The 67,814-nt window shown below is 34.8% G+C and overlaps 1 protein-coding gene and 2 pseudogenes across 1 annotated transcript; 2 read left to right on the top strand and 1 right to left on the bottom strand.

Moving 5' to 3' along the window:
- Window positions 1–11,127: 11,127 nt before the first annotated feature.
- Window positions 11,128–12,872, bottom strand: LOC120634640 (annotated as a pseudogene).
- Window positions 12,873–18,528: 5,656 nt separating this feature from the next.
- LOC120634639 lies at window positions 18,529–47,630 on the top strand (annotated as a pseudogene).
- Window positions 47,631–52,276: 4,646 nt separating this feature from the next.
- LOC120634638 (acyl-CoA Delta(11) desaturase-like) lies at window positions 52,277–57,136 on the top strand. The gene is made up of 4 exons (XM_039905370.1): window positions 52,277–52,475; window positions 53,386–53,560; window positions 54,592–54,753; window positions 56,680–57,136. Exons 1-4 carry the CDS (start codon window positions 52,277–52,279, stop codon window positions 57,134–57,136), a joined length of 993 nt encoding a protein of 330 aa, XP_039761304.1.
- The last annotated feature ends 10,678 nt before the right edge of the window (window positions 57,137–67,814 follow it).

Raw genomic sequence — 67,814 nt, 5'->3', positions numbered from 1 at the left:
TATAAATAATAACTATCGATATCGATATCGATATTGGTATCTATATCGATACTGACATCGATTTTGATATCGATACCAATATCGATATATATCAATATCGATATCGATATAAATAATAAATAATAACTATCGATATTAAAATTGATATCGATATCGATATCGATACCAATATCGATATAGATATCAATACTGACAACGATTTTGATATCGATACTAATATCAATATCGATATAAATATTAAAATTGATATCGATATGGACATAAATAATAACTATTATTATATATGGACATCGATATTGATATTGGTACCCATATTGATATCGGTACTAATATCAATATCGATGTCCATATCGATATCAATATAGATAGTTATGATTTATATCGATATCGATATCGATATCGAAATAGATACTAATATCGACATCGATATCAATATCGATATCGATATCGATTTCAATAATAACTATCGATACTGATATCAATTTCGATATTTAAATAGATATCGATATCGATATCGATATTGATATCGATAGTTATGATTTATATCGATATCGATATCGATATCGAAATAGATAATAACTATCGATATCGATACCATATTGATATAAATTATAACTATCGATATCGATATCGATATAGATACCAATATCAATATCGATATCGATAGTTATTTTTTATATCGAAATCGATATCGCTATGGGTACCAATATCAATATCGATATTTATCGATTTAGTTATGATTTATATCCATATCGGTATCAATATAGATATAGATACCAATATCGATATCGATATCAATATCGATATTTAAATCGATATCGATATCGATAACGATATATCAAAATCGATGTCAGTATCGATATCTATATCGATATCAATTTTAATATCGATAGTTATTATTTATATTTATATCGATATCGATATCGAATAGATACCAATATCGATATCGATATCAATATATATATAAATAATAACTATCGATATCAATATCGATATCGATATCAAAATCGATGTCAGTATCGATATCTATATCGATATGGTATTGATATCGATATCGATATCGATAGTTATTATTTATATCGATATCGATATCGACACCAATATCGATATAGATATCGATACTGACATCGATATTGGTATCTTTATCGATATCGATATAAATCATAACTATTGATATCGATAGCGATATCAATAATAACTATTTATATCAATATCGATATCGATATCGATATCGATATTGATATAGATACCAATATCGATATCGATTTCGATATGGGTACCAATATCAATATCGATGTCCATATATAATAATAGTTATTATTTATGTCCATATCGATATCAATTTTAATATTTATATCGATATTGATATTAGTATCGATATTAAAATCGTTGTCAGTATTGATATCTATATCGATATTGGTATCGATATCGATATCGATATCAATTTTAATATCGATAGTTATTATTTATTATTTATATCGATATCGATATTGATATATATCGATATTGGTATCGATATCAAAATCGATGTCAGTATCGATATAGATACCAATATCGATATCGATATCGATATTGATATTGGTACCTATATCGATATCGATATATATCGATATTGGTATCGATATCAAAATCGATGTCAGTATCGATATAGATACCAATATCGATATCGATATCGATAGTTATTATTTATATCGATATCGATATCGATATGGGTACCAATATCAATATCGCTGTCCATATCGATATCAATATTTATATCGATATCGATATTCGATCAATATTGGTATCTATATCGATACCGATACCAATATCGATATAGATATCGATACTGACATCGATTTTGATATCGATACCAATACCGATATCGATTTAATCATAACTATCGATATCGATATAAATCATAACTATCGATATCAATATCGATTTCAATAATAACTATCGATATCAATATCGATATCGATATCGATATTGATATCGATATCGATAGTTATGATTTAAATCGATATCGGTATTGGTATCGATATCAAAATCGATGTCAGTATCGATATCTTTATCGATATTGGTATCGATATCGATATAGATACCAATATTGATATCGATATCGATATCGAAATCGATATTTATGATTTAAATCGATATCGGTATTGGTATCGATATCGATATCGATATAAATAATAACTATCGATATCGATATCGGTACCATATCGATATAGATATCGATACTGACATCGATTTTGATATCGATACCAATACCGATATCGATATAAATGTTGATATCGATATCGATAGTTATGATTAATATCGATATCGATATCGATATCGAAATAGATACCAATATCGATATCGATATCAATATCGATAGTTATTATTGTAATCGATATCGATATCGATATTGATATCGATAGTTATTATTGAAATCGATATTGATATCGATAGTTATGATTTATATCGATATCGATAGTTATGATTAAATCGATATCGGTATTGGTATCGATATCAAAATCGATGTCAGTATCGATATCTATATCGATATTGGTATCGGTATCGATATAGATACCAATATTGATCGAATATCGATATCGATATAAATATTGATATCGATATGGACAGCGATATTGATATTGGTACCCATATCGATATCGATATCGATATAAATAATAACTATCGATATCGATATCGATATTGGTATCTATATCGATACTGACATCGATTTTGATATCGATACCAATATCGATATATATCGATATCGATATAGGTATTAATATCAATATCGATATCGATATAAATAATAACTATCGATATCGATATTGATATTGGTATCTATATCGATACTGACATCGATTTTGATATCGATACCAATATCGATATATATCAATATCGATATCGATATAAATAATAAATAATAACTATCGATATAAAAATTGATATCGATATCGATATCGATACCAATATCGATATAGATATCAATACTGACAACGATTTTGATATCGATACTAATATCAATATCGATATAAATATTAAAATTGATATCGATATGGACATAAATAATAACTATTATTATATATGGACATCGATATTGATATTGGTACCCATATCGAAATCGATATCGATATTGGTATCTATATCAATATCGATATCGATATCGATATTGATATAAATAGTTATTATTGATATCGCTATCGATATCAATAGTTATGATTTATATCGATATCGATAAAGATACCAATATCGATGTCAGTATCGATATCTATATCGATATTGGTATCGATATCGATATCGATATAAATAATAACTATCGATATCGATATCGATATCGATACCATATCGATATAGATATCGATACTGACATCGATTTTGATATCGATATCGATATTGATATCGATAGTTATTATTTATATATATATTGATATCGATATCGATATTGGTATCTATTCGATATCGATATCGATATAAATATAAATAATAACTATCGATATTAAAATTGATATCGATATAGATATCGATACTGACATCGATTTTGATATATCGTTATCGATATCGATATCGATTTAAATATCGATATTGATATCGATATCGATATTGGTATCTATATCTATATTGATACCGACATGGATATAAATCATAACTAAATCGATAAATATCGATATTGATATTGGTACCCATAGCGATATCGATTTCGATATAAAAAATAACTATCGATATCGATATTGATATTGGTATCTATATCGATATCGATATCGATAGTTATAATTTATATCAATATGGTATCGATATCGATAGTTATTATCTATTTCGATATCGATATCGATTTCGATATAAATCATAACTATCGATATCAATATCGATATCGATATCGATATCTATTTAAATATCGATATTGATATCAGTATCGATAGTTATTATTGAAATCGATATCGATATCGATATTGATATCGATATCGATATCGATATTGATATCGATGTCGATATTAGTATCTATTTTGATATCGATATCAATATCGATATCGATATCGATTTCAATAATAACTATCGATACTGATATCAATATCGATATTTAAATAGATATCGATATCGATATCGATATAAATAATAACTATCGATATCGATATCGATATTGGTATCTATATCGATATTGATATCAATATCGATAGTTATGATTTATATCGATATCGATATAGATACCAATATCAATATCGATATTGATATCGATATCGATAGTTATGATTTATATCGATATCGGTATTGGTATCGATATCGATATCGATATAAATAATAACTATCGATATCGATATCGATATTGGTATCGATATTGATATAGATACCAATATTGATATCGATATCGATACTGACATCGATTTTGATATCGATACCAATACCGATATCGATTTAAATCATAACTATCGATATCGATATCAATATCGATATTGATGTTGGTATCTATATCGATATCGATATAAATCATAACTATCGATATTGATATCAATATCGATATAGATACCAATATCGATATCGATATCGATAGTTATTATTTATATCGATATCGATATCGATACCAATACCGATATCGATATAAATCATAACTATCGATATCGATATCAATATCGATATTGATATTGGTATCTATATCGATATCGATATAAATCATAACTATCGATATTGATATCAATATCGATATAGATACCAATATCGATATCGATATCGATAGTTATTATTTATATCGATATCGATATCGATATGGGTACTAATATCAATATCGATGTCCATATCGATATCATTATTTATATCGATATCGATATTGATATCGATATCGATAGTTATGATTTAAATCGATATCGGTATTGGTATCGATATCAAAATCGATGTCAGTATCGATATCTTTATCGATATTGTTATCGATATCGATATAGATACCAATATTGATATCGATATCGATATCGATATCGATAGTTATTATTTATGTCCATATCGATATCGATATCGAAATAGATACGAATATCAATATCGATATCAATATCGATAGTTATTATTGAAATCGATATCGATATCGATATTGATATCGATAGTTATGATTTATATCGATATCGATATAGATACCAATATCAATGTCGATATTGATATTGATATCGATAGTTATGATTTATATCGATATCGATATCGATATCAAAATCGATGTCAGTATCGATATCTTTATCGATATTGGTATCGATATCGATATAGATACCAATATTGATATCGATATCGATATCGATATCGATAGTTATTATTTATGTCCATATCGATATCGATATCGAAATAGATACGAATATCAATATCGATATCAATTTCGATAGTTATTATTGAAATCGATATCGATATCGATATAGATACCAATATCAATGTCGATATTGATATTGATATTGATAGTTAAGATTTATATCGATATCGATATCGATATAAATATAAATAATAACTATCGATATTAAAATTTATATCGATATAGATATCGATACTGACATCGATTTTGATATCGATGTCGATATCAATTTTAATATCGTTATTTAATCGATATCGGTATTGGTATCGATATCAAACTCGATGTCAGTATCGATATCTTTATCAATATTGGTATCGATATCGATATAGATACCAATATTGATATCGATATCGAAATAGATACCAATATCGATATCGATATCAATATCGATAGTTATTATTGAAATCGATATCGATATCGCTATTGATATTGATAGTTATGATTTATATCGATATCGATATAGATACCAATATCGATATCGATATCGATAGTTATTATTTATATCGATGTCGATATCGATATGGGTACCAATATCAATATCGCTGTCCATAGCGATATCAATATTTATATCGATATCGATATATATCGATAGTTATATATCGATATCAATATTGGTATTTATATCGATATAGATATCGATACTGACATCGATTTTGATATCGATACCAATACCGATATCGATTTAATCATAACAATCGATATCGATATAAATCATAACTATCTATTTCGATATCGATATCGATATCGAAATAGATAGTTATGATATCGATACTGACATCGAGTTTGATATCGATACCAATACCGATATCGATTAAATAACGATATTAAAATTGATATCGACATCGATATCAAAATCGATGTCAGTATCGATATCTATATCGATATAAATTTTAATATCGATAGTTATTATTTATATTTATATCGATATCGATATCGATATAAATCTTAACTATCAATATCAATATCGATATCGATATTTAAATCGATATCGATATAAATAATAACTATCGATATCAATATCGATACAGGTACCAATATCGATATCGATATCAATATCGATATAAATAATTACTATCGATATCGATTATCTTATTAATAGTTTGAATAGTGACTATTTAGATGTAAATAAAAATGTTGTTCTCTTAATAGGAGACAGTTTGAATGTCAAAAAGCATCAAATTATAAGATGCATTGATAAATTACTAGCTTTACATAGTAAAACTCAATGTAAATTCGTTATGTGTGCCTTTCCTTACTGTGGCACATTTAGTTCAAAGCAGAATGAACATATTTATATAGATACCAATATCGATATCGATAGTTATTATTTATATCGATATCGATATCGATATGGGTACTAATATCAATATCGATGTCCATATCGATATCAATATTTATATCGATATCGATATTGATATCGATATCGATAGTTATGATTTAAATCGATATCGGTATTGGTATCGATATCAAAATCGATGTCAGTATCGATATCTTTATCGATATTGATATCGATATCGATATAGATACCAATATTGATATCGATATCGATATCGATATCGATAGTTATTATTTATGTCCATATCGATATCGATATCGAAATAGATACGAATATCAATATCGATATCAATATCGATAGTTATTATTGAAATCGATATCGATATCGATATTGATATCGATAGTTATGATTAATATCGATATCGATATAGATACCAATATCAATGTCGATATTGATATTGATATCGATAGTTATGATTTATATTGATATCGATATCGATATCGAAATAGATAGTTATGATTTATATCGATATCGATAGTTATGATTAAATCGATATCGGTATTGGTATCGATATCAAAATCGATGTCAGTATCGATATCTATATCGATATAAATACCAATATTGATATCGATATATAACTATCGATATATATCGATATCGATATAAATATTGATATCGCTATGGACAGCGATATTGATATTGGTACCCATATCGATATCGACATCGATATAAATAATAACTATCGATATCGATATCGATATTGGTATCTATATCGATATCGATATAAATCATAACTATCAATATCAATAGCGATATCGATATCGATTTCAATAATAACTATCGATATTGATATCGATATCGATATTGGTATCTATTTCGATATCGATATCAATATTGGTATCTATATCGATATCGATACCAATATCGATAAAGATATCGATACTGACATCGAGTTTGATATCGATACCAATACCGATATCGATTTAAATAACGATATTAAAATTGATATCGACATCGATATCAAAATCGATGTCAGTATCGATATCTTTATCGATATAAATTTTAATATCGTTAGTTATTATTTATAATTATATCGATATCGATATCGATATAAATCTTAACTATCAATATCAATATCGATATCGATATTTAAATCGATATCGATATAAATAATAACTATCGATATCAATATCGATACAGGTACCAATATCGATATCGATATCAATATCGATATAAATAATTACTATCGATATCGATTATATTATTAATAGTTTGAATAGTGACTATTTAGATGTAAATAAAAATGTTGTTCTCTTAATAGGAGACAGTTTGAATGTCAAAAAGCATCAAATTATAAGATGCATTGATAAATTACTAGCTTTACATAGTAAAACTCAATGTAAATTCGTTATGTGTGCCTTTCCTTACTGTGGCACATTTAGTTCAAAGCAGAATGAACATATTTATATAGATACCAATATCGATATCGATAATCGATATCGATTTTAATATTGATATTGATATCGATTTAAATATCGTTATCGATATTGGTATCGATATCGATATTGATATTGATAGTTATGATTTATATCGATATCGATATTGGTATCGATATCTAAATCGATGTCAGTATCGATATTAATTTTAATATCGATAGTTATTATTTATTTCGATATCGATATCGATTTTAATATTGATATAGATATCGATATCGATATTGGTATCTATTTCGATATCGATATCGATATAAATATAAATAATAACTATCGATATCAATATCGATATCGATACAGATACCAATATCGATATCGATATCAATATCGATATTTAAATCGATTTATATCGATTATCGATATCGATATTGGTATCTATATCGATATCGATATCGATATAAATAATAACTATCGATATTAAAATTGATATCGATACCAATATCACCATTCATCATTATATTTTTATCAATTTTCTTTACATTTGGTAAGATAAATTCGACACACTTTGTTTTTTTTGCATTTAAAAGTAAGTTGTTAACTGTAAACCAGTGCGACACTTGCGACATAACACGGTTTACTTCGTCAGAGTTATCTTTACTCCTATCAGTCTTAAAAATTAGAGATGTATCATCTGCAAACAATACAATGTCGCATGTTCCACTGACATGGTACGGTAGATCATTTATATACACTAAAAATAGAAAAGGACCCAAAATCGAGCCTTGTGGGACAGCCATTGAGGTATTTGAACCCTGAGACTGCATCATTTATGCAAACTCTTTGGGTTCTATTGCTGAGATAAGAGGCAACCAAATTTAGTGCAACGTTTTGGATACCATAGTGGCTTAGCTTAAGAAGCAAGGTTTTATGATCAACACAATCCAAAGCTTTAGATAGATCATAAAAAACACCCATGGCGTTCTGTTAACATTCCCAGGCATCATAAACTATGTTTCATTAGGTTCGGGAAAGTACCTAAATCAACACATTCATTGAAAATTATGGCTAAAAGAGGAGCAATGACGTCAATAATTTGAGATATTACCTGTACCGACATTCCCCATATATCACCTGTTTTCTTTAATTTTAACAACTTGAAGTTTTTACTGATATCCGATGCATCTATATGTTTGAAATGAAATAAAACTTTGCACTCATTAATGTTGCCTCTTAATAAATTCTGAGCTGCAGTAGGTGAGGAATTTAGTGAATCTGTTAACAAATTAGGAACATTCTGAAAAAAGTTTTCAAAAGTACTAGCAACTTCTGTATCAGTAGTTACCATATTATTATTAATAATTAATTCAAAATTTCCGTCTCGAGTTTTAGTTTTCCCAGATTCATTATTAACAATATTCCAGGTTGTTTGTATTTTGTTTTCAGATTTTACTATCCGATCTTTAATGTATAGCGACTTAGCTTGTCTACAAACATTTTTAAATGTTTTGGAGTAACTTTTTACATATTCAAGGAAAGTTGGAGTCTGATTGTATTGTTTTTCATCATATAGCTCATACAACTTATCCCTGGTTTTGTAAATGCCTATAGTCGCCCAATCACTAAACCTCATTTTTTCATTAGAATCTATGTATTTAAAATTAAATACTTTATTAAATGCACTTTCTTTTTCATTGAAAAGCGTACGATAAAGATTGTTGTGATGACAGTTTTCAAAAAAGAGAGCAGGAATTTTGGCTGATATTTCACCTTCAAATCGCGTCAGTTTACTCTGAGTTATCGGCCTGTACTTAACAATATGTTTATTTCTATTTGTACCAACAACAGTGTACGCTTCTGTACATGTACTGTTGCTGGGTTGGTTGGAAAATGAAAACTCCAGAGATTTCTTCTTGTTTCTTTTATTCTTCCTTTTTCTTGTTACCGCAACCGCTTGCTGATTGGAACTGACTCGGCGTACAAACGGGTGCGGTATTTATATCAAATTTGCCACAATAAAACAGGCCCTCTGATTGGTTCTATTTCTCGGCCAATCAGAGGGCGTTATTTTGTTCCAGTTACATAAGGGCAATTATTGTTAAAATATGCTTATTTCTAAAATGCTATTATTACCTATTAAATGTTACCTATTAAATTCTATTACTAAACTTAAAACTATTTACATGTTATCTTAAAATTAGGCACACGAAATATTAACTCTAAACGAAATCAGCTGACCGTCCCGCACATCCTTCCTTCAATTTTTCCTTCCGATTCCTACCAAGATTATGTTAGCACAGACTCTCCTTCTTCCTATTCTGGATTACGCTGACGCAAGCTTTGTTAACCTAACTGACGATCAGTTAAATAAACTTGAGTGACTTCAAAACATTAGCATTCGGTTCATATTTGGGTTACGTAAATATGACCATGTATCACAATTTCGCTCTCGTCTCAAGTGGTTACCTATTCGACTTCGCCGGAATTTGCACATTCTTTCTATTCTCTACTGTGTGTTGTTTTTTCCTTCTTCTCCACCTTATTTAAAGGAAAAATTTGAATTCGTTGGTCGCCCTGGTGAAGTTCTCCGTACTGCAAGGAAATTGATCTTAAGGGTGCCTTCACATAATTCATCTTTCTTCCACCGATCTTTCACTGTTCAGGCTGTTAAGCTTTGGAATGCCTTGCCTCTTGAAATCCGAGAGGCACAGTCTATAACCATTTTTAAAAAACTTGTCAAAGATCATTTTCTGTCTGCATCTGCGGATCTTTAACTTGCCTATTCTCTTCTGTTTTATTTGTGGTTTGACAATATTGTATATATTTATTTATTATTGATATTAATTATATAGGTATATATTAATTATTATCACTATCTATATATTTTATTGTAAGTTTGTTATATGTACATATTATATTTGTATATATAGGTTTATGCATGTTTATTTGCAACACAGTACAGTTAAATGCACCACCTACCTCTCTTCTTGAGCTGTTTTTAACGCCTTTGGTTGCCTGGAAGAGATCGCTATGTAGCGATAAGGCCGCCAAATTGTATACCTTTTGTTAAATTTTTACTGTTAATTTGTTATGTTTATGTGGTGTACAATAAAAGTGTATTCATTCATTCATTCATTCATCCTCCCGCCGTGCGGCTATGTCGCATCATTTGTCGGTGCGGGCGTGTTGTCTGTAGACAGAGGCAGGACTACCAGCTTCCTCACCGGCCGTCGCAATACTCTTCCTTTGGTCTGGATATCCACGACGCGCACCACGTTGTCTGGGCCCGGGTACGTGGCGATGACTCTTCCTCGTATCCACACGTTGCGCGGCAAGTTAGCGTCGACTATCTGCACGAGATCGCCGACCTGGATCGCTGGTCCTCGTCCATGCGGCTCCCGCCGGTGCTGGAGTTCCGGTAGGTACTCCTTCACCCAGCGTGTCCAGAACACGTCGGCCAATCTCTGCGCGGCTCGCCAACTCGATCTGGAGGCAGCATCCCGATCGTTGAACGTTCCTGGTAGCGGCACGCGTCCCGGGCCACCCAATAGGAAGTGATTGGGCGTTAGTGCCTCAGGATCCTCTGGGCTGACAGAGACGTGCGTCAGTGGTCTGCTGTTCACCGTATATTCCACCTCAGTCAGTAGGGTCGAGAGGACTTCTTCTGTTGGATGTCGTTCATGCAGTGTAGCAGTGAGCGCTGACTTCACAGAGCGGACCATGCGTTCCCACGCTCCGCCCATAAATGGAGCTCCGGGTGGTATGTACCGCCAGGAGGTCGTTTTCTTCGCTGCTTCTGCTGCTGTGGCGCTGTCCATTGCCTGCCGAAGTTCTCTGTCTGCCGCCTTCAGGTTCGTTCCATTGTCTGACCAGATTTCTGTTGGAGAGCCCCTGCGTGCCATCATTCTCCTTAGCGCCATTACTGCTGAGTCAGCGCTGAGTGAACTGGCAATCTCCAGGTGTATAGCCCTCACGGTGAGACACGTAAAGATGGCCACTTATCTTTTTTGTCGGGTTCGGTCGACGGTCACTGATAGAGGCCCGAAGTAGTCTAGGCCGGTGAAGCTGAAGGGTCGCAGATGGTGCGCTAGGCGACATTCCGGCAGGTCTCCAGTTCTGGGGTACGGCGGCTTCTGTGTCTTCATTCGGCAGAACAGGCATCTTTTTATTACCATCCGCGTTACTGGGCGCACACGTAGCACCCAATACTGCTGCCTGCATTCGTTGACCGTAGCTTCGACTCCGGCGTGATGTAGCTGATGATGTACGGCCTTTATCCAGAGCCTGACTATTGGATGATCACCGTCTAATACTATAGGGCTCTTGAAGTCTTCCGTTACTCGAATGCGGCTTCTTAATCTGATTGCATCACCGGCGTATTCGACGCTCAATTGGTTCAGGCGACTCTCCTTGTTGAGTGCCTTGCTGTTTTTCAAGTCTTCTATTTCTTCTGTGAAGGAGTCTTCTTGAGATGAAGCTCCTCTGATCTTTTGAGATGTTCGGCAGTGACTGGGAAAAAGTTTCTACTAGACGCTGTTTTCTTCGCTATTTGCTGTTGTTTCATGGCGGGCTTGTTGATGCTCTTCCAGCTCGGATCCCTTTCTTTGTTCTGCCGTGTCCTTTTGTAATTGACACTTTCCTTTTTGGCTCTGCAGAGTTGGATGAACTGTAGAACGCGAGCTGTGGTGTAACGGAGTCTGTCCCAGTTTGAAAAGCGAGATACATCAGGTAAGGCGTCTGTGAGCTTCCGTTTCCTGTTATCGGTGACGTGGTTAACTTTCTCTTCGCCTGAAGGTTCTCCTTTACTTGTCGTGGTTACTTCGACGGGCCAATGTTCTTCTGTTTGGTAAAGGAAATCAGGTCCCTTGTACCATCGAATTTAAATCGATTTATATCGATACCAATATCGATATCGATATCGATATCGATTTAAATATCGATATTGATATCGATATCGATATTGGTATCTATATCGATATCGATATCGATATCGATATTGGTATCTATATCGATATTGATATTGATAGTTTTGATTTATATCGATATCGATATCGATAGTTATTATTTATATCGATATCGATATCGATTTTAATATTGATATTGATATCGATATCGATATTGGTATCTATTTCGATATCAATATCAATATCATCGATATATAAATCGATATTTAAATCGATATCGATATCGATATCGATATAAATAATAACTATCAATATTAAAATTGATATCGATACCAATATCGATTTTGATATCGATACTGACATCGATTTTGATATCGATACCAATTTCGATATCGATATAAATCATAACTATCAATATCAATATCGATATCGATACCAATATCGATATCGATTTAAATATCGATATTGATATCGATATCGATATTGGTATCTATATCAATATCGATATCGATATCGATATAAATAATAACTATCGATATCGATTATCTTATTAATAGTTTGAATAGTGACTATTTAGATGTAAATAAAAATGTTGTTCTCTTAATAGGAGACAGTTTGAATGTCAAAAAGCATCAAATTATAAGATGCATTGATAAATTACTAGCTTTACATAGTAAAACTCAATGTAAATTCGTTATGTGTGCCTTTCCTTACTGTGGCACATTTAGTTCAAAGCAGAATGAACATATTTATAATTTAAATTTATTAATTTATAACCTGACATGCCGTCATAGTGACGCAGTTTTTTATTTTGACATCAATATATCCATGTCATCCCTATTGTCTAGAGATAGTTTAATTTTATCTAAGAAAAGTAAGCATCACTTGGCATCTTTACTAGCTTACAACTTAAATGATACTGTTACAAGTATTGTAACTAAGTCTATTGACACCTCTACATATTGTACTTCAAGTACCACCAATATTTCTAATATTGACCCTAGTACTTGTTCTAGTACTATAATTAATTCAAATAGTTATTTAAACTAGACAGTGAGACAACGGGGAAGCTCTGTAATATGAACATTGTACATCAAAACATACAGAGCTTCACCGGCAAAGAATTAGAAATAGAACTGTTTGTTGAAAAATTCAATATACACATATTGTGTATAACTGAGCATTGGTTCACTGGAGCACAAATAGCAGTTAACATCAATAACTTCAAAATGTCAAGTGAGTTCTTTAGAAAGACTGCTATTCATGGTGGATCCTTAATTTTTGTACGCAATAATATAACATGTAAGGAGCGAAAAGATATAGTTAGTCTTTCTGTGGAGCACATAATTGACAAGACACAAGACACAAGACAGTTGTCTTGTGTGGAGCTGGAGCGTTTTATAATAGTGTGTGTGTACCATCCCCCCTCAGGTGATTTCAACCAATTCGAGGATGTAATGGAAGATGTCCTTAAGCGATTGTGTATGTCTACTAAAAATGTAATAGTATGCGGGGATTTCAATGTTGATATCTTATTACATAATACTACTACGACTAGGTTGTTAAACTTATTTAAATGCTTTAATTTGAATAATGCTTTCGATGAACCTACTACGATCACAGCAACTTCAGCATCTTGTTTAGATAATATTTTTTTTAACTGTGATATCTTAGGTAAAACGATATTACACAATTTAAGGTCAGATCATTGTGGCCAACAAATTACTGTTGTTGGTACAAATAGAAATAAACATATTGTTAAGTACAGGCCGATAACTCAGAGTAAACTGACGCGATTTGAAGGTGAAATATCAGCCAAAATTCCTGCTCTCTTTTTTGAAAACTGTCATCACAACAATCTTTATCGTACGCTTTTCAATGAAAAAGAAAGTGCATTTAATAAAGTATTTAATTTTAAATACATAGATTCTAATGAAAAAATGAGGTTTAGTGATTGGGCGACTATAGGCATTTACAAAACCAGGGATAAGTTGTATGAGCTATATGATGAAAAACAATACAATCAGACTCCAACTTTCCTTGAATATGTAAAAAGTTACTCCAAAACATTTAAAAATGTTTGTAGACAAGCTAAGTCGCTATACATTAAAGATCGGATAGTAAAATCTGAAAACAAAATACAAACAACCTGGAATATTGTTAATAATGAATCTGGGAAAACTAAAACTCGAGACGGAAATTTTGAATTAATTATTAATAATAATATGGTAACTACTGATACAGAAGTTGCTAGTACTTTTGAAAACTTTTTTCAGAATGTTCCTAATTTGTTAACAGATTCACTAAATTCCTCACCTACTGCAGCTCAGAATTTATTAAGAGGCAACATTAATGAGTGCAAAGTTTTATTTCATTTCAAACATATAGATGCATCGGATATCAGTAAAAACTTCAAGTTGTTAAAATTAAAGAAAACAGGTGATATATGGGGAATGTCGGTACAGGTAATATCTCAAATTATTGACGTCATTGCTCCTCTTTTAGCCATAATTTTCAATGAATGTGTTGATTTAGGTACTTTCCCGAACCTAATGAAACATAGTAAACTCATTCCTCTATTTAAATCTGGTAATAAAAATTATATAAACAATTACAGACCTATCTCAATCTTACCAGCTCTTAGTAAGATATTTGAAAAAATTATATTAAATCAACTCTTATATCATTTTAATGTAAATAACTTACTACACCCTGAGCAGTATGGCTTCACTAAAGGTCGTAGCACAACGCACAACGCAACGGACGCAGGCGCTAAACTTATAAAACATGTTTATGATGCCTGGGAATGTTAACAGAACGCCATGGGTGTTTTTTATGATCTATCTAAAGCTTTGGATTGTGTTGATCATAAAACCTTGCTTCTTAAGCTAAGCCACTATGGTATCCAAAACGTTGCACTAAATTTGGTTGCCTCTTATCTCAGCAATAGAACCCAAAGAGTTTGCATAAATGATGCAGTCTCAGGGTTCAAATACCTCAATGGCTGTCCCACAAGGCTCGATTTTGGGTCCTTTTCTATTTTTAGTGTATATAAATGATCTACCGTACCATGTCAGTGGAACATGCGACATTGTATTGTTTGCAGATGATACATCTCTAATTTTTAAGACTGATAGGAGTAAAGATAACTCTGACGAAGTAAACCGTGTTATGTCGCAAGTGTCGCACTGGTTTACAGTTAACAACTTACTTTTAAATGCAAAAAAAACAAAGTGTGTCGAATTTATCTTACCAAATGTAAAGAAAATTGATAAAAATATAATGATGAATGGTGATATTGGTATCAATATCAATTTTAATATCGATAATCGATATTGGTATCTATATAAATATGTTCATTCAGCTTTGAACTAAATGTGCCACAGTAAGGAAAGGCACACATAACGAATTTACATTGAGTTTTACTATGTAAAGCTAGTAATTTATCAATGCATCTTATAATTTGATGCTTTTTGACATTCAAACTGTCTCCTATTAAGAGAACAACATTTTTATTTACATCTAAATAGTTACTATTCAAACTATTAATAAGATAATCGATATCGATAGTTATTATTTATATCGATATTGATATCGATATCGATATTGGTATCTGTATCGATATCGATATTGATATCGATAGTTATTATTTATATCGATATCGATATCGATTTTAATATTGATATTGACATCGATATCGATATTGGTATCTATTTCGATATCGATATCGATATAAATATAAATAATAACTATCGATATTAAAATAGATATCGATACTGACATCGATTTTGATATCGATACCAATATCGATATCGATATAAATCATAACTATCAATATCAATATCGATATCGATACCAATATCGTTATCGATATAAATCATAACAATCTATATCAATATCGATATCGAAATCGATATAAATAATAACTATCGATATCGATATCGATATAGATACCAATATCGATATCGATAGTTATTATTTATATCGATATCGATATCGATATGGGTACCAATATCAATATCGATGTCCATATCGATATCAATATTTATATCGATATCGATATTGATATCGATAGTTATTATATATATCGATATCGATATAGATACCAATATCGATAGTTATGATTTATGTCGATATCGATATTGATATCGATAGTTATGATTTATATCGATATTGATATCAAATTTAATATCGATAGTTATTATTTATATCGATATCGATATCGATATAGATATCAATATCGATATCGATAATCGATATAAATCGATTTAAATATCGATATTGATATCGATAGTTATTATTTATATCGATATCGATATAGATATCAATATCGATATCGATAATTGATATCGATTTAAATATCGATATTGATATCGATTATATATCGATATAAATAATAACTATCGATATCAATATCGATATCGATATACATATAAATAATAACTATCGATATTAAAATTGATATATATCGATACTGACATCGATTTTGATATCGATACCAATATCGATATCGATATAAATCATAACTATCGATATCGATACCAATATCGATATCGATATAAATCATAACTATCGATATCAATATCGATATCGATATCGATATCGATTTAAATATCGATATTGGTATCTATATCGATATCGATATTGGTATCTATATCGATATCGATATCGATTTAAATATCGATATTGATATCGATATCGATATTGAAACACTTATAGATATTATAGTTACGGATCTCCCTGTTAGAAGTGTTAATGTAACATCTATCCCGTCTTTGAGTAGTCACGCCCTTCTAGACAGTGTTTTGTGTATCAAGAAGAGAAAAATTCGCCCAAAAACTGTTGTGTACAGGCCTCTTAAGAGTGTGTGCATGGATACTTTTAATAAGGATCTCGATGCTATACCATGGGTTGATGTTTCGTCTTCGGACTGCGTCAATGACATGCTATCGGTTTTTAATAATTGTTTAAATGAATTGTTTGATAAACATGCACCAAAAAAAACAAGAGTTTTCAGAGAGAGATACAGTCCTTGGATTACATCTAACGTAAAACTTATGATGGAATTGCGAGATGATGCGCATATTCGGTGGCGGCATGATAAATCAGACGTTAATAAAACATCTTATAAACAATACAAGCATTTGGCTGTGGAGGCTATACATAATGAGAAACGTTCTTTTTTTTAAACAAAACGTTAACAGTAAGCTTAAATATCCAAAGGTCCTATGGCAAAATTTAAAAAGGACAGTCTTGCCTAATAATCCGAACCAATTGCCGGCACATTTCACTAATGCAGATGCTATTAATGCACATTTTCTGCTTTGCTGCTTCATGCATTTGGTGCTTCTTGACTTCTCTCGGGCATTTGACAGTATCAATACAGCACTTTTATTATCAAAGTTATCGCATTATGGCTTTACTGTTGATACTGTCAAGTGGTTTGAGAGTTATCTTAGCAAAAGAGCACAAATTGTGGAAATTGTACTCGAGGATGGTAAGGTGCATCGTTCGGCGCCTGTGCCAGGCAATAGAGGCGTGCCACAGGGCTCAGTCCTTGGTCCTCTTCTTTTTATATTGTATTCTGCTGATGTTGCTAAGCAGATCTTACACTGTAAATATCATATGTATGCAGATGATTTGCAACTCTACTACCATTTCAAGGCAGAAAACTTCGATGACGCTGTTCGCTTTGTTAATGCAGACCGAATAGGGGCTTGGGCAGACCGTAACTCTCTTGTACTTAATCCATCAAAGTCGAAGTATATACTATTCGGTTCTGCAAAGCAACTATATAAGCTTCGTTCTGGTGTTAGTATAGATATTGAGGGCTGCGCCATAGAGAGAGTCTGCAAAGCTCGAAATTTGGGATTGCTCATGGATGCAGATTTGAGGTTCGAGGAACACTTAGCAGAAGTAGTTCGCAATTGTTTCTACAGACTAAAGATCCTCTACAAGATCCGTCAGTATCTTACAGTAGAAGTGCGCTTACAGCTAGTAGAGGCTTTGGTTCTGTCTAAACTAAACTACGCGGATGTTGTGTTCGGTCCTCGATTGCTGTGCCGTACGAAGCGTCTCATCCAGAGAGTGCATAATGCATGTGCGAGGTTTTGTTTCGACATACCTCCTAGAACCCATGTAACTCCTTTCTTAAACAATCATCACTTGTTAAAAATGGGTTCTAGAAGGAAGTTGCATCTTGCAGGTCTTCTCTATAGCGTAATAAAGCAAGGTAAGCCTTTGTATTTAATAAATAAACTGAATTGGGTTAGTGACGATGAAAGGAAGCTTCGAAGCAGTCGAAACCAGCTTCGCATCCCACTTCATCGTACTGCTGCGTTTAGGGGCTCGTTCACGTACTCCGCCACGAAGTGTTGGAATAATATTCCTCCGCCAATCAAGAACTGACAGAGCTACTGAGCAAGACGAAGATTATGTCTAATGCTCATGTTCCGCTTCAACCAGTAATCGTTGAGAACACTGCACTCGAAATTGTTGACGAATACGTATACCTAGGACACACGATCCAGTTAGGTAGGTCCAATTTCGAGAAGGAGGTGAACCGCCGAATCCAACTCGGATGGGCAGCGTTCGGGAAACTCCGTGCCATCTTTTCGTCAGAAATCCCTCAGTGCCTGAAGACGAAAGTCTTCGAACAGTGCGTGTTGCCAGTGATGACCTATGGCTCTGAAACATGGTCGTTAACTATGGGCCTCATAAGAAGGCTTAGAGTCACTCAGCGGGCGATGGAGAGAGCTATGCTCGGAGTATCTCTACGCGATCGAATCAGAAATGTGGAGATTCGTAGAAGAACCAAAGTTACCGACATAGCTCAACGAGTCGCGAAGCTTAAGTGGCAATGGGCCGGGCACATAGTTCGGAGAAAGGATGGACGTTGGGGTCCCAAGGTGCTGGAATGGCAGCCCCGTACTGGTAAGCGCAGCGTTGGTCGACCCCCAACGAGGTGGACAGACGACATTAAGCGCGTCGCAGGTAGCCGTTGGATCCAAGCGGCTCAGAATCGTGGAACTTGGAACTCCCTACAAAAGACCTATGTCCAGCAGTGGACGTCTATCGGTTGATGTGATGATGATGATGATGATGATGATGATGATGAATCAAGAACTTTAAAAGTAAGATTGGATTTAAGAACCAAATTAAACAATATTTATTGGCCAAACAGGTTGAACTCCAAGAACATGTGGCGGAGTCATCTTTTCTCTAGAGACAGTCTGTATACTTTACTATACTTTACTTTACCACTTAATAATTTTATCACTATTATATTACACCGTGTATCTTAATAAGTTTATGATATATATACGGTTTTATTTTCAAGTTAATATAAATATATGTTACTTTAGTTTATTATTATTATTGTTGTGGATTTATTTAGTTAGTTTTTTTTTTTTTTAAACTAAGCTTAAAATGTGGCCAGTATATGGCTACGTATTTCCGTGGTGTTACCCGGTACAAGGTGCCAACTGAAAATCAGCGCTGTATGCTCCCACTGGCGCATGCAGCACAATGCTGAGCTGGCACCTTTTTTCTAGGTTGTGCCACACATAACATATGTGGTGTTATGAATATTGTAATGTGTGGCGCAATGTAAAAAATAAATGTTTCTTTCTTTCTTTCTTTCTTCCATATTAGTATCTATATCGATATCGATATAAATAATAACTATCGATATCAATATCGATATCGATATAAATAATAACTATCGATATTAAAATTGATATCGATATCGATATCGATACCAATATCGATATAGATATCGATACTGACATCGATTTTGATATCGATGTCGATATCAATTTTAATATCGATATTGATATCAATAGTTATTATTTATTTCGATATCGGTATTAAAATTGATATCGATATGGACATAAATAATAACTATCGATATTGATATTGATATCGATCGTTATTTTTTTTTATCGATATTGATATTGATATAGATATCAATTTTAATATCGATATCGACATCGATATTATGATCGATATCAATATCGATATCGATATTGATATCGATAGTTATTATTTATTTCGATATCGATATTAAAATCGATGTCCATATCGATAGTTATTATTTATATCGATATATATCTTATATCGTTATATTTGGTACCAATATTACACATACACTTTTTAGGTGCTTTTCATGTTGACGTATTATTGTTACAGGCGCTTGATGTATATTATAATATATACATATTATATTATATGTATATATAATATGTATATATATATTGATATATATATTATATATTATATATACATATTATGTATATATAATATATAATATATATATCAATATCAATATCGATATCGATATCAATATTGATATCGTTAGTTATTATTTATAGCGATATCAATACTAAAATTGATATCGATACGGACATAGATTTTAATATCAATATCGATATCGATAAAGGTACCAATATCGATATCGATATCAATATCGACATCGATATTATGATCTATATAGATATCGATACTGACATCGATTTTGATATCGATATCGATATCAATTTTAATATCGATATAAATAAAAACTGTCGATATCGATATATATATATATATAAATAATAACTATCAATACCTATCGATATGAATTTTAATATCGATATCGATATAAATAATAACTATCGATATCGATATATATATAAATAATAACTATCGATATCGATATATATATAAAAATAATACCTATCGATATCGATATCGATATCGATATCGATACCAACATCGATATAGATATCGATACTGACATCGATTTTGATATCGATATCGATAGTTATGATTTATATCGATATCGATATTGGTATCGATATCAAAATCGATGTCAGTATCGATATCTATATCGATATTGGTATCGATATCGATATAGATACCAATATTGATATTGATATCGATATCGATCGTTATTTTTTTTTATCGATATTGATATTGATATAGATATAAATTTTAATATCGATATCGACATCGATATTATGATCGATATCAATATCCATATCGATATTGATATCGATATCAATATCCATATCGATATTGATATCGATAGTTATTATTTATTTCGATATCGATATTTAAATCGATGTCCATATCGATAGTTATTATTTATATATATCTTATATCGTTATATTTGGTACCGATATTACACATACACTTTTTAGGTGCTTTTCATGTTGACGTATTATTGTTACAGGCGCTTGATGCTTAACACCTACGCCATAGATTGATGGACGCAGGGCGTGTTGGTAGGACGTGTTCCCGGCATGCCCTGCGCAGTGTAGCTTTGTTTAAAGACTACATTTCGCAGGGCATGCATGCCTTCCACTTACTTTAGACAACGGCTTGGTCTGTCAATTATTACTTAAAAAAAAAGGTTAAAGAAACTTGAAACCGTACGATAATTTATCGCACACTTGGCGAATATACTCCGGGCTTAATGTCACGCAAGATTACATTGCTGCATGATTTATACTATTTGTCAACCGTCCGGCTGTGCGTCCAGATTTTGTGTGTTTGTATTGCGAACACCGATTTTATAATAATCCCTTTTAAAGGTGACTTAGTGCATGACTGGTGATGGATTTGTAGCTTTATAATTCTTATTTTGCAAAGACAATTGCTTTGTAACCAATTTGACGGCCGTTTGGCGCAGTTTGCAGCGACCCTGCTTTCTGAGCCCAAGGCCGTGGGTTCGATTCCCACTACTGGAAAATGTTTGTATGACCAGCATGAATGTTTTTAGTGTCTGGGTGTTTATATGCATATTCTAAATATTTATGTATATTATTCATAAAAATATTCATCAGTCATCCTAGTACCCATAACACAAGCTACGCTTACTTTGGGGCTAGATGGCGATGTGTGTATTGTCGTAGTATATTTATTTATTGGTTTCTTCTTACAAATAAGAAATAACAATAAGAGTTAAACTTACTTAAGTACGTAAATAAATATATTACGACAATAGTAGTAACTTGTGTTATGGGTACTAGAATAACTGATGTATATATGTTTTTATGATTATAAACATAAATACTTATAATTTATAGATAAACATATTTATATTATTTTTTTGTTTTTTTTGTATATTCATTTCAGTAGATTATATTAGTTATTTAATGTATTTTCATATCTTATTTGTATTTACATGTGATATATAATCTAGTTATATATTACATTTATATACTTGTGTAATGTTTACGCAAGTATATAAATATATAATAATGTTGCCTGGAAGAAATCGCTATGTGGCGATAAGGCCACCAAAAACTCTCTTGCTCTATGTGTATATCTCTGTAACTGCTTTTTCTTTGGTGTACAATAAAAGTGTATTCATTCATTCATTCATAAACACCCAGTCACTGAAAAACATTCGTGTATAATTTAATAATCAGTATCATTTTAACACAAACATTTTGCAGATCTGGGAATCGACTCCACTACCATTACGTCCTGTGTTAAAAATACTAAAGTAGTACTAAGTAAGTAACTACAGAAACCTGAGCGTAATAACTAATAACTGCTGTTACTAAATGAAACATTTTAATAGCACACCAGTAAATACACGGATAAATCGAGTAACTTATGAAGCCTTTGATCTTAGCCGACGTTATTACTCAGGGGGCAGCGTTATTTAACTGTTAATCTACAAAGGTGTCTATAAATAAACCTTTAATAGGTATTTGACCTTATGATTAGATGTTTTTTTCTGATTATTATTAGCCCATGTATAGGTACCTGTTACTATTTGTTATGTAACATCTTTTACTCTGTTTTTTTTAACCAATCTAAGAATTGAAAGAATTGAAAAAAAATACATAGGGGTTCGATAAAAGGTGGAAACCTAGTCAGATCTGGGAAGCTTAGTTTTCTTTCCAAGTTATCTGGCCTTCCAATCTCGTCTGGTGGTATGAGATTCATTCTAAGATGGTAGTCGGCTAGACTGTTAGGGATATGGCAGTCATATGAAGACCTCCCTGGCGTATCGGTGGGCGCTGTGGTTTTAAGTGGGAGGTTCCGGGTTCAATCCCCGACAGGAGCAGTTTGGGTTATTTATAATTTCTTAATTTTCTCTGGTCTTCGGTCGTGGCTAGTTACTATCGACAAAGAAATGCCTCTAAGCGACACAAGGTTTCGGTACGATGTCGCGTTGAAACCGATTAGGGGTACGAGATTAATAAAAGAGCCACTACCCTATATAGTCATATTTAGTCTGGAATATTGGACGGAATGGACGATGTCGTTTTCCTAATCTAATTCCTATAATTTTTCTTCGATTTCAATCATTGAAAAATCCATTACTTCATACGCACATACACACACACACAAACACGTCAAACTTATAACGCCCGTCGTTTTTGCGTCGGGGGTCAAAAATAGTAAAATACAATAAGATAAAATAGATTTAACGTAATATAAAATAGAATCTTTTTTTATTACATATTTTAGAAATAGATTCTACGAAACTATTTAAGTTTAACGTAAAAATATTGACAAATACTTTACTTAACAGTGAGGCCCGAATTTTTGATATTTTTTTCTAAACATAACTTGGAGGCAAAGTTATATGCAGCCGGTTGCTCCAAATAGTTGCCATAATTCGCAACCGAACCGAAAAATCTAAAACGCAATAAATTAGATCATGACCGGTTACTAATTTTGCTAATAATTGCAATTTGGATAAGGAGGCCCTGGGAAAAGGTTACAGTGGGTGCAGTTAATGCTATCTATTAAAGTACCAAATGTTCATTCACTTAAATAAGAGAAGAGTGTAGGAAAATAAACCATATGCTTACGCAATAAGGCTTAAAGATGTTAATTCTGATAGTTGCAATTAACTTGGTAAAATGTTAGCTGTCAGTACAATCAAGCGCATAAGTTTAGGAGATAAGCTATAGCTCAGCAATCGTATATAATTACACGCTAACCATGATTACGAAATAACAAATTAGGATAAACTTTTCTTTGTTCCCCAAGGTGTGTAAAATACCACCGGTAGATCGATAAAAGATTTTGACGTGACAACGTCTTATAAATTGGTTTGCCGGGTGACACTTCAAGAAACTGCGTTACGCTCCGCTCACGTTATGCGCTCACAATGAGAGCGAGTGAGAGGCACGCGTCCCTTCCACTCGGGCATGGTTAGCCCGCCTAAGAGCGAGAGAGACAGACATAAAAAGTGAAAGGCACGCGTCCCTTTGTAGTAAACGCTGTTTCATTGTACGCAAATGTATTGCAAGTTATTGTATGTATATTTGTATATAAATACGTATGTATGTGTAAAGGTAAAAATAAAATTTTGTTAATATGAAATTCAGTGCGAGATTCTTTGTATAAATTAATGTTTTAAATATAATTCTTTGTATAAATAAATGTTTTAAACTGTTACTATTATTTCATCCTTCTTCCTACTATACGAATGAATATTCACATTAAAATTATTTTACCACTCAAAGTCGTTGTCACGTAAAACTTTCGCCCGTATACCGACTTTACAGGCAACCAATTTTTGAAGTGAAATCTTCTTTAGGCGCGTTGACCACTTTTTGGGTGGACAAAAATCATTGAACTCGCGTCATGGTCACCAAACCCTTTCCATGAACAATATGTATATCTACATTTTGAGTGAAAAAAATGCCTGAAACTGTCGTCATCGTATATGTGAAAACTAAATATATGAATACTGTGTATTATATATATATATATATATACATATATTTAGTTTTCACTTTTATCGGCAGTCCCCAAATACTGTCCGAATGTTTTATTTATTAATTCCTTATTTATTATTTTTCTGGAGATGGATATTTATATCTCGAGATAATATTTTTATGTTGTATTTTTTTACAAAACAAAAAAATGATGGTTTTTATTCCACTACAAGTTAGCCCTTAAACCGCTCTAATGCAAATGTCACTTAGTCACCGCTAAGGTTTTAGGGAGTACTTACGGCAGTTATACTAAGGCCATACGCCCAATTGTCTTCTACGCGACATTGAACTGGAACGCTATATAGCTTAGCGGCACATGTTTGTCGGTAGGGTGGTAAAGAAGTCTCTGACTAGGCCGGATCAGAAAAAATCTGAAATTAAAAAAATCCGCTTAGCCTATGCTGGGATTCGAACCAGAGGCCTTCGATTTAGCGAAAACCACAGCGCTCAACGCTGCTCCAGAGGTCGTTAAGCTGTCGGTCGTCGGTTGCACTGTATTAAGGTTTGACGAAGGACTTTCCATGCAATCCTCAGGATAGTGTGGTTACCATAATAACATTAACGAGTGTATTGGTTAAGCAATCTCTCACTCATTGCTATAATTCACACCTATCTTCACACCTATCTGCACGGAAGCGTATTTTATAATTTAACTAGTTCCCTCGCGCGACTCCTCCCACGTTATTACGAACCAATTAAAGCTATATAGATAATCGGTACAATTGCTTTATAACCAATTTATATACGCTTATAAAAAATAATCGACGGATCTCTGTTTCTTAACGTTCTAAAAGTCATTTGAATACTTCATCGAAAAAAAGTTGCGTCGGTCTTAATTTTGTAGGTTTCTAAGTTTATGTTATTACCAGCTTTTGCCCGCGACTTCGTCCGCGTTTGTATTTGTTTTTAAAGCATATTTTAAGTTGTAGAAACACTATAAAAATTATAAAATTCAGTTGTTGGTTCCCAAGTTAAATAATGTAATTTTAATTTGATAAATTTAAAATGCATATAAAAATTTTCGGAACCGACAGGATTTGAACCTGCGTCTCTCTGGCGATCGCGGCCCTAGCGCTTTCTCCAATTAAGGTATCTATCTTAAGCATAGTATTGAGGTCAAAAGTAAGTATAATTACCTGAAAATCATTAACATACCGGTGCCTCCATTAATAAGGAATTCCCATTGAATTGACTCCTCATTACGCAGATGTCAACGTGACAGAATAATGGCGTACGGGCCGTGCATTCAATGCCAAATTGACCGATTAAGATGACTGACTTATAAAATAGTAATTACTGCAAACGGGATGCTGCATTTTTGAGGCTCCGTATCCAACGGATAAAACGCCTAACGACCCTATAAAACTCCGCTGTCCGTCCGCCGGTCGGTCCGTCTGTCACCAGGCTGTATGTCAGACAATATATTTCTGTTCAGTGGTGTGCACTTCATAGATGCACAAAAGCACTGCCTACCCTAAAATTGATTGTATAACTCGTATAGGAGGAGAATCTTTTTGAATTCATGTATTTCTACGAATGCATTAGCTTTCTTGAAAAATGACCTCACAATATGGCGTCATATTTCCCGTTAACGATTGTTATCAGACCACAGTAAATCTATTAGTAACCATTACGATGTTAGGTGCTTGTGCCATTGACCTAATTATTTTGTCCAACGATATCTTCAATGGCTTATAACAGTCTACTGCAGTGCTGCTGGCAGTGGCGTTCACAGGGTTTTTGACCAGAGTATGCACAAAGAAGGAGAATGGCATAACATTGAAAAATCCAGCCCCTTTATGAGTTATACAACAATTTTAGGGTATGCAGTGCTTTTGTGCATGTATGAAGTGCACGCCACTGAAACAGACTGCTAAAGGCTTCTCCCTGCGGAAGGGTTTGCTTATAATCACCGAGCTGCAGACGTGTTGGTGATCGCAGTACATGGTGGTTACAGTAGTACAGAGGACGATGTTGATGTTGTCCGTACTCCGTTATACGCGAAAAGTGAAAAATGTATATTTTGGTTTACTAAACTTCTAGTGGAATTATTATTAATAAAGGTTTTTATTGTTTATATAATTACTAGCGAACCCCAGCGCCATCTGTCGGGCTAATTTGTGAATCTAAACCATCCAGGTTGCCACCCAAAGGTATACCAAAAAAATAATTTAAATCGGTCCAGCCGTCGAGGAGTTTAGTGACATACACACGCACACAAGAAATATATATATATAAAGAAATATGTAACCTCGAAGCGCTGATCGCCCAGTGGGTAGGAGCTCGACTTCACTTGCGGGGAGCCGAGTTCGAATCCCAGCACGCACCTCTAACTTTTTTTAAGTTATGTGCGTTTTTAATAATTTAAATATCACTTGCTTCAGCGATGAAGTAAAATATAGTGAAGAAACCTGCATGCCTAAGGGTTCTACATAACGTACTCAAAGGTGTGAGACCATCAATCCGCAGTGGGCCAGCATGGTGGACTACTGCCTTAACCCCTCCTCATTGTGGGAGGTGACCCGTGCCCTGTAGTGGGCCGCAAATGGGTTGTGATGATGAAGATGATGTAACCGTACTATATCATAAAATATATAAATTGACCCCGCAGATAATCGAACCTGATTCCATTTGTTTGAGAGGCGGGCATTGACACTCCTACATGTGGTTGTTCAAGGAAATCATTGCATAAATCTTGAAAATACACTACATAGTGATCATGGAACGATATCAAAGGAAAACATACTTTGAATCCTAAATACAAAGTTGAAAATAGTTTGTTATCATACCTTTAATTTGTTGTTAAAGTAAAATGTACTCTATTTTAACCCAGTACGGTTAGTTTTAAGTTGTTACTAGGTTTACGGTAAGTAATCGGTTTGAAATCGACATAGGAGTGGCAGGCCGCAGTGTCAATCAGGTTATTGTATAGAATTGTAGAAAAGGTCCAGCCGTTTAATGTATCTATCTAATTTAGAAAACTGTAGAATATTTTGGACCTCTAAATATTTATATAATGTGTATATATATTTATGTTTGTATGTATATATGTATATATATATCTATTTGTATATATAAATGTTATGTTGGTTTATGTACGCTTCAAAAACTCAAAAAGTTCTGCACCGATCGAGTTGAAATTATAGCAGATATATAATACTTACGCATCAAGGATTGTTTTTATCTATTTTTCTTAACCATTCAATCACAGTGTGCCACAGCGAAGCGTGGCAAGTTACAGCTAGTATATATATATATATTATATATATATATACTAGCTGTAACTTGCCACTTATATATTATATATATATATATATATATATATATATTTAATATACCTACTCCTTATTAAGCCAAATTTGAACCCTTGATTGTAGACGTCACTTCATATTAAATAAACATTACGATTTTATAATTGTAAAAATTTCTACCTTATCAAAACCCAGATCAACTCTAGCCCTAAGTTCTAAAAGGCTAGTCAAACTTCACTTTTTCGGGTTACCTTCCATCCTTTAAGATAGAGAAGTTAAGAGTTTTGGAACATAGACGCACCACGCTGCTTTAATGTGTGCTAGCGGACTTTAGCGATTAGGATCGTGATAGGCTTTCGTGTTCACTGAAGAACGCCTAACGCCAAGTTTTGAACTCCGTACTTAATCGTACTAATAATTTATTCACCGAAGATCTAGTGTCTTATAATTGAGGTATCTGCCCGAGAATGGAATCCAAGAACTAGTAATCTGTATTCTAACATGCTGACTACTAAACCAACAAGCCATAGTAGATCCTACTTTATCTATTATCGATAACATTCATGCACTGTTTGACATTATTGTCGATTTTGAAAAGGCTAAAATGTCAGCGCTGCTTTGATCCGTAAAATAGGCGACCTACTTTTGTTAGAGTACCTATAATCTGTTATTTTAAGTAAATAATAGTTTGGAATAATTTGTGATTTCTAAATTAATTTTGGACCTTCCAATGCATAAGTTTTGAGAATATGTTAAAACACATTTATTACATTGAGGTTACTATACAATTGATGAATTTCTTAATGACAAGGTTGCTTGGAAGCATCCGGATACGCTTTTATCTCAAACAAGATAGAAAAATGAATGTTAATATATAAAATGTTAATTGTTTATGTTGGAAAACTTAATCTTGCCGGCTTCTTCTCGGTAGAATTCGCCTTCCGACCCGGCGCGGTGGTAGAGTCACTACACACAGACAAACTTGACGTTTCAAAAGTGCTTATATCAGGCCAACTTCAAATAAATGAATTTTGGATTTGAATTTTGAATTTGAATCTTAGCCCGATAAAGTTTCTTTTGTACATAAGATTTTACTAACGTTAACTGGTTTTAATTTACATAAAAGTAGTACTTACTTACTGGAAAACCTTTAACAGTCCACAGCAAGATCTAAGGCTAAGGTTTGCCTAAGTCTGGCTAAGTAGGAGGTAGTAGTAGCACGTGGGACGCTGCTGCCTGCCGTACTTCATTATATTACCTTAGTAGCCTAGCCCGGGAAGAGGAGGGATGGTGACAATACTTTAGAGGAGGGCTGTTAACTTCTTAGTTCTGTTCCTAGGAACAGAACTAAGAAGTAAACTAGTTTACTTCTTAAGGCCTAAACCCTCTTTTATTCTGGGAGGAGACCCGTGCCCTGTAATGGGACGATAATGGGTGGATGATGATGATGATAAAAATAAAATAATCCAAAAAAAAAATCGATTGCACTGCTCTTAACGATAACTGGTTGGAGTGGAAGCGAAACACAAGACAAACATTTCACTCATGCCTAATACCTATAGTTTTATTTGGCAACATTTAAAGCATTACGTAGTTATAACGAGAAGAAAATTCAAGCAATTCAGTTTTTGAACATTTCTTACAGTAAATCCGTAAAACTCTGAATCAGATTTTTTCACGTAATGGCGGTCAAATAGAGTATAGAATATTCAATAAAACCTTATGAAAAAAATGGCTCCAGCCGAAATTGAATACCAACAATTTTTCGGTCGGATTACCCGATTTTCCGTCTTATTTCCGCGGGAATAAATTGCAGAATTCGTTTAGGGTGCTCTGTTTTTGGTTCGACTGCTTCCTACGTCGAGCAACATATCTAGGAGAAGATGTTGTTCTTGGAAACATATTTCTTGAATCGCATAAAACATTCGAATATGGTTCGGCTGTCCGAATCCGTCGATTAACATTGCCATCGTACTCGTAACTGCAGAGGATCAGATAGTAATAGATTCTTATTATGGACTGCGGTGCATTTAAAGTTCTCTGATTGTATCAAAACTTAACAGTGGCAACTTAAAAACTACCACATTGAAGTAATAAAACGATAAATGCTGAAATGTTAATTAAGTTTAGCCATATTAACTTAATTATAACATTGTTAAAGTAAAATACTTAAAGTGTCTTATAAAAATAGTAAGATTAAGTAGGTACATTCACACAGGAGTTAAGATTTATTTCTATTTTATTTTATTTATTGAGTCTACCAGCGATTTCACATAAATAAAAATAATATTACTTATCATATTATATACATTACACAGAGTATGCAAAACCATTTAAAGGTAAACACCAAGGTAAACAACAAGTGAATCAATAAAAAAGAATAAAAAGAACAACAACAAAAGCCGAAACTGAAACAAACTATTTTTAACAGAAACAAATTATTTCCATAACTAAATTATTATTATAAAAGTAAGTTATGATTGAAGAGAGAGAGAGAGCAGAGATTCATTATTCAGCAAGCGACCACGGCTGGTCTGTCAAGACTGAAGCGACTAAGACGAACGGTAAAAGGTCTATTGGTCTTGTACTTTGACATAGGGAGTACTTGCATATAGCGCCTCCCAGGAGAGGTCTCATTGCTTTTGGCTCCATCCACAGTTTGTAGGTCAATGGCGGAAGTTGTGAAACAGAAGCACTCGTTTGATGAATGACGATGATGTTCTAGAAAAATCTTTTTCGGAGGGAAAAATTCGTTTCCAGCCTCGAGTGTAAGTTTTTGAGAGAACAACATTCGTCAATAGAGTAAGCGCTAACTGAAAAATATAACGAACCAGTTTTTGGACTAGTCTATTAATAGAGTAATTTGTTTGACGACTTCCCTGGTACCTCCCTGTCGAGCGTTTTGGACTTGTAAGTGCGAGCCGGCTGGTGCAATTTGTGAATTCATAATTTCTGAAATTCCTCATGACTGGTGAGGAGGGAGGCTTCGGCAGTGGATAGATACAATTCTGCAAAGCTGTGCCGCCAATTGATTTAGCATTTTGGTACGATGCCTCAAAGAACCCGATATGGTTATGGGTTTAATATAACTGCCATACCTCAAACAGCTTGCTCCATCATCAGCATTGCAGTCTAGTTCAAATTTGAGAAGAATAAAAGAAACCACACCAGGACAAATACTAAAATGAAACAGTACTATAACGTCATCATCATCGCCAGTGTCATCCTCAGTCTATAAACGACCCAATTCTGGGCAAAAAGTCCTTTGTTATCCACGGTCATTACTAACCCATTACCTACCGGCCCACAGGGCACGATGCTTCCTTTCACCGTTTTAGCAAGTGATTAAATTCTTAAAACGCAAATATCTTTGAAAGTTACGTGCCGGGTTTAGAACACGGAGTCCCGAAAGTAAAGCCGTAAAGCCCACTAGGCTAGTACCGCTTGATCCTAAAGTAGAAATCAGTATAAATAACTTTATACTTTAAAACAAAGTTTTCAGGGTACCTACGTCAAAATCAATCTAAGTTTAACCTTGCTTGAATCTCTGATCAAACTTAGTTTGAAAGGTCAATAATGGTAGATTATTCCAAGGTCGTTCGTCGTTAATATTCCAAGGTCAAGTATCGCTTTGCTTGATCGCTTCTAATACGCTCTCTATATCTGGAGACCTCCTATGTTTGGAAATCATCGGCTTTAGTATTTCCTGTTATTATGATGTTTGCTTATTATCATCACAAATTGATTGAAGATTTTTGTCACTCAAAACTTTATCTTTGCAAAGTTGTGTTTCTTTTTCAGACTTACACATCCTCCTCCGAACCATTCAATAGCCCCAAAAGCGGTGAAGTTGATGTTTTTTTTTTTATACATTTTTAATAATGCTGGAGCTGCTTTTTAGCTTTAGCTGCTGACATTGTTAAAAATTAAATAAAAATGTAAATCAATAAATGATATCTATCATTTATTGATTTAAAATATTCTTTATTTTTTGTTATTATGACCCCAATTAGTTTCTACACTACGTAAAATTAAAAAAGATATATACAAAATTAAAAAAATTATGTTGATATAATTTGGTTTCACATGCGTGAGGTACAGAACGTATAGATGGTGCTATCAATGTTCAGTATCAAATATACAGAACTTCGTTTACGATTGTTTGAAATTTAAATATTGTTAAAAATTTCCCCAAAAACGTGTTAGAGCTTAGACCCATCACGCTGCTCTAATGTGGGCTGGTGGGCTTTAGTGACCATTATGATTGGGGGATTGACACCGCCGATTTCCAAATTCTGGGCTGGTACTGAAAATTCTTTAACAGATAAAACACAATATCTAATAATTTTTGGTCTGCCCCGGGATACGAACCTAGGACTGTGTGATCCGTAGTTGTGATCCGATGTTAACCACTAGATCTACGAGGCAGAAACAAATACACTCATTCTCATTATATACATAGATGCTTCTAGCCAGGCGAGCGCCACCTAAGGCTGCATCATAAATTACCATGGCGTGATTTCATTCTAGGTCTAGGTAGGTATTAAAAAAGTACCACATAAATAGCCTTGGAAATTGCGGCGTGTAATAGACAGATGTCAATCAGGCACAAGTGAACCGCCGCCAGCGAAATAAATACCAGTTCTGCACCAGAGTGCACAATTGCCTCATATCTGGAATGCACATCAGTAGGTTGCATAGACACCTGATCTCTGTCCCTTTTACTTTACACGCAATAAGCGTATATGGAAAAGAGATAGACTTTTGTTTCGCAATGCATCGATTAAATCAAATGTCAACGCTTTGCGGACCGGAAAAGGTAGCACATACACGAGAGGGCTTAAAAAGGGTACATACGAAGTTTGAAATATATATTTTTTCAATGACTTTCTTTAGTAGAAAATTTGGATGGAAACGAAATCCATATTGTAAATTTAATTTAAAATAAATATACTACGACAAAGACAATACACACATCGCTATCTAGCCCCAAAGTAAGCGTAGCTTGTGTTATGGGTACTAAGATAGCTGTTGAATATTTTTTAAGAATAAAATACACATAAATACTTATATACAGACACTGAAAAACAATCATGTTAATCACACAAACATTTTCCAGTTTTGGGAATCGAACCCACGGTCAAGGACTTAGAAAGCAGGATCGCTGCCCGCTGCGCCACTCGGCCGTCAAATAGTTCAAATGGCTAGTAATTAAAAATACAAAAGTGTGTTGGTTTGTCCTTCGATTACTTAGTAACAGAGCAACGGATTGGTGTGATTTTTTTCATAGAGGCGGTTTATAAGTCAGTGGGTGTAATAAGTTACATTTAATTTTATTCTTCTTTCTCCGAGACTTTTGTCTTTTACTTGGGGTCGGTCTCCTTGTCCGCATTATCCATGTAGCAGTACTTCTTGAGGTATTTTTCACCCGTTGTCAAACCAGTGGAGGGTGCTAATCGTTACTACAGTTTGACATTGCCAAATCTAAGGCAAGCTTTACCATAATATGATTGCCTAAGCGTCTTTGAACGTACCACCGTTATGAAGTTTTCCTGTAACCTTATTAGTAATCAAGGTAACTTTATAACTAACTCTGATGTACTCATCTTGGCTTTGTCTGATTCTGATACTGACCAGCATTTCTGATTTATGCAGCTTGACATTTCGATCCATACAAACCAGCAGGTATAATGACTGTTAAATATGTGACCTTGGTCACTATAAGGGGCATTTTTTTGTAGCACAAGACGCCTGTGATTTGTCTCCAATTGATCCATCATATTGCTATCAAAGGTGTGTGAAGTCCACCAATCCGCACTGGCCCAGCGTGGTGGACTACGGCCTTAACCACCTCTCATTGTAGGAGGAGACTCGTGCGTTGTAGTGGGCCAGTAAATGGTTGAATGTGTTGAATGATTGCAAGGTACAAATTTTACGTATTTCATTATTTACCATAGTCAATATTTACGAGTATAATTGCAATATAATGTGAATGCAGTGGGCGTACTTAAAGCTCATGCTATTAAATTGTGCGATTTAAATGCACGCAGTTGTACATAAAACACAGAGATTAGATTGTAATGGCGATTGATTGTACTGTATTCGGCGTTTCCATTTTAATACAAAGTTCTGCGAGTTTATCATAGATGGAAATGAAATAATTAAGTTATTGTTCTGTTAAATTAAAGCGGACAGCTGATTTATGTTACTACGGTTTGGGATGTCGGCGTCTTTTGAAATGGCTTTGCCGTTTTATTGAAAATCGTAGAGGAATTTGTTGCTTTCCTTATCAGTAAGCGTCTCACTTAAAGGGATTTGGTTCCTACTTCGAATTGAAATGTTGTATCATGTAATCTATCGTTAATGCACTCTTTTGAAAAACGCATGGAACTTCTAGACCTGCAGTTTGTTTATAAGATTCTAAACGCTACAATTGACTGTCCTCAATTACTATCCAGTTTTAGATTTCGGGTAGGTACCTGTTAATTATCCCCGTAAATCTATAACTCCACTCCTCCGTTGTGTAGAACAGTTCCTGGTGCCAATTCCCCCTGTTCCAAAATTATGTAAGACTCTAAACCACATTAGCACTGAAGTTGATATTTACTCTGACTCTTTGTATAAGTTCAGAGATAAGATATTTTTATCATGGACCACTTAACCCTTATTTGTTGTTCCTTGATTTTTTTTTTTTAGTGTGTGAGATATTTTGTTATTGTATTCTCATTCGCGATACCTTTTTTTTTTCATTATATGGTGTTATTATATATTTTCATATGCTGTGTTTACTTTTAAGAAAACATTACACTTAAATAGAATAGTTAAAATTTTAAAAACGGTTGTATTAGTGTAAGTGTTTGTAAGTAAACCTAATAAATAAATAAATAAACCATTACATTCTTCAGAGAATTAGGAACGTACATAAACCGTGTACACGAATGATTTCGGAGCATCAAAAACCACTATACTTTATTAGTATTTCTCGAACAGGTTACTTCACTCCATTTAGCAGTTGACAGTAATTATTTTATCTCTCGAGTACTAAACGTTTACCATAAAATGGGTAAAATGGGAAAAGTTTGTGAGCTAGAAACATTCCGCGGGTGTGAAGTGAGAAGTGCGCTTTTCACTGTTTTTGGACACAATGCACCGCATGCAATAATGGCTGGATGAGGGTTCTGTGTGATCTTAATTCTGACACTTTCTTAGATATTGTATGTAATGCTTTATGATTAAATATAATGCCAGTATCCATAATACAATTAAAATATAGTCTTCTGCATCATCGTCATCATTGTCAACCCATTGCCGGCCCACTATATGGCACGAATCTCCTTCCACAATGAGAAGGGGTTAAGGCCGTAGTCCACCACGCTGGCCCAGTGCAGGTTGGTGGACTCAACACACCTTTGAGAACATTTTTGGGAACTCTCAGGCTTGCAGGTTTATCACGATGTTTTCCTTTACTGAAGCAAGTGATATTTTAGTAACTTAATAAACGCACATAACTAAGAAAAGTTAGAGGTGCATGCTGAGATTCGAACTCGGACCCCAAAAGTGAAGTCGAGCTCCTATCTACTGGGCTATCACCGCTTCAGTTAAAAATTACAGTAATATAAAGGAATTTCAATTCTTTAGAATTCTAGGTAACGTGTACGGAATAAAATGTATTTACTATTACATGACGGAGTACCTGCACTACACTCCTGACTCCTGCACTGACTCCTGGGTACAGGCCTCATCTCTCATGGGAAAGCATTGAGCATAGAGCCACCACGCTATTTCAATGCGAGTTGGTGAGCTTTAACGACATTGCTACAAGTTAGTGATGATCCGACGGCTTAACGCACTGTCCGAGGCACTGAGGTTTAAACCACCAATTTTCTTACTCCGAGCTGAAAATCCCGACGCGGGATTTGAACCCAGGGCTTCGTAATCTGTAGTTAAATATGCTAATCACTCGAGCAAAGAAGCAGTTCTTAAACGCATACATGCCTTACTAGTAATAAATATATAATGGGGTCACAAATGTCACCTCGCAATGCACCAAAGGTTATTTATGTTCGATGTAAGGCTCAAATATTCATAAACAAAATAGAAAATATATCGAATAAATTTAAGTGAAATCAGTGCAAAAGGAGCTACAAACAGACAAACAAGATAAACTTCGCATTTATAATAAGTAAGGGCGAAGCTTCCTCAAGAATTCCAAGACGCATCGAAGTTTACTGACAGCTGACAGAAGCATCTGTAAAAATAAAATATAATTATTAATTTAATGAATACAATATGAATTCGATGCTACCATTCAATTCAGCGATATATATGTATGATTCAATGTTAATAATGAATGCTGGATTAAATGTTGCTGAATTATTTAATAGTAGGAATGACTCACCAGTAAACTTGTATTGTGTGGCGATGGTGACACCCAAAGGATGAAAAAGTGATAAAAAACCGATATAAAAACGTAGTATATTTATAGATGTTCAATGTTTCATTATAAGCATTATTAATTCACTACCCGCCCACTACGGGGCACGGGTGGCCTCTTAGAAAAATAAGGGTTCATTCAGGGATTGGTGGACTTCACACATCTTTGAGATTACTAAGGAGAACTCTCAGGCATGCAGTTTTCCATGATGATTACCTTCAAAGTGAAAGCAAATGAAACAAAGAAAGAAAGATATTTACATTGAAAATAAGCTTTAATTGCGTAAATAATAAAAGAATCCGATATAAAGACTCAATTATATTAGAGTATTAAAGTTAGGAAGGTACTTTCCTATATATTATGCTATAGTTTTGACTTCGTTGAATATATATCTGTATAATTCTATACTATACTTAAAAATAAAAATAAAAAATAAAAAAAGCCATTTATTCTACTACCAATAAATAAAGAAATACATATTACATTCATTCACATAATTAAACTAGGTACATAACATAATTTAATTTATACGTATTTCAACAAATTACATATTTTATTTCATTACATTTATTTAATAGCTAGTCTTCAATTCTTATTTGTTTTGTTGTGTTGTGGTAGAAGTCGCCTCTCTGGCGTAGGCCTCCCCCAGCTCTCTCCATTCCCTTCTTTCCTTAGCGTTTCTCATCCACAAATATACTATACTTATATACTTTTAAACGAATATTACATAGAGGAAATATATTTTGTTCGTTTATATGCAATCGATTTTAATATTTTCTACTATTAGAAAGCTATTTAATATAAGCTATACTTTTGTTCAGTAATAATAAGATTTCAGTCTGAAATAATAGTCTTTGTAAAGTAACTCAGAGATAAACTCGCCAACTTTTCAACGCGAACGTAAATATAAAACAGGTACATAGGTATATTATGTACTACAAAAATAATGGTATTTGACAAAAAAGGCTCTCAAAAGGGCCGCGATACCTTATAATATACTATTGTCTCATAATTAAGTCGATTAAAAAAAAGATTTACAATCGCCATTTTAGGCATGAAATATTAATCTTTACAAAAAATAATCATTTTATTATCAAGACAATTATATAGTATGTTATTTGGAATATTTGGCCGTATATTTTAAGAAGAACGGGACGGGTCTCGATCTTAGGATGGACGTTGGGGTCCCAAGGTGCTGGAATGGCAGCGCCGAACTGGTAAGCGCAGCGTTGGTCGGCCCCCAACGAGGTGGACAGACGACATTAAGCGCGTCGCAGGTAGCCGATGGATCCAAGCGGCTCAGAACCGTGGAATTTGGAACTCAAAGAAGATGATGATGGGACGTGTCTCTGAGTAAGGTATCTGAGTATTTTAGTGTAAAGTTGTATACTTTTCTTTTTGGAGATGCTTTTATACTGAATTGCTTCTATGATGCCTTGCCCTTACTTAATGGACTGTGGATATAGAATATATGTACCTAGTAGTTTACAGCAGGGTGAATCGCAGCTTTCAACAATAGAAGCAAACAAATCAAGGGTAGACAAAGTCATATCAAAAATATCTTTATTTAAGTAAGAAGCATTTACTTTCGCTTCTGTACTGTGTGTTATTTCATTTAAATCTCCGTCATAGTTAAAAGAGAAGTTTACTTTTGTTTAAAGGCAATCCGGTCTAAGATCATGTCGTGCCCTGACACTGAGTATGCCTTTCCACAAAACAAAATTTTATAAACATTCCTTTACCGTACAAGCCATTGAATTGTGGAATGCGCTTCCTATGAACATATGGCAGTCAAAGTCACTGGCGATATTTAAAAAGCCGTTAAGTGTTATTATTTGTCCAACTGAAGTCGATGTTTAGTAGTATTTATTTACTTTTATCTAAGTATTTATTATATGGTATATAGTTTTTTTTTTTTTTTTTTTTATGTTTATTATATGCTAGATGTTTTTGTGTATATTAGTTTATGTATAAGTATTTAGTTATTCGTATGTATTTATTTTATATTTTGTACCAACTGCAGTTGTTTCTCCTCTTTTTTTTCCTAATTATAAGGTTGCCTGGCAGAGATCGCTACTTAGTGATAAGGCCGCCTTTTGTATTCTACTTCTATTTTTATGTTTCTTTTTTTTTCTTGTATAATTCTTAATGTGGTGTACAAATAAAGAGTTATAATAATAAGACGGCACTTTTGATGCGTACATCACACGTAGTACATCGCATGTCGTAGTGGCAGTTAATGGATGCGTTTTTAAGCTTTTACGTCAAGACTTTTTAAAAACTGCCTAAAAAAAATCTTAAGACCCATTTTAAAGTGGCTGCTGCCAACCAACGGAACGCTGGTCTCACCTGTTTTTACTAGAAACTAAACAATGAACTTACTGTAACCTCTAACGTATTTTTGCATATTCAAATTCTTAGTTGTCGATTAAAAAATTTAAATATTTTTGAAACATTAATGGTCTATGTATCTACATAGAAACCCGTCAGGTCGGGTTATGTCACAGAGTTGTTAAGATGTCGTCTAGCGCGGTGTGCAAATGTGCAAAAAAGTGGATTTATATTTTACTAGCGACACGACCCGGCTTCGCTCGGGTCCAACACTTATGTGAGCCAGTTTGGAGTGATTAAAAATACAATTCCGTGGTCTTAAATTTAATCTATAGCGTAAGATTTAAACAGCGTTTGCAATGTAAGCGCCAGAACAATGGTTGTTACGATATCACACAATAAATCTTTGAATTTCTTTGGTTTTTTGCTATAATATATATATTTACTAAATACTAAATATAAGCCTTCTTGAATCACTCTATTTGTTACTGAAAACTGCTCTAAAACCCGTTGCGTAGTTTAAAACATCCAAGCGTTCAAACAGCAGGAGTGATTTGCTTTATACTATGTCAAGACTTTCGTGAATTGCTTTATATTCGGTTAGGTTAGGTTACTCAGACGGTTGTAAGATAGTTTCATATAAAAATCGAAGAAAATTATGTATTATTGACCTTCTTATACCATATCGACTCAACACTGACTAGACTTTGATTTTTATTCGACTACAAGTCAACCTATGCCTGCAATCTGTCCTCCATTGTTAGCATAAGCAGGAGATGAAGAAATACATCCCATTTTATCACACATTGTATCCCCTGACTAGGGATACAATTTACGTGTCCAGCTGCCAAAGCACGGCAACAAGGAATAGGATAAGTTTACCCCCTTTTATTATTTCCCCTATATTATTTCCACATTGCGCCAATGCTTGGTGCGTTGATAAAGCTGTGGGAGAACGCAAAGTTTTGTCCTTTCCTTCGCGGAGAAAAGTAACTCCTGCCCATGCCCGATCTGGTGATGATACAGTTTAAGATGCGAGCGGGTTAACGTGTTGGGGGTATGGCTATCTAATGTCTATGTCTATAATACCCATAACTCTTTTATACAACGTGTGACAGAACTACGAAATAAATTTAAAGCGTGCATAAGTATATTTCATAAGGAACCACCCCGTTAAAATATAAAATCAAAAGAAACATATTTATGTTTCCATACAAACGGATTGAAAACATTCTAAGTGTTTACTTATGACAACCATATTGAAGATAAAGACCGACACGCGCATAGAACCTACGAGATGCGTACCTAATAAAGTGGCAGGAGTCACATGATTTTAATTTTGCATGTGATGTGTCTGATTTTTTTCAGTAAAAACTATTAGATTTTCGGTTTCACAGATAAGTCTCAGAGACAGTACATAATGTACTCCTAAAGCCCGAGTAGTATTATTCCGGTTTTCATTTACACGTTGTATACAAACCTTGTACATATATGATATGATAAATATATGTTTAAAATTTTACGACGGTATAACAGATATTACATTTTAGGATATTTTTCAGCTTATACTCTGGATTAAAGTTAAGAATGTTTTCCCAAAGAACAGTAGGATCAGAGTTTACGTGATTCAAAATCCAATCGAATCGAATATATTATTCGCGCGTAAGTATGAAGGTGCCTTAGAGAAAACAACCCAAGAAAGCAAGAGTAAAACGAAGGAGATGCAAGTTTGATTATTATTTTTTTAATCAGAAATTGTCCACGTAAATTACGGGTTAGGTGTGTGTATTTGGCATCGCATTTAATTTATTTTTATAACTAGTTAATCAATAACGATTTGAATATGCAAAATACCTACGAAGTTAAGAAAGACAAAGGTTAATTTACCTACTTTCAGCAAGTCAGTGGAGCAAGGTCGAGTAAGTAAATCACAAAACTTTTTTAACCGATTTTGTTTTAAGGGTCTGGTCATTCCAGCTACCTTGAAAGAACGCGTCGCCCCGTACTGATTTTATGGGCGACTTTGGTGTCTCCGTAGATGTAACGGTTGCAATTGTTTATTGTTTATTGTTATTAGGTACACAAAACAGGTAATAACTAAAAGTAGATCTAAATATAAGTAATAACAAGTTTTGTTCTAAGCTACAACCCAAAGTATGTGTTTGGTTGCAATGTTATATTTATAGTGAACTAAATCCCTACTAATATTATAAATGTCAATGTAAGTTTGTTTGTTACACTTTCACGAAAACTACTTAACCGATCCTCATGAACCTTTGTATACATATTCTTTTAGTGTTAGAAGTAATATAGGTTACTTTTTATACCGACATTTAGCTTGTTTCCTTTGGGAGAGGGGATGATAGTGTTTGATGATTTTACACCATAACTCCGACAAATTATAACCGATTTAAATAATTGTTTTTGTACTTTATAGGTTATAATATGTGTTTAATTTTGCCCAAACTGTGGTTTGAGATAGATTACAGAACTTCTCAGCGGACAGCAGCAAACCTCTCATTTAAGGCTTAGCGATACTGAATACTTTATTTTTTTTAAAACTACAACTAAACTGAATGTCACATCAAAAAACTAAATCAAACGCAGACGAAGTCGCGGGCAACAGCTAGTACTATATATATATATATAATAATATTTATAATACTCCCTTCAATGGGTAGTTGAAATAAAGACGATCGCGATTCTGGGAAAATACAAGAAACAACATTTAAAGCCCTTACTTCAGGTCTTTAAAATCAAATAGTTTCTTCTTAAAATAAACTCTTAAATATCTTTTTTTAATGTCACTTAAACGTACACTGTAAAAACATGAATTCGAGAAAAGAGTTCTCTACATATATAGCCTAGTGGCTAAGGTTTCGACTTGCCTTGAAGGACTGAGTTCGAGCCCCGATACGCAACTCTCTCTCGTAGTAATACGCGTTTCTAATTCAAGAAATTAAATATCACACGTTATAACGGTGAAGGAAAACATCGTAAGGAAACCAGCATGCCTGAGAGTTCTGTATAATGTTCTCAAGGGCGAGTGAAGCCCACAAATTCGCAGTTGGCCAGCATGGTGGACTACGGCCAGTGGCGTAGGGTATGCATAAAGGAGGAAGATGGCATAAAATGGAAAAATCCTTCGCATTTATGTAGTTATACAAAAATTATGGGGTAGGCAGTGCTTTTGTGCATGGATGGAGTGCACGCCACTGACTACGGCCTATCCCCTTCTCTTTGTTAGGGAGACCCGTGCCCTGTTGTGGTAATGGGTTGACGATCAACCCATTACCACAACTGATGAATACAGTTGAAATTTGAGTAAATGGAGAGCTTTTTATGACAGGGCTCGTATTTATAGTTTTTTTCTGCCGCTAAGCAGCATTATTGCAATGCTGTGTTCCGGTCTTAAGGGTGTGGTTGCCAGAGTATTTACAGGCATATTAAGATGAACACCCACACCTCCAATAGCTGGACACAGGCGGCATAAGTCAAAGTCAGAGTCAAAAATATCTTTATTTAAGTAGGCCCATAGGTGGCACTTTTGATGCGTACATAAGAATTACACGGTATTGAGATACACATACTACATATTGCAGGACTTGCATGCCCTATGAAGTATTTTCTGTGTTTATAGACGATGGTTTTCCACTTACCATAAGGTGGGCCATCTGCTTTGTCTGTCAATTATTACTACAAAAAAAAAAAATATAAATAATAAATATACTACGACAATACACACATCGCCATCTAGCCCCAAAGTAAGCGTAGCTTGTGTTATGTGTGCTAAGATGACTGATGAATATTTGTTTTATAAATAACATACTTAAATGCTTTTAAAATACATATATATATATATATATATTTAAATTGACATCATTAATCTATACCTTAACAAATAAACTCTTGTGTGGTTTGAGATGAGGTGAGTGTCGTTAATTGTTTAACTCTTAAGTTGACCAAAAAAAGAGTTATAAAAAGCCTACCCTTAAATATTTATAACTCGTACTGGAGATTTTATTCATTTTACATTATCTGCATACCCTCTTTGCACGCCACTGCTATTAATGATGCATAAAAATTTGCTTTATTATTTTCAGAGAGAAAGACTCCTTACTCAACAGAAAAAGCCGATATCACTGAAGATACCTTTCCAAAACTTGTGGCTCCGCAAGCGGCTCCTAGAAAACATGAAATCATATACTTTAATTTACTGACATTTGGCTATGCGCATATAGCGACACTATATGGAGTTTATCTCGCATGCACCGCCGCTATGTGGAAGACACTGATCTTCCGTAAGTCAACAAATGGTAATGGTTACATGGTCACACATGGTTCAATGGTAATGAATGAATGAATGAATGAATACACTTTTATTTTACACCAAAGAAAAAGAAAGTAGTTACAGAGATATAAATACAGAGCAAGAGAGTACAATTTTGTGGCCTTATCGCTACATAGCGATTTCTTCCAGGCAACTAAAGGCGTAAAAGGAAAAAGCATAGAAAATTATGAGAACCAGTATATATTCTTTCTTTGTAAGTGGTTATATATGGTGGCGTAGGTCGGCCCCCAACGAGGTAGACAGATGACATCAGGCGAGTGGCTGGGAGACGCTGGAGGCAAGCGGCCCAGGTCCGTGTATTGTGGAACTCCCTACAAAAGACCTATGTCCAGCAGTGGACGTTGATTGGTTGACATGATAAAATGATGATGGTGATGAAGTGGTTATAGCCTAGTGGTAAGAGCTTCGGCCTTCATTTCGGGATGACCGAGATCGATCCTGTAATTTTTCGGAGTTATGTGCGTAATTGTGAGGGAAAACATTGCGAGGAAACCTGCAACTCTGAGAGTTGGACATAACGCTCTCAAACGCCTAAATCCTTCTCTTACTTAGGGAGACCCGGACCCTGTAGGTGGCTGGCTATGGAATGATGATGATGATGATGATGAAAAATTTGCCATGTGGTGACATCAGGTCAGAATACAGCTGTCACCACACCTCCCCTTCCCACGGGTGTCAACCGAGGCCACTTTCCTTCTGAGAGGAGACCTGAGCTCTGCTGTAGGCTTGTTACCAATACTGCCATACTAATATTAGAAATGTTAAATGCACCACCTACCTCTCTTCTTGAGCTGTTTTTAACGCCTTTGGTTGCCTGGAAGAGATCGCTATGTAGCGATAAGGCCGCCAAATTGTATACCTTTAGTTAAATTTTTACTGTTAATTTGTTATGTTTATGTGGTGTACAATAAAAGTGTATTCATTCATTCAAATGTTAAAATATGTTTGTTTGTTTGCACTTACTTCACGCTATAAATTTGGCACAGAGTGTTATTGGAAGGACGGAGACTAAAAAAACTTACTTTTATACCAAGAAAACACAACGTTTAAAAAAAAACCATAATTAACCCGATCGAAAGCGGTCAAAGGGTGTATAATAATTTAAAAAAAAAATTTGTCCTAGAAAATATAATTCTCATGCTGGCATTCATGGGCATAACCGCGGGCGCTCATAGGCTGTGGAGCCATAGAGCATACAAGGCCAAAATGCCCTTACAAATAATACTCATGGTGTGCAACTCACTGGCATTCCAAAACACGGTTATACACTGGGTGCGAGATCATCGGATGCATCATAGGTAATGTATGGGTGTACACTGAGGTGCTTAGTGAAACAAAATGAGGTTAAAAGAATATAAACTATTAAATATTGGATAGAGGCAAGCGTTACTTTGCGGAATTCCATGATATATTATGAAAATTAAGCCTAAATTGATATACTCCGCGTAAAGCAGGAGAATCTGTATTGTGTAATTTATAACTTCTTCAATCCTTATACTCCACACCAAACAGATCGTTTCGCTCCGAAGCCGCAGCATCTTCAGGAGATTGTTGATTTTACAATTACTATTGTTAAAATTAAATTAATTTAGTTTCTTAACACACGAAATTAGATTAATTTAGTTTCTTAACAATTATTCATTGTACAACAGTTAAAACAAATAACAAAATGTTGCCCGGTTATAAACAAAAAGAAGACAATTGTTTTTGTATTCAATTGTTTTTTTTATTCTAGACGTATATTAATGAGTGGCATGTTAATTTGTTCCTTATGATATCTATGATAGATATTAAATTACGTGATACGTGAAGTTGTCTGGCTGACAAGTGTCAAGTGTCAGTGACATAGGCGAACTAAACGAGTGTCAATAAAGGTATGGTGGATTTAGGACATTCCGTGTACGATAAATTTAATCTGTGCTATAATAAATATTAAATGATAATAAAATAGAATTCAAAACAATTAAATTTTTACAACACTACCGTAAATAGTTAAATATTTTGTTAGATTTTATATTCAAATACTGAAAATGCTAGATTACACGCTTCTTTGTGCATATTAATATGACATTGACCGAATTAGAAATAAAAAACCCCAAAAAAAACTGTCTCCTACACCCTTTAATTATAACCGGTTTCTATGCTTCTTTATTATATACCTGCATCACAGATACAGCGATACGGATGCTGATCCGCACAACCCAACACGGGGCTTCTTCTTCTCGCATATTGGATGGGTCTTGGTTAAAAAGCATCCCGAGGTGAAGCGTAGAGGAACCTTCATCGACATGACCGATATATATGCTAACAGTGTACTGAGGTTTCAGAAAAAGTGAGTAGGTATTCCTATAATTTAACCCTATAATGTTCTATTAATAGGAAAAAGTAACCGATAATATTATTCGAAATTATACAAAACCAAATTATATCAATGCAATGTGCAAAAATTTCAAGTCAAACCATAGTGTTTGCAAAACTCTATGGATTGACTTGAAATTTTTGCTACAACATTACTATGGAATAGACACTATGGAAGTTCAATAAAATTGTTTAAAAAGAAATATTGTCAATGCTTTTTCACTACCAAAAAATTAGAAAACATCAAAATCAACTTAGGAAGAATCAAAATCGCATTTTTAGTTGACTCGTATGCAGAAGGTTAACATATTTTATTCAGGCCTAGCGCTAAAGCCTTTATAAATGTGGCAAAACTTTATGTGTTCAGTATAGTTAAGCATTAAGTTAGGGTTTTGCTGCTGGCTGCTGTTCTGCTGTGTAAAAGAAATATGAGAATTGGTTCAATTTTGACGCAGTGATAATGTAAAATCGTAAACAACTTTCATCCAAGGCATTTCAAAAAAACGCTGTGGAATGCGAATTTTGCATTCAAATAGAGTAATGGATTATAAAGTATTATACGTAAAGCATGCTAAGTCGCATGAATCCACGTTGTCACATTTAGGAAAGTATTCAAAAAAAAAATTAGAGCAGGAATATTGTTGATGGCAATAATGCTGTCTTAAACAATATGTGGGAAATAATAATTGATGATTCCCATTTATTAAATAAAACGTATTGAGGCTAGTAACATCACTTCAATAAGGAAACTATTAAATAACTGTGAGCCAGTTTCCTCCCTAATATTGTTCAAATTCATAAGCATTTTATTTCAGGTACGCCATCCCTTTCATAGGAACTGTCTGCTTTGCGTTACCAACATTCATTCCTATTTACTTCTTTGGAGAAACCCTCAACACGGCATGGAACCTCACAATAATGCGTTACGTCATCACCCTCCACTTAACTTTTTTAATTAATAGCGTAGCGCATTTATGGGAAACAAACCTTATGACCAACAAATTATGCCGGTTCAAAGCCTTGTGGTGTCCTTCTTGGCATTTGGCGAAGGATTCCACAACTACCATCATGCTTTTCAATGGGACTATCGGACTGCAAAGTTGGGCAATAACTGGCTGAACGTCACCACTAAGTTCATAGACTTTTGCGAGAGTATCGGTTTGGCTTACGATCTAAAAACGGTACCGGCATACGTGGCACAGTCAAGAGCATTCAGAACCGGCGATGGGACCGACATGTGGGGCTTCAAAGTTGATAGTGCGAAAAAATAATTAAATTACTAAACTTTTTAAGGTCTTTTATTTCCCACCTGAATGTGTTTTTTTGTGTAGTAATATGTGATGGTGGCTCACCTTATTGTAAGTGAAAAACCATCGCCTGCACAGAGCAACACTTCGCAAGGCATACAAGTAACAAAAAAATTCAAAATTCATTTATTTCAAGTAGGCCAACTATAAGCACTTTTGAAACGTCAAGTCTGTCTGTTTGTAGTGACTCTACCACCGGTTCGGAAGGCAGATTCTACCGAGAAGAAGCCGGCAAGAAACTCGGCAGTTGCTCTTTTCCAACATCAACACGTCCTGCAACGTGCCGCCCGGTGTAGGTACATCAACTTGAGGAGTAGATATCAAGCCTCATGTCTCTGTAATTTCACCGGCAACAACCCTTCACACCAGAACACAGACAAGCAAAAATGCTGCTTAGCGGCAAGCTCTTTCAGATAAAGTTCTACTACTACTAAAATAAAATAATCCACACAAACAAATCAAACTGTGAATGGGAAAGTACGTTTGCTTTTTACTTGTGCAGCTCAACCGCTGCAATGGCAATTATGGCCATCCTCAGATAATACAATAAACAACTGCAATAACTCATAAGAAAAATAAACTATTTTTTACAGAACTTTTAAATTTCTTACATGATTTTATCGAAACTTTAATCGTTTACGCAACGCACGCAGCGAAAGCTCTCAAAGGAAAAAAAAACTCTGATTTTAAAACATCTTTCATTGGTGCTCCGTTTCTATTAGTCTAAGCGTGATGATATGCATCCAATGCATCGCATTGAAAAAAACAAACAAACAAACTCTTCAGCTTTATATATTCGACTTTGTCCGCGTATGAGTCAATCGAGATATACTTATAATAAAACTGTAATAATTCAAGTATGTCTGTCTGTCTGTCTGACAGACGGACGGACGGACGGACGGACGGACAGACGGACAGACGGACAGACGGACAGACGGAGAAACGGACAGACGGACAGACAGACAGACGGACAAAAATTAAATAAAAATCTGTTTTGGACTCAGTATCGATTATAAAGCATCCCCCGGTCAAAATTTTCAAAATATATTAAATGTACAAAAATCTTCCAGTTACAGTTTCATTATAAGTATATATAGATAAGATTCTGTCAAGAGGTCAATTACTATGATGGAGCAACAAAAAGTATAATTACGGTATTTTTTTGACGGGACGTTCATTCTAATGACGCGCAATTAAAGCTCCAATCGAATACAATATTTATCATTCGCGCAGGTAATGTATCTTAGAGAAAACAACCCGTAAGGGTAAAACATTATTTTAATTCTTAAACTAAAAACAATTACGGCCTGAATGAAATTTTATACATTGCCTATTTTATATTTTGCCTACACTGGACTACTTGTTTGTGTGGTTGTAAGCTTGTTTAAAAATGTTTATTGCGTGCGGTGTTTATCTGTAAGTAAATTTACATTTTGTCTTCATACAGCTGTTGGTAAAGAAAAAAAAAATCTTGAAAACAAATTACGTGACTTAATTGTATTTACTCGTGATTTAATTGTATTTAGATTTTTGGGTGTTTATATCTAAATTCTTGTTATTTTTTTTTCTACCAATTTATCGTTCTACCCTGCTTTAGTGGTATTAGTCCCCGAACCGATTCTTTTTCCTCAATCCAAAATCTATTACTACTATTTTAATACCTAAATTATTAAGTAATAAGGGAGTATTATGTAAGTTTATAATATCTTATATAGTATATATAAATTTATATCGGTATTTTTGTAGTTAATATGTTAATGTAGTATGTACGAGTATTTTCATGCAAGTTAATTTTATTTATTTTTTTGGTACATACTTTATGCAACATTCTCTTTCCACTTTTTTATCAGCTTCGTATGCTCAGGTTGCCTTTAAAAGATCACTTTTAGTGATAAGGCCGCCTTTGCACTCTAGCACTAAGTACTATTACTGTTTTCCTTGTATTTTTCCTAATGTGTTATGTTGCAATAAAGTTTTTCTATTCTACTCTATTCTATCTAACTTAACATAATGCGAAATAAACAATTTATTTATTTATTTAACTTAACATGACAACTATAATTAACTATAAGAGCTGGCGCTAGCTACGGCAGAATTTTCTGAAGACTCCACGGTTAAAGGACAAAATGTTACCCGTTCTACCACAGAACAGCGAGCGGCCGTGAGCAGTGGCATCCTTATGTGGTTGATATTCCATAAACACGCACGACTTTTTTATCCACGTTTCTGATACGTACCGCTAGGATGTGGAACGCACACCCGGCGACTGTGTTTCCTGCCACGCATAGCTTGGGAACCTTCAAGGCAAGAGTGAATAGGCTTTTTCTAGACACGCGTGCTCCAAAGTAGACCTTATCATAGCTTTCTAACAGGCATGATTGTCGTCAAGCGCTGACCTAACGTTACTAAAAACTCTTCCAGCACGGGCGCTCGGGCGCAAATAATATTCGTGTAGTATTAAAACTAAAAAAACGGTGAAAGCCTAGTGGGTAAGGCTTCTGCTGCCGTGCGGGAGTTCCGAGTTCGATCCCCGGCATGCACCTCTAACTTTCCGGAGTAATGTGCGTTTTAATATAAACAATAAAAAAATCACTTGATGTGACGGTGAAAGTAAACCTACCCATCGTGAGGAATCCTGCGTACCAGAGAGTTATTCATAACGTTATCAAAAGCGTGAGAAGTTTACCAATCCGCATTGGCCAGCGTGGTAGATACGGCGGTACGTCGGTAATGGGTTGACAATGGTAAATATTGTAACTGCGGTGGACAAGTAAATTAAATCCCTTTTCAGTGGATATAATCCGGGGATAATGTTTCCGTCTAATGTCTATGCACAGGGGTTATAGCGCCAGCGTCTTGGGCATCTTGCCTTTGACTGTCCATTTGGATGTTTTGAATATATTTTTTTAGTAGTTGTTTAATTGTTTAAAGTTACTGTAAAACTCATACACATTGCTCAACGAGTTGCGAAGCTAAAGAAGCAATGGGCGGGGCACATAGCCCAGAGAACCGATAGACATTGAGGTCCCAAAGAGTGAAATGGCTACCTCGTAAACGCATTTTGGTAGAACCCCGTGAGCAGTGAGCTGTGGACCCAATCGGCGCAAGACCGTGGTATTTGGAACTTCCGAAAAAAAACCTATCTCCAGCAGTGGACGTCAGTCGGTTGATATGATGACTCTGAAACGTATTTATAGAGTAGTCTTAATATAAATGTTTGAATCATTACTAATATTTTAAATGTTAAAGTGTGTTTATATTTATATTTTTTGTTTGTTTGTTTGTCCATCCTGCACGCCCTAGTCAAGAAACAAAACAATTTGATTTTTGGCATTGAATAAGTTAAATGGACGGAGAGTAACAAAAGTTACTTCTTATCTCAGGAAATAAAACAGTTGCCACGAAATTTGAACAAATACGCGGCCAAAGAACGCAGGCGACAGCTAGTAAATAAATAAAAGCTAGGTGACGTGGTTTGGGGTTGATTGTTAAATATGTATAATATATTGTCACGGTAATTAATGTCAATTTGAATATGCAAAACAACCATTAAAAAAACGAAGATTATTTATTCTTTGGTCAGTATTTTTGTGCTATACCAAATAGTCAGTGGAGCACGATCGAGTAAGTAAAACATAATAACTTCCTTAAGCGATTACGATATTAGACACTTTTTTCTGACTTGTCGTATAATTTGCGGCTGATATTTTTTAGACGGCCGATTGGCGCAGTTTGCAGCGACCGTGCTTTCTGAATCCAAGGCCGAAAATGTTTGTGTGATGAGCATTAATGTTTTTCAGTGTCTGAGTGTTTATATGTATACTATAAGTAGTTTATATTATTCATAAAAATATTCATCATTCATCCCATAACACAAGCTACGCTTACTTTGGGGCTAGATGGCGATGTGTGCGTTGTCGTAGTATATAAATTATCCACTTATTTAATTTAAACAATCATTTTGATACTTGTTAGTGGAAAGAATCATTTAAAAATTTAAAAATTAAACTGTCAAATGATACTTTCTTCTCAAAAGTGTCGGAATCGGAATTTAAAAATTTAAAAATGAAATTTTACATTCCGATTTTTGTTTATTGGTAACAGCTGAAGGACCAAAAAGTTTTCCCACCTGATAGTTATTTGCGTGATTGCAGGTTAACAAATTTGATCTTATAATAAAACATAACAAGTTCCGTGCAACAATCTGCCATTCTGCAAATTATAATAACACCTTAATTATAAAATTATTTGTCCATTTCATACAAAATGTAAAAATTAAGGTAAGGAATATTATTATAGGTAAATTAAGGTGTAATTAAATAACAATGTCAACTTAAAATTAAATAACATAAAGTAAACCAAAATATAAACTTAGAAACAAAATAAATTAACTTCATAACGTCATCGCAAGTGGCTGTTGATTTTATTACATTAAATTAAATAATACCATATTTGAAAAAAGAAACCGAAACTAGGCTAAATTATTCCAATACCGTGGTTGATAACCTTGACCGGTTTAACATGTTTATCGACTTCCAAACCTTACTACCTAACAAGCTCAGAAATGCATGTTTTTTGCTGAAAAAAAATATAATTATTTACAGATATAAATGGCGCCCTTGTCAAAAGAAGCAAACACTATCACATACACTGAAGATGCCTTACCGAAACTTGTGGCTCCGCAAGCAGCTCCTAGAAAATATGAAATAATATATTTTAACTTACTGACATTCGGCTATGCGCATATAGCGACACTATATGGAGTTTATCTCGCATGCACCGCCGCTATGTGGAAGACACTCATATTCCGTAAGTAAACAAATAATAAATAAACAAAATTAAAAATCTTTTTAATTACCATCATTAGGCCATATAATTACCTTACTACAATTATTAATGTGAAAGTGTGTTTGTTTGTCCATACATCAAGGCCTAACTAAGCAGGCAATGAACTGTATATATTTTTTTTATTGTTTTTATTCCACTACAAGATACCCCTTGACTGAAATCTCACAATCAATCTCTGGTAATAAGTGATGATTCCGTCTAAGATTGTAGCGGGCTAACCTGTCAGGGAGTATGGTAGTGCCCCTAATCGGTTTCTACGCATCGCTAAATCTAAACACGAAATCGCTTGGTGGCACGTTTTTGTGGGTAGGGTGGTAACTAGCTACGGCGAAAGCCTCCCACCAGACCAGACCAGAGAAAATTCAGAAATTATAAATTCCCAAATTGCCCCTGATAAATGGTGATACAATAAAATTAAAAACATATATAATATATCTTTATATATATATTTCTTGTGTGCGTGTGTATGTCACTGAACTCCTCCGAGACGGCTGGACCGATTTGAATGAATTTTTCGGTATGCGTTTGGGTGACACCCTGGATTGTTTAGATTCACAAATCAGCCCGACAGATGGCGCTGGGGTCAGCTAGTATATATATAAAAACATAAAAAAGAACATACATACTCTATATCATATTAGATAAATATTTTTTTTTGTCGTTTTTTAAATATGTTTACTGTCTGACTGTCTCATATCTCTCGGCAATTCATGCCACAGATTTACCACTTTTACAGTAAATGAGTTACCATACGCCATCGAACGACTGGCAGGAACGTGCAACCTGTTATCATCTTTAGGCTACCAATAGGCTATCACCGCTTCATGAATATTAGTATGGATTACATTTCCATAATACTTATTTGTTCTAGATCACATAATTCTCATTCTGGCATTCATGGGCATAACCGCGGGCGCTCATAGGCTGTGGAGCCATAGAGCATACAAGGCCAAAATGCCCTTACAAATAATACTCATGGTGTTCAACTCACTGGCATTCCAAAACACGGTTATACACTGGGTGCGAGATCATCGGTTGCATCATAGGTAATGTATACAATTTGCGTTGTAATTCCAAGACAACCAAACAGTCTAAAAGTATTTTGGGGTGAATAAAGTGACAAAAAGTTCATACATATGTTTAAAACAAAACTAAATTTATTCTTTACAAATAATGTAGTTACTTTGCCACCGGTTGGAAGGCAGATTTTACCGAGAAGAAACCATCAAAATACTCAGCAGTTGTTTTTTTTTCTACATCATTATAAAGCAAATGTTTTTCTATCTTGTGAGAGATGAAAGCAGATAGGCTGCGTCCAACCAACCTGACATAAATATAAAAATTAATTAGAACTTCATTTCAATCATTTTCTAATTAACTGGTTAAAAAAATTACAATTATAAAATAAATTAAATTATTTTAACCGGTTACAAACCAAAATTAACAGGGTTATAATAATCTATGGCGAACCTTGTTATTTTAGAAGCGTTGATAGCCCATTGGGTAGGACTGCGACTTCAAATCGGGGGGCCGGGTTCGAATCCCAGCACGCATCTCTAACTTTTCTTAGTTATGTGCGTTTTAAGCAATTTACATTACTTGCTTCAAAGGTGAAGAAAAACATCGGGAGGGAACCTGTATGCCTGAGAGTTCTCCATAATGTTCTCAAAGTTTGACGGCCGACTGGCGCAGTGGGCAGCGACCCTGCTTTCTGAGTCCAAGGCCGTGGGTTCGATTCCTACAACTGAAAAATGTTTGTGTGATGAACATGAATGTTTTTCAGTGCTGGGTGTTTTTCATAAAGTAAGTATTTATGTATATTGTTCATAAAAATATTCATCAGTCATCTTAGTACCCATAACACAAGCTACGCTTACTTTGGGGCTAGATGGCGATGTGTGTATTGTATTGTCATAGTATAGTAGTATAGTAAAGGTGTGTGGAGTCCACCAATCCGCACAGGGCCAGCGTGTTGGGCAACGGCCTTAACCCCTTCTCATTGTAAAGGAGCCCTGTAGTGGGTCGGTAATGGGTTGATATAATGATGACAATTTTTATTAAAATCCCTGCTCCACAGACACAGCGATACCGATGCTGATCCGCACAACGCAACTCGAGGCTTCTTCTACTCGCACATTGGATGGCTCTTGGTTAAAAAGCATCCAGAGGTGAAGCGTCGCGGGAACTTCGTCGACATGTCCGATATATATGCTAACAGTGTACTGAAGTTTCAGAAAAAGTGAGCATCTAAACTAATAGTACAAACAAGTCGAAACGAACATTGTATGAAGCGATAGAAAAACACTTTCATCAACATACTTGCATTTAAGAGTATCTTATTCTCGTAGTACCAAAACAGCACAATGTACTTTGCCAGTGTCAAGTAGACAAGATACGTAGTAGTAGAGGAAGTTAGTAGACAAGTCTTAAGGGATATTTTCAGATATTTAAGAGTATATATAAAAAACTGATAAGACGCAATGTTGCCTGTTTATCGGTTTTTTACCGGATATATTTCGGTGAGTGTGCTCAGGAACTTCACTTCCCCGTTTTACCACAGAACAGCGAGACACCGTGAGCGGTGCCATCCTTATGTGGTTGATATTCCATCAACACGCACGAAACGTTTTTTATCCACGTTTCTGATACGTGCCGCTAAGATGTGGAACGCCCTCCCGGCAACTGTGTTTCCTGCCACGTTTAATTTGAGTACCTTCAAGGCTAGAGTGAATAGGCTTTTTCTAGGCAAGCGTGCTTCAACCTAGACCTCATCATTGCTTTCTAACGGGCATGATTGTCGTCACACGCTGGCCTATCGTTAATAAAAAAAATAAAATAAAAAAAAAGTAGAGATTTTTGTGACAGAGCTCGTCTGGGGAAGGACTAACGCCATGCTGTATGTTGTATGTCTATGTTCCGGTCTGAAAAGCGTGGTTGATGTTGTAATTACAGGCAACTGAGGTTTACCACCTACGCCTCAGGTTGCTGGACACAGGGCAACACGTTGAAATTCGTGTTCCTTGCATGCCCTACGAAGTATTGCTCTGTATATTTCCACATACATCTGCTTGGTCCTCTATTCCTCTAATTATTACTATAAATAAAACACAAACGCAAAGAACAATGGCGAACTCCCAAACAAATTGTTTTAAATTTTTTTTAATGAAAAATTAGAAAATGTGATGAGAACTCCTCAACATTTTCTTCTTAGGGTTTACTTTTAAATAAAGTCAGGAAATAAAGATATTGTGGTTTCAAGTTGTGAACGTAGTGTTTGTATCCTCTTTGGTTTCAAAGATATTTGTCAACCAATGAGTATCAAAACAATACGTTACAGTTATCAATATACGGTTAAGGTAGGTATTTTAAATCTAATAAAAAATATTGGAATGCTTATTTAGGGTTTGTAATATCGGAACTCTGTAAACATAGAAACACTGTAAATATACATTAGAAACAGTTAGCATCGTTATAAATCTCATATAAACCAATGGTATTTTTATTAAAAACATCTAGAAATCGCGGTTTTATAAACTGCCAAAGGTGTTTGTGGGTTCATTTCATGTTCACATACTCTTTGGTTTCATTTATGAAAAGAACCTGCTACATGTTGTCATATAATTAAAATTAATACATTAAGTAGATCTGCATTTTCACATTTAATTATTATTATTATTATTATTATAACTCTTTATTTGTACACCACATTAAGAATTATACAAGAAAAAAAGAAACATAAAAAATGTTTTATTAATGTTTTGCTTGGATAACATTATTTTCACTAGGCAAACTTGAGACAAACCTGAGTTTTGATTATCTATGTTAGAACTTTAGATTAATAATTAGTGAATAATAAATTTTTTTGAGATTGGTACACTGCACAGAAAAATATCAGCGTCAATGGTGCACACAGATTATAATTTTATTTAGATTAGTCAATTGAGTTCTCAATAAAAAGATGGATTTGTTTCCAGACTTAAACGACCCACGAAAATATTTTATCTAAATCTATATTAGTCACATTTGTAGACGCTCACGAATTCCATCAACAGTTTTTTCGCCACTGTTCTTTATAAAATTCAAAAATTTAGAGAACATACTTCAAGAATAAAATCAAGAAGAACAAGAAGAAGTACTATTCAAATTTATTATCTCTATATTTCAGGTACGCCATCCCTTTCATAGGAACTGTCTGCTTTGCGTTACCAACATTCATTCCTATTTACTTCTTTGGAGAAACCCTCAACATTGCATGGAACCTCACCGTAATGCTTTACGTCTTCACCCTCCACTTAACGTTTTTAGTCAATAGTGCAGCTCATTTATGGGGCAACAAACCTTATGACCAACAAATTAAGCCGGTTCAAAACATTTTAGTGTCCTTCTTGGCATTTGGCGAAGGATTCCACAACTACCATCATGCTTTTCAATGGGACTATCGGACTGCAGAGTTGGGCAATAACTGGCTGAACGTCACCACTAAGTTCATAGACTTCTGCGAAGGTATCGGTTTGGCTTACGATCTAAAAACGGTACCGGCAGACGTGGCACAGTCCAGAGCAATCAGAACTGGCGATGGGACTAACAAGTGGGGCTTCAAAGTTCACAGTGAAAAGAAATAATTAAATTAATAAATTTTTAAGCTCTTTTATTTTAAAACTGTCCAATCAATATAAATGGGAAAGTCAGTCTATTTCTTTTTTTTATTATACAGTACGACAATACGCACATCGCCATCTAGTCCCAAAGTAAGCGTAGCTTGTGTTATGTGTAAGATAACTGATGAATAATATACATAAATACTTATAATATACTAGCTGTTGCCCGCGACTTCGTCTGCGTTTGATTTTGTTTTTAAAGTGTTCAGTATCGCTAAGCCTTAAATGAGTATAGTAGTATATATATGTATAACATGTGACTGTCAATTAATTATAGACAAATAATTAGCAATAAATTAAAATTACGACTATAATTTGAGATTTAAACTATCCTATCTCTCAAGTTGGATCGAACTGCACATGGTGTGCGAATTTTATTACAATCGGTTAAGTGGTTTAGGAGTCCATTGAGGACAAACATTGTGACACGAGATTTATATATATTAAGATAGATAAACACCAAGACACTGAAAAACATTCATGTTCGTCACACAAATATTGTCCAGTTGTGGGAATCGAACCCACCGCCTTTGACTCAGAAAGCAGGGTCGCTGCCCACTGCGCCAATCGGCCGTCAAAGGCTGTTTGTTTGTTTGTTGGGCCCAACCGCTAGCCCATTAACAGGCCGCTAGCCCCGAAGGATAAAATGCAATATCTTAATTTTTTAGGAAAAACAGGTTTTTGACGATCGTTTGTATAGTTGTAAGTCTTAGAAAAAGAAGTTTTTTATTTTTTTATTCTTATTGATTAAAGGGTTTTTATTATACAAAAATATGTCAGCCCTATCGTACCTTATTCTATTCTTGTACAACTTATGAATAACTACTTCTATTATATCACTAAGGTTTAATTTTAAATCCCTTATTTAATGTCCTTCTACCTTGATCATTACGGGTAAAAAGAAGATGTTAGAAAAATAATGTTAAATGCTGATAAAAAAGTCCCGAGAATCGAGTCAAATAAATAAACGTACCAGGACTTCAGAACCGAGATGGGACCCAAACCCTATTTGTAAATGAATATCAGTATTGCTAAGGTTTGAAGGCATTTCCAAAAGCCATCAAACGTGTCACTGGGAGTCGCTGAAAACAAGTCGCCACGAAATATCTATATATATCCAGCAGTGAAGTTACAATCGATTGAAGTGATTATGATGATGAGGAAGATGCTATGGACAGGCAATAACCCAATATAGTCCATCATTTAAGCATAAAAAAAGGATCAACCTCGGAATTTGAGATATTAAGCTGAGTTTATATATATATATCTGAAGATATATATTCATTTTGCCGTTTCCAAGAAGGCCATTAGCTGCGCCAATAGCTCGCGCAAGCAACTTTGGCAAGTAGCTTGCGCCAATAACATTCGCCCGTAGTTCGAGCAAGTAACGTGCACCAGAAGCTTACGCCAGTAGCTCGTGCAAGTCACTTGCACCAGTTGTTTGCGTTAGTAGCTCGTGCAAGTAACTTGCGCTAGTAGCTTATGCAAGCAACTTGGGCCAGTGCCCAGTAGCTTGCGCCAGTTCTAGTGCAAGTAACTTGAGCCAGTAACTTGGCTGTGATGTTCCTATAGTACAAAATTTAAATCGTTGCTAACAACACTACACAAATAGAATTTGTATCTAAGTAATACGGGAGTCAGTTTTCCAACCATAAAACTAAATGCTAATACGGTAGAACATGCCTTATCTGGCTTATCTATCGCAGAAATCCGTGACGTAACGAAGCAGGATGGCCCACAGGTCAGGCAACATGGCCACATGCGCTGGTGAAAGGAACAACTATTGCGTATTCTATAAAATGCAATATCCATAAATTTAGAGGAATTCTGAAAATGTAGGCTCGGCACCGCTCGGTTAACGCTGCTCACTTAATTTTATTTTATCTATCCATCTAAGTGTATAAAATTGTTGCGCTACTGACTGTGTGACCGGAAAATGACTGACACGTAGATAGAAACTTGTGGATGCCAGGATATATATAGATCCTAAACAGTAGGCGAATCAAATGAAATAGCGAATTATTAAAAAAACGTCGCTGACAGGCAATTTAAATAACTTTATTTATCCTACGATTCGTAATTATCATTAAAATGATGTCTTCAAATCAACATTAAATATAGATATGTGATCAAATTTATAGATATGTGATTAAACCGTGATAGACCTCAGCTTACCATGCTGGCCAAGTTCAGGTTGGTGGATTTCACACGTCTCTGAGAACGTCATGGAGAACTTTCTGGCATGCAGTTGAAGTGGCTTCAATTAAAAACGCACATCATACCGAAATGTTATAAGTGCGTGCCGGAGATCGAATTCGCTACCCCCGAAAGACAGACCGTAGCTTTTACCACTAGATCATCACCACTAATTTTATTTTCATAGTGACTGACTGGTCCACATTGGCATGCATAGGAGTTTTAATCAGGAAGAGGGAGAGTAGATAAAGCAGGAAGATCGCATAAAATTGAAAAATTCTCCTATAAAAGTTGTATGAAATTTGTAGGGTAGGCAGTGCATTTATGCTTATATGAAGTGCACGCCACTGCTGGTCCATAAAGAAAAAAAAGACAAATCAGTAAAAAACAAAACAGAACCCATTGAGAAATCATTCATCTTTACGTTAATCACCAATTACCGCTCCGCAACAGGGCACGGGTCCCCTGGCAGAATGAGCAGGGTGTTTGCCATAGTCCACCACGTTTGCCAAGTATGGATTTGTGGACTTGGCAGTCAAACAGACAAAACCATTTAAACTGAATCACCTCTCTTTAAACATCAGGTGTCGAAAATAAGCGAACTGAATAATGATAATTTCTATCCTAAAACGAATATTCCGCTTCACTGCATTTCACGGGCGCTGGATAATTGATTAATTTCCTTCCATCCTCATTGCTGTAGCGATTTCAATTCGGATGCGGATGGTCTGTACCCCTAGTAAAAATTTGCACGCCTCGACAACGCTGACGGTATTCGAGACGGTGCTCTGTATGATTAAAAAATCGGGCTGATTCTGGCGGACGGTAAATTTTAGTTATATACACAGCTATCGCATAGAGTACTATCTTATCTTACGTGGAAGAGTTATCAATATGGAGCGTCTTTTTTTGTCTGTATACCGGTAATATCGGATCAGTAATATGGTTTGTTTATTTTATTTATTAGTTAAGTTATAAAGTATTATTGTTGCGAAATGAGCGTAAAATACCTTTACTTAAAAAAATATATATAATTTCGAATATTCCGCTTCTAAATGGTTTATGTTTTTTGGTAATAACCAATTTCACACTTCACCTCTGAAGAATTTATCAAAAGTCCAATACGCCTCAGCTTATCGCTGTTCGCGAATACCTAGCGATAACACAACCTTGTTTTTCCAATTTGAATCTTATATTGGGATAATATAAATGTTATTTTTATAGAAGGCTATACTAATACTCTTTAACTCCTTTTTAAACGACTTCAAAATAAGGAGGAAGTTCTCAATTCGGTTATATTTTTTTATATTTGGCTGTTATAACTTAGTAAGCACAATAAATCGTTAAAAGAATTTGACAAAAAAAAAAGACTGAAACAACTAAAAAGCAAGAAATAAATATTTTCTACATTTTTCAAGTCGGGACCTACTCGTAATGTATACAAAAACCAATAATAATTTTGGCAGACCCTGAAATTCAACCAACTCTTGATCCATAATCAAACATCCTTACCACTGGGCAGTCAAGGCAAAATAATGATGTCTCCAAGGTTATATTTTCCAAATTCCTGAAAACTATCAACTTTGTCGAGATGTTAAAACTCGCGCTAAGGGTGGGTACTGATACACTCTTCCTGTTTATTACCTGTCCTGTATATTATAACTAGAAGATAATATTAATAGACTATACTAATATTCCTCTTTCCCAACCGTTTATACCAGTACTGGGTAAGTATATAGCGGGTGGTGTGAAAAAAAATCTACAACCGAATGTACAAATACCGTATATACCGTATATAGAACCTTCGATTCTGGATTTTATTATGGCTGTTGAAGCTATTAATTATATAATACAAAATTCATTTCTTTCAAGTAGGCTTAATATACACTTTTTTAACGACAAGTCGGTCTGTTTGTACTCTACCACCGGTTCGGAAGGCAGATTCTACATAGAAGAAGCTGGGAAGAAACTCAGCATTTGCTCTTTTTTATCTTGTGAGAGATGAAAGCAGAGCCGGATGCTTCCAACCAACCTTGTCATTAATAAATGCATGAATTGTATAGTAACCTCGCTATAATAAATGTATTTTAAAATATTCTTGAAACTTATACATTGGTAGGTGGTAAGCGCAGCCGGATGCTTCCAAGCAGCCTTGTTATTAAGAAATTCATCAATTGTATAGTAATGTATGTAATAAATGTGTTTTAAAATATTCTTTCAAGGTCCCCAGTGCCTGAAGACTAAAGTCTTCGAACAGTGCGTGTTGCCAGTGATGACTTACGGATCAGAGACATGGTCGCTAACTATGGGCCTCATAAGAAGGCTCAGAGTCACTCAGCGGGCGATGGAGAGAGCTATGTTAGGAGTATCTCTACGTGATCAAATCAGAAATGAGGAGATCCGTAGAAGAACTAGAGTTACCGACATAGCTCAGCGAGTTGCGAAGTTGAAGTGGCAATGGGCGGGGCACATAGCTCGGAGAACCGATGGACGTTGGGGTCTTAAGGTGCTGGAATGGCGACCCCGCACCGGTAAACGCAGCGTAGGTCGACCCCAAACGAGGTGGACAGATGACATCAGGGGAGTAGCTGGGAGCCGTTGGAGGCAAGCGGCCCAGGACCGTGCATTGTGGAACTCCCTACAAAAGACCTATGTCCAGCAGTGGACGTCAATTGGTTGAGATGATGAAAATATTCTTTAAACTTATGCATTGCTAGGTAGTTCTAAAATTACCTTAGGAATCATGTTAAAAAAGCGCATCAGTACTCAATACAACTAATGACTTCTGTACTTTTCGCAGACAATATGCAGATGACACTAATTTATAGCCATTTCTTGTAAGTAGATTGTTTATATCCACTTTTCGTTTCTAAAGAATAACTAGCTGACCCAACTTCGTCTGCACGAAATCGGTTATTACCGAAAAACACAAATAAAATGAAATTATCTAAAAATGAATGAATGAATGAATACACTTTTATTGTACACCACATAAACATATACTAAAATTATAAATAAAAAATTAACAAAAAGTATATAATTTGGCGGACACATTGCGATCTCTTGCAGGCAACCAAAGGCGTTAAACACAGAAAAAAAAATCCTAGCTAGATCGATTTATCGACCCCGAAACCCCCTGTATACTAAATTTCATGAAAATCGTTGGAGCCGATTCCGAGATTCCAATTATGTATATATATAAATATATATACAAGAATTGCTCGTTTAAAGATATAAGATAAAATATTTTGTCTTACTAATACTATATTATAATAAATATGTTGTGATGTTACTGTAAGTATACCTACTACCTATTTTTTTATATCTAAAGGGATTCGCGTGATTTAAGTTTATATATTGATCGTATATACAAATATATACATAAATATACATTCGACATATGCACACGCATCAGTATATATAATTTCATTTTGATTTCTGAATATAACAAAAATACATATTAACAGTGTCATTTACCAAGCGATTACCTACTGGAAACGTGTTTTGAGTTTGTGACCCTTTAATTCCTTGCACCAGTGTTTATTTGCTTATTCATTTCCGTCAGCAATCCTATTGCATAAACGTGACGTAACATTCATAGATAGATATTCGCAGATAAATCAAACCAATTAATTAAATGTTACTCGCGCAATACAGTGTAAGATGTAACACGGCTTAAACCACTGAAACACGTTAAAACAACGACAGCGTGCAAGCGTAAATCAAAGGTCCCTGGGTCAGAGGTGAAACGATTCACGCTTTACAATATAACTGGCTGTTACCCGCGGCTTCACTTGCGTTTAGATGCTGAGTATTCCCTAAATGAGATTAATTAAACATAGTACGCAATATCGAGGCAAAACTGTGAGACTGTGGATTTTTATGACGTTTTTTAAAGACCTCCCTGGCGAATTTGTGTAGGAGGACCTGGGTTCGATTCCCAGCAGGGCAATTTATGATTTCAAAATTTTCTGCAATCTGGTCTGATGGCTTGTTACCACCCTACCGACAAAGACGTGCCGCTAAGCGATTTAGTGCTCCGGTGCGATGTCGCGTAGAATTCGGTACCTACTCCCTAAACTGAGACTCCTTAGACTGCATCATCACTTACCACGAGGAGAGATTGCAGTCAAAGGGCTAACTTGTGGTGGAAAAAAAGTAGGTTTCTTTCCCTAATGCAACGCGGCTTATTGATGGAGAAGAACAGGTGCAAAGGAAAATCACAGGAGACAAATATAATGCAAAGAAAGAAAACGTACACTCTTAGGTACTTGAAAATTCGGAAATCCTGGCTCTGAAGGGAATAGGTATTGCACGTCGAAGCAAACACTTCATCTTTATCATCATCACATCAACTGATAGACGTCCACCGCTGGGCGCGGGTCTTCTGTAGGGCTCCCTACGCAGCGTTTGATGTCGTCTGTCCACCTCGTTGGAGGTCGACCAACGCTGCGCTTACCGGTGTGGGGCTGCCATCCCAGTACCTTGGGAACCCAACGTCCATCCTTTCTCCATGAGCTACGTGTCCCGCCCTTTACCACTTCGCTTCACGACTCGTTGAGCTACAGTAACTCTGGTTACGGATATATTTCTTATTTGATCACGAAGAGATACTCCGAACGTATTTCTCTCCATCGCCCGCTGAGTGACTCTTCTTTTGAGGCCCATAGTCTCATAGTCGTAATCGTAATATCGGCGACCATGTTTCGGAACCATTGGTCATCACTGGCAGCACGCATTGTTCGAAGAAACACTTACGCTGCAGTAATTAAGGTATAAAATGATGCAATCGTTAATGATCGTTCGTTTTACACTGTTTTTTTCGGCTATGTTACTCCTCGTCTTTTCAAATAACTCTATGCCAAAAATTTCGTCTATTGGTTATTTTATTCAAACGTGAATAAAGGACAATTTTTCGTGTAAAATAACGAATGTTTCCGTGAACCACTATTGGGAATTTGATATTTTTCCTGGACCTGTTATCTGTTGCCTATGTTATTTTCCGTGCTTTTAATAAAGTCTATGCCAAAAATCAAATCGAAAACATAATAAAATTCAATCTTATTAAATATAATATAATAAACAATATTTAAAATAATTATGTTCGAATTCCATTTCGTCCAGTAGGTAATAGTTGAATTGATTAATTTCAAAAACCGTCAAGTGATATCAGTATTCGCAGCGACGTGTTACAATCACAGAATCGGAGATGCAACGCGATCACGATCCGAAAACTCTTTATTAGAATACCAATGATAGCGCGACTTATCTCTCGCATTGTATGCCATATTAAGCGGGACGTTGACCTTATACAGGGTGTGAAAAATCTCAACAAAACAAGATCGGTAATTTTACTATTTAAAGACCGCCTGGCGTGATCCTGCGTGAGTCTAAGACCGTGGGTTCGATTTCCACAACAGGAAAATGTTTGTGTGATGAACTTGAATGTTTTTCTGTGTCTGGGTGTTTTTTTTTATTTATTAGACAAAACATAAACATAAGAAAAACAACCAATAAAAATAAAAACTAGCCATTCTCCACGACATGCGTGTAAAAATGCAGCCAATAGATGGGACGGACATACATGCTTGGATATTTTCTTACAAAAAAAAAAAACAATTTACATATAATATAAAATAACATAGAGTAAGAGAATACAGTGCCGAGTTAAATTATGAAAAAATATTTTATTTTTTACATTTGTCAAGCAGAGTGCTACAACTATGAAACTTCTTAACTATGCAGAGTTTATCTGTATTTTATAATTATTTATTTATAAATTATTCATCAGTTATCTAAGTGCCCATAACACAAGCTACGCTTACTTTGGATCTACATGGCGATGTGTGTATTGTCGTAATATGTTTAAAAATAAATCTTGCGGAACATTATAGTAAGGCAGCTAATGTAGGTATATAACACTGCCGTGCTATAAAAAACACTGAGTTTCAGAATTTAAAGTTAAAGCGGTGGTAGGCTAGTGTAGCCCTGGGCTTTGGCTTTTCCCCGTGCGTCTAGTAAAGACATACAGACTGACTTACGTTTAAACAAAGCTTATAAAGTAGGCCTATTTGAAATAAATGAATTTTGAATTTCAGAGGGTGATGCCGGTGGTTTTAGTTCGAGAATACGAGCCGAATATGTCCCACATAACCTCTATCCTGGACAAAAGGACGGAGGTAGCCATAAATCTTTTTCATCACCCTTAAAATGAAGTGTTTTGGGGGAGACCGACTTGGATCCCCGTTTTTTGGCACCTCTAGTCGTTTTTTTAGTTTTTAATGGTTACAAATTAATTTATATTTACACTTATTAGTATAGTGCAACTTAATTTATATTTATACTGACTGATACCAGCTTCTGCCCGCGACTTCGTCTGCGTTGAACTCAGAATTTGGTCTTCAGCTTCTGGAACTATTTGAGAGATCCGTATGGATGCACTTTTCCATAGCATAGGTGACATGTCTGCCCGCGGCTTAGCTCGTAAACAATTTTCAATTTCCTCTCGGTTACTATTTAAGGAATCGGGATATAACTTAGTCAATGTTCTTTTCCATGTCAAAGGCTACATGCATGCCAAATTTTATCAAAATCCGTTCAGCCGTTTTTGCTTCATTGTGTAACAAACATCCAAACTTTCACATTTATACCCAATATTAGTAGGATTTTATGGTTATCATTAAAACGCATAATTACGAAAAGTCTTATGTAAAACTTTTCGTGTGGTGCGTGTCGAGGATCGGACTCGGTCCCTCAAAAGAGAGACCATTTCATCCACCACCACCTCATCATTACTATTATTATGCGAAAATGTATTTGTTTGTTCGTTTTTACATCCTAAATAAGCAACCAATCAGCTTGGCTTTTGGAATAGAGTTAGTTGAAAGCACGGAGAGTAACGTAGAGTACTTTTTATCACTGGAAATCTAAAATCCCATGGGATTTTAGAAAATGTAGTACACGCGGACGAAGAACGGGCGCAACATACGTTAATTACAATTTCAAATCATCCTGTACCCAGTTGTCCTATCAACAGCTCGAAACAGCATCAAAATCGTACGACATTAGAAGTCCATTTGCGTCCGGCTCGCCGCAGGGAAGCCGTCGCAGCGTCCTAATATGGTCAATGTCAGATTAGATTCTCTTGAGCCGCCTTATACAGATTAAATAATAGTCGTCGGCTTCTAATTTAATCATTTGACTATTGTGAGCTGGCTGTAAATTTTGTAATCATAACAGTTCGTTAACGGTATTGACAACTTTTTGTGGATATAACATCACCCCGTTACCGGCCGGACACGGGTCTCCTCCCACAATGGGATGGTTCTTAGACCGTAGTTTACCACACTGGTCTAGTGCGATTCGTGGGCTCCACACGCCTTTGAGAACATTATGGAGAGCTCTCAGGCATGCAGGTTTCCTCACTATGTTTTCCTTCACCGTTAAAGCAAGTGGTATTTTAATAACAGAAAAGATAGTGCGTGCTGGGATTCGAACTCGGCCCCCCGAAATTGATACCGAATCCCGTACTACTACGCTATCACCGCTATTTATGTTCATGATCTCATCCCATTACTGGAAGAAGGGTTAAGGCCATAGTCCACCTTGCTGGCCCAGTGCGGATCGGTTGACTCCACTCGCCTTTGAGAACATTATGGAGAACCCTCAGCCATGCAGATTTCATCTCGATTTTTTCCTTCACCGTTTAAGTCACATTTTAATTACTTAAAACGAACATTACTTATAAAAGTTAAAGGTTTGGAGAATGATACTGATGATTTCAATATTCATCATACTTGTAGTGAGGTCACAACATGTTATACCTTATTATGACGTGGTCACTTAGAAAAAAAAAAACTAAATGATAACTTATACTAACAAAGGAAAATTGTAAGTCATAAAAAAAATTCATAAAGCACAGCCAATTCAAAGCTGAGATTTTTTTTTGTATCGCGTGATCGAGGCAAACTTTTAAATGGCTATGAATTACAGACCCCGACACATTAAGGATGTTTAAACCACGCTTTCATGTGACATACAATGTTTCGTATATAATTACCTGCCAATTCGATTTAAAATAGCTGTTTTGTATCGGTTACGAGTCGGGTACAAATGGCCATTACTATAAACACTGCGGTTTTCATAAATATCGATGAAAGAACTGCTAAGCTTTTTTTTTTAATTTCATGACAAATTATCGCGATCTGACCTGCACCCCTTTTTCTAATAAACGCTGTAATCCCAAGTTACAATACAATAGTCAAATTGTAGTCCGCCAAATTGTATACGTTGTTTTGTTATACGTTTCTTTTTTTATGTACTTTTTGTGGTGTGCAATAAAAGTATTCATTCATTCATTCATTCAATAGTCTACCTTTGCTCTCTATCTATCTATCTAATAACTCTTTAGTTATTTTGCGAGAAATGTTTATAAACGCGCAACCTG

This window comes from Pararge aegeria, chromosome 24 (genome assembly GCF_905163445.1).
Source record: "Pararge aegeria chromosome 24, ilParAegt1.1, whole genome shotgun sequence".
NCBI classification, from domain to species: domain Eukaryota; kingdom Metazoa; phylum Arthropoda; class Insecta; order Lepidoptera; family Nymphalidae; genus Pararge; species Pararge aegeria.
The sequence above is the reverse complement of the archived record's forward strand: the minus strand, read 5'-3'. Positions and strand labels throughout refer to the sequence as shown.

Excerpts from the sequence above, each read along its gene's own strand:
- LOC120634638 (XM_039905370.1), top strand. The coding sequence starts at position 52,277 with ATGGCGCCCTTGTCAAAAGAAGCAAACACTATCACATACACTGAAGAT. Across the intron at positions 53,561-54,591 it reads GATCATCGGTTGCATCATAG|ACACAGCGATACCGATGCTG; the intron begins GTAATGTATACA and ends CCTGCTCCACAG. Across the intron at positions 54,754-56,679 it reads GTACTGAAGTTTCAGAAAAA|GTACGCCATCCCTTTCATAG; the intron begins GTGAGCATCTAA and ends TCTATATTTCAG.